This window comes from Neltuma alba, unplaced genomic scaffold (assembly GCF_004799145.2).
Source record: "Neltuma alba isolate B1F8T4 unplaced genomic scaffold, ASM479914v2 tig00000235_pilon, whole genome shotgun sequence".
Taxonomy (NCBI): Eukaryota; Viridiplantae; Streptophyta; class Magnoliopsida; order Fabales; family Fabaceae; genus Neltuma; species Neltuma alba.
This window is the reverse complement of record NW_021631972.1, coordinates 2,962-75,050: the sequence shown is the minus strand read 5'-3', so window position 1 is coordinate 75,050 and position 72,089 is coordinate 2,962. Positions and strand designations below refer to the sequence as shown.

The 72,089-nt window shown below is 32.7% G+C and overlaps 1 protein-coding gene and 1 long non-coding RNA gene across 2 annotated transcripts; both read right to left on the bottom strand.

Moving 5' to 3' along the window:
• Positions 1-45,278: 45,278 nt before the first annotated feature.
• LOC114760744 (probable disease resistance protein At5g63020) lies at positions 45,279-63,372 on the bottom strand. The gene is made up of 5 exons (XM_028950064.1): positions 63,124-63,372; positions 60,667-61,596; positions 46,724-48,243; positions 46,577-46,638; positions 45,279-45,539 (listed from the first exon to the last, which is right to left on the bottom strand). The coding sequence occupies exons 1-3, from the start codon at positions 63,370-63,372 to the stop codon at positions 46,744-46,746; spliced, it is 2,679 nt and encodes an 892-aa protein (XP_028805897.1). The 3' UTR covers positions 45,279-45,539; positions 46,577-46,638; positions 46,724-46,743.
• Positions 57,834-59,860, bottom strand: LOC114760688 (uncharacterized). Its single transcript, XR_003742078.1, has 3 exons — positions 59,132-59,860; positions 58,985-59,046; positions 57,834-58,084 (listed from the first exon to the last, which is right to left on the bottom strand). It is a non-coding gene; the product is annotated as an uncharacterized LOC114760688 (long non-coding RNA).
• Positions 63,373-72,089: the final 8,717 nt, after the last annotated feature.

The following is a 72,089-nucleotide window of genomic DNA, read 5'->3' as shown; positions in this document are numbered from 1 at the left end:
TAAGTTGATTGTTACTATCCCTCTCCTCCCTCTCTTGAACCAAACAAGAGATCATTGAATATCCCTCCTTCCCTTTATTTTTAATCAAACCAAATAAAGTAAGGTTATAACCTCTCATGTCCTCCCTTACCCCACCTTCCCCTACCCTCCCCTTAAACCAAACAGGCCCTTAAGAGGCCTGGCTTGGAAATTTTGTTAAAATAGCATAATTATTAGGATGTCAACGTGATTATCTGAAACTGTTTTTTCATGCGGTCGATTCTCCAGAACTTTTATGGAATATATATGACAAAGTTTGATGACGCAGGGGCAATAATATTTGGTTTGCCTCCAGTATATTATTGTTTGAGGAAAAAATGTTGGCAAAAAAAATTGTTTGGGAAAAAATATTAGTGAGTTTTTTTTAATTAAGCAAAAGCAAACTGTCGTCATTTAATCTGTTACATTTATTAGTTGGTCTACTAGTTCATATTAAGTTTCTCTTAATAGTTCATACTGTTATGAAATCATCAATTATCAACTAGAAATCTTGTAATACCCCGATGATATTCAGTCAGGTCGGGTTGAGTTGGATCTCACAATTAATGTAATTTACCTAGTGTACTATTGATAAAATCATATTACTCTTCAAAATATAATATTCTGAAAAAACGTGTTATTCTCCATAGGCAAGCAGTAAATTGATCATTTTTCAAATACATTAATGAGATATTATTAATTAGATAATTAACCAATCAAACTTCAAAACAATGAAATGATTATGTTTCAAATGGATTTCTGAATTTATTGATTAGGGTATTAATACCATAATATCTTTTATGGTGTATATTAATTATATTAGATTGGAAATGGATTTTGGAAATTACATTAATTATATTAATACCATTCAAAATATAATATTCTAAAAAAGCGAGTTATTCTCCATCGACAAATAGTAAATTGATTATTTTTCAAATGCATTAATGAGATATTATTAATTGAAGAATTAACCAATCAAACTTCAAGGAAATGATCATTTTTAAATGGCTTTCCGAATTTATTTATTGGGATATTAACACTATAATATCTTTTATGCTATATATGAATTATTTATTGGGATATTAACACTATAATATCTTTTATGCTATATATGAATTATATTAGATTGCAAATAGATTTTGAAAATTATATTGATTATACTAATGTCATTCAAAATATAATTTTTTGAAAAAACGTGTTATTCTCCCTAGGCAAACAATAAATTAATCATTTTTATATGTATTAATGAGATATTATTAATTGGAGAATTAACCAATCAAACTTCAAAACAATGACATGATTATTTTTCAAATGGATTTCTGAATTTATTAATTGGGATATTAATACCATAACATCTTTTATGGTGTATATTAATTATATTAGATTAGAAATGGATTTTGGAAATTATATTAATTGTATTAATACATTAATACCATTCAAAATATAACATTTTGAAAAATCGTGTTCATCTCCATAAGCAACCAATCAAATTACAAAGCAGTAAATTGATTTTTTTTTGGATAAAAATAATGAGATATTATTATTTGGATCATTAAAACTATCATATTTTTTTATGGTGTACATTAATGAGAAAATCAAATTCCCATTTGTTCCCCCAAATTAAGGTTCTTTGATTAAGATCCCATTTGAAGTAACAAATAAATCATATTCCTATAAATAATCATTTTTTTTCATGTTGTTTACCAACATTTCGCTCAATTAACCTGTCCTCACCCAGCTTGATAATCTGATGTCAAAATAGGTGGTGAACTTTCCTCACGATTAGATCAAGGACAAAGATGGTAGCAAAGAAACGTGGTGTATCATTGTTAAAGTGCTAAAGAAGTAAACAATAGCCAAGAAGTCCCTACCCTTTGATGTATAAAAAATTAATATAATTTTATCTAATGGAATGGTTAGTAAATAATGGTATTGTTTTGTTCATTGAAAAAAATATTTGCAATGAAGTCATTTCATTTTATTCTATGCAACTAGGGTGATAGGATTGAAGTTTCAATTGCTCATAAAGGACAAATACAAAAATATGTCAAAGATTTAGTAGAGGGTGGAGTTTACCAATTTGATAATTTCAAAGTCGTGGACAATGGCGATGACAATTACAAAACTTGTGACCACCCTTTCAAAATTATGTTCCATGCAATGACATTTTTCAACAACCATGATTTGCCAATCTCCCTGTATACATTTAACTTTGTTGCAATCAAGGACATTGTCAACAACAATGCCAAAAACAATGAATTGGTTGGTTTGTATTCCTTTGCTATATTATTTTCGTTGAATTAAAATATCAATAAATGAGTGATATTATGTAAAATTGTGTGGATTAATTGAATGATAGAAAAAATTAAGGAATTAGGGCAACTAAAATCATAAATTTTATTGCACATAGAATTAAAAGATGATTTCAATGTCCATTATGGGATCCAAAAATATTCAGTTATATGAGATTTGTACAAATTAAATTAAATACCGTGCATCATTATTAAATGAAAATTCAATTGGATAATTAAATAGAGAAATTAAAATCTCCATCCCCATTTCAAACTGTATGGATTAATTGAATGGTAGACAAAATTAAGGAAACTTATAAATTAAAATCAAAGTAATGAAGTAAATTGATTTTCAAATGATCATCAATTAACTATATTCTTAAAAACTTATAATACTCTATTTGTTTAAAAATGGGTCGTATATGATATTATAAGATTCAAATATATTCATTTAATAATCTTTGAATACTATCTTGATTGGGATTTGAACATATTGAATTCAATGAGAGTTCAATTGGAGGCTCAAATGAAAAAAATTAGTAATTAATTTTGAAGTTGAATAATATCTCAATTGGGATTTGAATATATTGAATTAAACAGGGAGCACAATAATTAAATGATATGTTAATCGGAGGCTTAAATGGAGAAATAAATAATTAATTTCAAATTTTTATCTTTTTATTTTAAAGTTTGCATCTCTAATTTAAATCTCATTTGAATAAAAAAAAAATCATACTAATATAAGAGGTGAATATTGACCCGCCTTAAATAATATAATTTATTAAAATTTTAAATATAATCAAATATGTTAATCCATGCCTCGCACAGAGGAGAAATGTCTAGTTAACCAACAAAGAAAGTAGATTAAAGAAGAGATGTAGAAAATAAAATGAGAGAATAATATTGTATTCCTTCACTTGCTTCACTTAGATTATAATACAAGGGCATGCCCTATTTATATGCATAGTTTTGCACATAGGTTACACTTATACTTAATGATAGATAATGGATAATAAACCACATGAACGTGAGTGGAGGGTGAGTCACAAGATTAAAGGCATAGTAGAAGAGTAATGGAGTACTGAAAGATTAATACCTAGCAGAAGTAGCAAGAGTTGATGATGAGATGGACATCCACATTTGATAATATTCATAACACTTGCACTTAGATGTGCATTATATAAAGATGTGCTTTATTAGAAAACTTCAACTTGGGAAAACCCTACGGGACAACAACCTAGCAGAAGAAAAAGAGTACATATCCATTGGTACACAATTTGATGCTGCCTCATTAAAAACCTTGCTAGGAAAAAAGAGTAAAGCATGTATACTCCTCTCTTGATAACATCAATTGATATCCTTGAGTCTATGACATCCAATATCATGAACAAGCTTTTCAAATATTATAATAGGAAGTGATTAGGTGAACAAATTTGCTAGATTTTTATTTGAATGGATTTGCTAGGTATATATTTCACCATCTTTTGAATATTATGAAATACTTTATCTGGAATTACCAACATGTGGATCAGAAAAGAATTTGTAACCTTTATTTTAGTGTCTTCGTGTTGGTGAAAAACTATATCTTACTAGTAAGTTAACAACAAATAATATATCAAGTCGTATGTGACTAGCAAGATATATAAGTGCACCAATTGTACTAACATATGGTATTTCTGAACCAAACAGTTCTTCATCACCTTCTCGAGGTCTAAAAGGATCTTTATTCACCTCCATAAATATCACAACCACTGAAATACATAATAGATGTGATTTATCTCTATAAAAACACTTTAAGACCTTTCTTGTATCAATTATTTGATACACAAAAATTTTCATTTTTCAAATATTCAATTTGCAATTCGAGGCAAAACTTTGTTCTTCCCAAGTCTTTTATTTCAAATTCTTTTTTGTGAGTAATTTATAGCTTTTATGAGCTCTTCAAGAGTTTTAATAATATTTATATCATCAATATCAACAAAAATTATAACAAACTCATTTCAACAACTTTTCATAAAAATATATGGGCCAAATTGGATTATTTTTATATTATTCCTTTAACTGATATTTACTTAGTCGGTTATACCACATACGCCCTAATTGTTTCAATTCTTATAGAAACTTATTTAACTTAATTAAGTATTGTTTTCAAGAACTTGAATTGTATGTTTCTAGCAAGTGAAATCCTATTGGGAATTTCATATATTTTGATTTAGAACTATAAAATGAATGATAATACTGAAATTATTTTAATCTCCATAATATTTTATATACTTAAAGATTTTCTGATATATGCCCATGGCATATTTTGGATTTTTCAAGGATTATCATGTAAATTTTACTATTTAATAATCATCATGCATGGATCATAATAATATCTAACAAACACATTTTATAATTGTCAGACTATTCAAATATGCAAAATTATATCCACAAAATAATATCTCTCATCATAATCATTTGTGAAAATTTTTATTTTTATATAAATGTCTATATATTCTATAGAAACTTTATATTTCATGTATTCGGACTGTAGGCCCATTTTCACATATCGAAATAATATTTTCATCATGACTTTTCCCTTTTATTTTTCTTCTTGGCCAAATTTATATCTACTTTGTATGATAGATCTATGTGTAAAATCCTCTTTTTATCACGTGATATTCTTATCAAAATCGTTAACGAACTTTATCTTTTTGGTTCCATTTTCCCTTTTGTAACATAATTTATTGAGATCTCTTTCTTATTTTTTAGGTACCTGAACCTCTTCTGGGGTTTTACAATTAGTTATGTCTTAATACTCTTCTAGAGTACATGCCTTCTCAATATAACTTCTAAGTTATATGCTCCTCTTTATTTAATATATTTATATTGGAACTGATTAACCTCTCATGCTTCCAACATGTCTCATTTTTTTTTATACTAATTGAAACATTTTTAGCTGGAATAAGAGATTTAAACATTTTCATTTAGATCAGTAAAATATTTTATAGCATGTCATGAATGCAATGTTCAATGAACTTCTAGTCGATACTAATATATTCGAAGATCTATATTTGATAGTAATAATGCTTTTCATACATTCTCTTTTCCAGCTACTCAATTTCTCTCCCTCATGTTGGGAAAACTTTGTCCAATAACAGTCAACTAATTATGCGGTATAAGTCTCCTAAATCTATTTGTTTCTTTTAGGAACATTATTTTGTTCCATTAAGAGACAAACAAGAAGAAAGAGGCTCTTACCCAGCATATGTTGCAACTTTCTTTAAATATCTATCTATATGCATTGTGGTGATTTAGTAGGAATAAATATTGCACATTTTAATTTTTAGATGAAAAATATCCAACTCTAGACCACAAATCAATTTTATTGGGAGAATTTTATTGTCTTGATGTGTATAAGTGCTGCAATATTGATCCATATTGATCTAGCTATTCACGGAGACATTAGCAAATGATTTTGCTAGATCAATTTGTTAAGCAGGCTTTTCAAAATTGAAAGCCTGATATATGAATTCACTTCTAAAATCAAGTTGTTAGGATCATATAGTCTAGAAATATTTATCTGAACAATATTGCAAACTTCAAGTTGGAAACTAATATCAATCATAGATGTTATCATTTTATATAAATGCATCTATCAAATATTGAATACTTGTATGGCTTATGCGCTTCTAAATGGGCCCATATATATGAGTCTAATATATCTCCAAAAATGTAGTGATCCATTCTAAAACAAAACATAAACTAGTGATATTTTATAATCAGTTTTCTTTGAGAACAAGCAGCACATATGAATTTTTAAAAATATTGGCTGTTAGAAAGAATCTTCTGGTTTTTCAATGAATATCAATACATAATCTTCAATAATTTGTTGCATCATATAGTTCAGGATGATCAAACAAGTCATGTCAACAATAAGTCTAATTAGATCAGTAAACTTCTAGTTGACTGTATCATGTTTCTTTACCAACAATAAACTTTTAATATAATATATGATTGATTTTATATGATATCCATTTGTGAGATTAATTGAGCTACATGAGAAATATATCCAATATCAACTCACACTTATATTCTAACAATCTACCCCTCAAGTGTGAGTTATTCAAACATAATTTTTTTATTCATATATTTTATAAACAGTTATTAGCATACAATAGACTAAGGCCAATAGCCTACTTTTTGCTTGGAGGCCCAAGTACTTCCTAATTCATATATAATTATGGATTTTAATCTAATTGTGCTACAAACATTTACACTATTTGGAGAACCAAAGTTTTGATGTAGATCTATAGGTCATATTTTTTACTATCAATACTTTGTCTATTTCAAAAGGAAAATCAGTATTAGTTCTTCTGGAATCATATTAATATTATTATATATAGTTCTTTAGAAACTATATAATTTAAGAGGACTGTGAATGACAATTTTATTTCAATATATCATTAACATAATAACAAATAATTATGAGTATTATAAGTTTAACTTGCAATACATATAGAGAAAACACATAAATGTATAAGAACATTTAAAAATAAACTCTTGAAAATAAAGTACAAATCAAAATTAACGTTCAAAACTTCTCAATATTGATTAAGGTACTATAGACATTTAAAATATTTAACACCAATATTGAATCAGATCATATTAATAAGATATAAATAAAATATAACTAATAACTTTTGAGTATATTTAATCTATTTAATTTTATATCAGACACTTATCAATATCACAATATCCAATTCTTATGACAATTTATTTCTCACAAATCACAATAAATTGAAAGACTGATAAAAATTAAACATTTTATATATAGCCTTCTAGGCATATAGTTATATCTCTTCTATTTTTATAAATATTTTGGGTATCTTTCTTCATAACTTATTGGCTTCAAGCATTAGAATTACTTTCGATCTTCTTATAGTATCCATGGTCTTTTTGGCTTCACAACCATTTTTTTCTAACATTTACTTTCAATAAATTGATACATATTCGTCTATATGACTTTTGGTCATATTATAATATTTGTTCATAATTTTATCATATTGATCATAGGCCTATTACTAATTCTTTTGTTATGATTTAATAGTCAAGTTCAAATATTATTGTCTTTTTAGTTATGAGCTCCACTGATACAATGTGATCACACTCTTTATTACTCTTATGGATATGTTCTTTGCTTTCAATAGCACACCATCAGTTTTCTCAAATATTAGTCTTCTAGATCATAACAAAATTTTTCAGAACTATGAAACTTTTTTTTGTATCGTTAGATTTTTAAACCATCAATCTTCAAGACTTTAATATAGATTATCAAATTATGACAATCTTGCCATGCCATCTATTACCAGCACAATATGGTCTTTTATCAAAGAATCATCAAAACGTGATGTGGCTTCTGGCCATCTAATATCAAAATCAAAAGTACAATGACTATTAGCCATTTATTTATGTGTTTACTATTTTATTTTATAAGACAACAATTAACTAATATTGGAGATGATAATCATGTATAGTAATGTTATAGATGAAAATAAACCTCATAGTAAATCAATAAGTATAAGGATAGTAGAATTGAAAATATAAGAAAAGTAAGAAATAAAAATAAAAATTTTCATATTTCAATATGATGAAATAAATTAGAGAAATCTTACCAAACTACTCAGATCAAACTATCTTCATTCAACGAACAAAACATTAACATGTATGATCTAGAAGTCATGAACTCAGATGGTAAAGCCTCGTGCTGATAACATATTATGAAATTAATTAACAAAGAAAGTAAATTAGAGAAAATATGTAGACAAGAAAATGACAGAATGATATTATATTCCTTCACTTGCTTCATTTACATCACAATACAATGGCATGCCTTATTTATATACATAATCTTACACATAAGTTACACTTAGACTTAAATGATAGATAATGGATAATAAACCACATGAATGTGAGTGGAGGGTGAGTTACAAGATTAAAGGCATAGTAGAGAAGAAATAGAGTAATGGAAGATTAATGCCTAGTGGAAGTAATGAGAGTTGATGAAGTTGAGGAGAAGATGAGATAGACATCCACATTTGATAATATACATAACACATTACGTTTCTTTTAATTGAAGATAATTTTGTTTTGGCCTGATGATATGATTTACCTCACAAGTCTTCGTTATATTGTGTCGTGCTAGTAGACATTATAACCAAATTAAAAAGTCAATATGCACGTGAGAGATGAAGCTAGCTTCAACTTCAGAAGCATGCATATATATAATTAATTGGAAATAATTGAACACTAAAAAAATCTTGATACAGGTAGAATGATTATAATAGTTATAATTGTGCAAGACGAATTCCAATGTTCATTGAGCATTTCATTTCATTTCATTTTGATCATTTTGGAGTATTGTATTCAAGATCTGAGTACAGATTTCAACTTCTTAACAAATAAATAACTCATTAAATTATTTCAGGATATTTCATTTTTAGCTCTTATAAGCCAAAGGAGGCCTCTAAAAGATGTTGGACACAACTATTTGACAATTTGCAGGCAGAGAACATATTGAGATTCAAAGAGGGAGAGAGATCGCAGAACAATTGGTGGAAATGCAACCACTTCTCCAGGTCACACCTCATTCTTCTACTGATTTTCCCTCTCATAACTTGGAGCAACAGCAAGCATGCATCCTTTACAAAGCTAGCCCAATTGTGAAGGCTTTTCTCACATTCTTTGCTTTCTTTATGCTTACAAATTTTAAGATTATATTATATGCTTACGTTTAATTCCTCAATGATCAAGATCATAGTTTTGTTGTTGTCGTCGTTTAATTTCAAAACGTGAAGGGTGTTATACCAACAACTAATGCAGTGATAATTAATTTCACAAAAATTTAGCCTCTTGAATTACACGTGTTAGTGAGTTCCTAAAGATCAATGGCTATTTTTGTTTAACAAATAACAGCTTTCAATTCATTATGAAAAGACTGCAACAAGTTATTTCACAAAAATTTAGCTTCTCAATTTGCAAGTAATAGTGGGTTCCTAAAGCTTAGCGACAATTTTGGTTTAATGAATAACAACTTTCACTTTATGAAATAACAAGTGAACTAGTCGCTTATTTATTTCTTGAAGCTTGATAGTTATATAGTATTTTACGTTGTATTATTAAGTATTAGTGACTGAATACTCATATCATATTTTGGGAACTAATAGATGGATGGATAAAATCTCACCTTGACCTCACCTTGTAAAACAATTTTCTAGTTGCCAGCCCATGGCCGCTAGTGGCGGCGGCAACTAGAGCTTCGTCATAGGGAGAGTTTCTTCACATGAGGGTAATTAAGTATTTAACAAAAAATTTAATTCCAACATAGTTCCTACGAGCTTCGTTAAAATTAAGCCATTTTAAGAGATCAAGGCCTGTTTGTTTTTGTTTTTTTTTTCTTTGTTCTCAAAATAATTTTATAAAATTGTTAATTAGAACAAGTTTTGAAAATAAAATACAAGAAAAATTTCTTGGAAAATAATTTTACAAAAATCACACTTGAAAAAAAAAGAAAAAGAAATCACACTTAGGAGGTGATAGTTGTTACTGATACTAATAGGTGGCGGGTAATATGTGAGAAGAGAAGCAGGAAAAAGCTATAGTGCTCTTCAAGGAAAATACGGCAATGGCGGCAAGTGGAAGGAATGTGATGCGACTTACGGGAAGTGTGGGAAAAAATGCCTCAGCTAAAGCAAAGTTCACTTATAAGCCGAAAGGGAAGGAGAATTACAAACCAGCAGATGGGCCGAGGACAAGTAATGGGCCAGAAACAAAGAATGGGAAAGAAATGTTGCGTATTGGGGCTAAGGCCACTCAATTGGGCCAGAAGAGTAAGAAGGTGACGAAGGCAGAAAGAGCCCACGTGGTGGTCCAAGGCTGTCTGGAGAACAAAGAGGTGAAGCAAGATATAGCCCAAACAGACAAATTCCAAAGTTGCAATCCCACGGAAACACCAAATGAACATCATTCTCTACAAGGCAGGGGCACTATTTATGAACAAACATTAACCAGCAATTTGCAGATCCCTTATAACATGGGTAACCCGAAGCCACCTGATCCCGTGATTTCTAACCTTGAGGAGTTGAATGATGCGGAAGATGAAGAACTGTCCATGGTGGCAGAGACACAAGATGTGGGGGATGAAGTGGAGGATTGCAACACTCCGCAACAGTAAGTGTTTATGTAACTGTCCCTCAGTGTTATTAATGATTGTTGCATCCTGGAATTGTAGGGGAGCCGGTAGCCGAGCTTTTCCCTTTTTAATCAGAGACATTGTTAAAAAATACAAAATTGACATTTTGTGTTTACTGGAGCCTCGTATTAGTGGTCAACATGCGGAAAAAGTGGTCCGATCACTTGGGTTTAGTCACTGGATAAGAGTGGAATCTACAGGTTATTCTGGAGGTATCTGGTTACTATGGAATAGTGTTGACTTTGATGTACACTATTTACAATCAAATGTGCAACTTCTTCACTGCTTTGTTTTAAATCGGAGTACAAGTTCTGCTTGCTTCTTGTCGGTGGTTTATGGGGAAACCTGCATGAGAAACAGAAAACTTCTCTAGGATTCTATCTACTCAATTTCTCATACATGTTCTGCACCTTGGCTGCTTTTGGGAGACTTTAATACTTATCTCTCCCCGTCAGATAAAGAAGGAGGCAGTGAACCAAGTTGGGAGTCTATGAAAGCTTTTAGAGAGTATATTGAACATTCGGGTCTTATTGAGGCAAGAGTTCAAGGAGACACATTCACTTGGGAGAGGATAGGCTTACGAGAGAGGTTAGATTGGGCTTTTAATAATGCTAGTTGGGATTGCAAGTTTCCACATTCTCTGGTCAGCCACGAACTCTTATTCAAGTCAGACCATCGAGTGGTGGTGGTTAATTCATCTCCTCCAGCTCATAGAACTTCTTTTGAGAGGAAATTTTCCTACCAAGCAGCTTGGAGTGTAGAAGAAAGCTTCCAAAATCTAGTCGTAAGTGCTTGGCAAGACAAAGATTGGAGAAATGGGTTAAAAGAGTTTCAGGTTGCAACAGCAGAATGGAATAAAAACCGGGGGGATAATTTCTCTTGGAAAAAACAAAAGCTGATTAGAAGACTAGAGGGAATTGAAAAACAGAGAAGTATTAAGGACCATTCAGGGCTAAGGAAATTGGAGCAGAGGCTATGGGCTGAATTTCATGAATTGGGGGCCCAAGAAGAACTTATGTGGTTCCGAAAGTCAAGGTGTAGATGGCTCAAATGGGGAGATCGAAACACAAAATTCTTCCATGCTTCTACAATTATTAAAAGGAAAAACCAAAGAATCACGGCTTTATAGGATGAAAATGGGCATTGGGTTGATAATCCACAGATTTTAAGTCAAATGGCTGGTAATTTTTTCAAAGCACTCTACTCATGTGATGACCAAGTGGGAAACTCTGAGGGGTGGTGCTCAAACTTCCTAGTGCTTAGCGCCTTAGAGTTACAAAGATTAGCAAGAAGGGTGAATAAAATAGAGATAAAAAATGCTGCTTTTGCCATGAATGCCTTTAAGGCTCCGGGGCCAAATGGGTTGCTACCACACTTCTTCCAAAGCCAATGGAATCGTATAGGTGACAAAGTGTGCAGCATGGTGGAGGAGTTCTTTCAGTTCCTAGAAATGATTAAAGATATTAATCAAGCCAAGATTGTGCTTATTCCAAAAGTTGAACACCCAACTTCCCTTAAGGAGCTACGACCAATCTTACTCTGCAATGTGAGTTTTAAGATTGTAACGAAACTCTTAGCCAACAGATTGAGGGAGGTAATGGACAAGCTTGTTAGCCAAGAACAATGCAGTTTTATAGCTAATCGTTTGAGCTATGATAACATCATCATAGCTCAAGAAGCGATTCACACCATGAGGAAGCGTAATCAGAAGAAGAGTTATGTAGCAATCAAAGTGGATATGGAGAAGGCTTATGATCGGCTAGATTGGAATTTCATCAGGGACACTCTTAATTGTTTGAAATTGGATGCAAATCTCATCAAACTTATCATGGAAAGTATCACTTCAACAACCATGTCAGTCCTGTGGAATGGTGAGGAAGGGCCGCAATTTAATCCTACCAGAGGTATCCGCCAAGGTGACCTACTAAGCCCATACATATTTGTCGTATGTATGGAGCGACTCAGTCACCTGATTAAGAAAGAATGTGAAGCAGGAAGATGGGCTCCCTTGAAGCTTACTAGAAAAGGGCCAAATATCTCGCATCTGTTCTTTGTAGATGACCTCCTTCTATTCACTGAAGCAACAAGGGAACAAATGTATGAAGTTAGTCAAATTATGACGAGCTTTTGTAGAGTTTCCGGACACCTGGTTAATCTTGAGAAGTCAAAGATGTTCTGTTCCAGAAACGTCCATTTTAACAGAGCTGTAAAGCTAAGCCAAGATCTGGGTATTGGGATCACAGCAGACTTAGGAAAATACTTGGGAGGACCCATTATTCATGACAGAGTTAAAAAGGCTACTTTTTCTCATCTAATTCAGAAAACTCAGAGAAAATTATCCTCCTGGAAAGGTAAAATTTTAAATATGGCGGGAAGAACAGTGCTGGTGAAATCTGTTTTATCCACTTTACCTAGCTACCAAATGCAATCTCGTATGCTACCGGTAGGCACAGTCTTTGAAATTGAGAAAATCAGCCAAAGGTTTCTATGGTCCCAGGACGAAGAAGTAAAGAAGCTACACTTGATCTCTTGGGACACGATAACTCTGTCTAAAAATGAAGGAGGATTAGGCATTAAGAAGCTTGCTGCCCAAAACAAGGCCTTCATCATAAAGCTGTGTTGGGGTCTATTAACCAAACCTCATGCTCTCTGGGTTAAATGTCTAAGAGGAAAATATCAGTGTGGTGATGGAGAACTACCTAATGTCTACAAGAAATCTAATGTATCCAGAATATGGAGAGCTATTGTAGAGGTCTGGGAAGCTTTCTTTTCCAAGATTGGAAGGAAGATACAGAATGGAGAAAATACCAGTTTTTGGCGGGATTTGTGGACCAATTTAGATCGACCACTTGTCTCTCGGGTACACAATTAGAGCAAAATTAATAGTATGGATACGGTGAAAAGCCATATGACAACAGGGGGAAACTGGAACACTAAAGCATGGCAGGGGATCTTACCTCCTTGGATTATTAATAAAATAATCAGAATTTCACCACCAAGAGGAGAAAGGAAAGAGCTATTGGTGGAGGCCAGCCAAAGATGGCCAATTTTCGGTCAAATCTGCCTATGAAGCTATCATGAGCAAAGAAAAGGCAAATGACTCAAACCTTTGGGGAAAAATATGGAAATGGCCACTGCCTGAGAAAGTCAAGTATTTTATGTGGCAAGTGTCTTATGAGCAACTTACCACTAACTCACTCAGATCAAAAAGAGGTTTATCAACATCGAATAAGTGTCCTTTTCAGTGCAAAAGAGAGGAGAGTATAATTCATATATTGAGAGATTGTCAAAGAGCACAAGAGTTGTGGTTCGTTATTTTAAATCCTAACCTTTACTCTCATTTTTTCTCTGGAACTTTACAGGACTGGCTTAAGTGGAATAGCAAAAATTGCCCTGGACGAGGAGTCTACCGTAAGCATAACTGGATTAAAGTGTTTAGTCTTGCTTGTTGGACTCTTTGGACCTCCAGATGTAAATTTGTTTTTGAAGGCAAAACAGATACCCCAAAAGAACTTGGGTACAGGGTCCAACATCTACTCATGGAGCAAATAGTGGGAGACCAACTCAAACATCAGATCTTTCAGTTTGCAGGTAACCAAGAAATATCCTGGACACCTCCACCACAGGGAGCTATCCGCATCGATGTTGATGGCTCAGTCTGGAATGATCAACACAGAGCCTGTAGAGGTCTCATCAGAAATAGCGATGGTGATTGGGTGGTCGGATTCCAAAAGAATATTGGCATTTGCTTAGTTACAGAAGCAGAATTGGTGGCTATTCGAATAGGTCTTGAAGTCGGGAAATTATATAATCATCCCATGGTGTTGCTCTATTCTGACTCAATGGATGCCCTTAATTTGATTGCCAGAGAGTGTGTGGTAGACCATCCCTTGAGGATGATTATCACAGATATTAGGGAGTTGATATTTGCTCAGGAGGGTATAGAACTGCATCATGCTAGCCGTAATACTATAAGGTGCGCTAACTACCTGGCGAAGGAAGGACATAGACAGGCGTTCGGCGTCAAGTTGATCACAGATGTGCCAGGAAGATATGCTGATTTGATTCTTCAGGATAAGCCAAATGGCTTTAGCTGATGGTCTTCTTTGTTTTTTCCTTAGTTGCTAGTTTGGCGCCTAGTGTTTATTTTCTTTTTCCTTTGTTTCAAGCTTAGCTTGTCTTTGTTGTTCTAAAAAAAAATATGTGAGAAGAGAAGAAGATTTCTCTCATTTTTCAAAACAAAAAATAAAAAACACCAATAAAAAAAAAAGAAAATATGTAAAAGTTGTTTTGGCTTTAAAGTTCTTAAAAGGGAAAATGGCAAATAATTAAAGACCCCTAATATGTAAAATTGTGATTTGGGACCCTTAATTTTAAAAAAGACAAATAAAGATTCGGTCTCAAATTGCAAATATGAAATCTTAGTAAAATGTTTGAAATGTCTCTTAGCCAAATGATAAGTTGACTATAGGAAATGAAAAATTCACTTCAGCGAATAATAACTTCAGTAGACCAAATCATAACTTGGCTGAGGGTATGCCAAATGACAAGTTAACTATGAAAAATGACAAGTTCACTTTATCGAATGACAACTTCAGTAGATCAAATCACAATTTGGCTGAGGGGCATTTCAGACATTTCACAAAGATTTCATATTTGCAATCTGGAACCAGGTCTTTATTTGCCATTTTCCAAATCGAGGGTCTCACATCGCAATTTCATATATTGGGGGATATTTATTTGCCATTTTTCCTTCTCAAAAACATTTTACTGTTATTTTTTAAAAATCAACTAAGTACAAATTACCAAACAAGTGCTTTTTTTTCTTTTAATAAAATGTTATTTTCAAAACAAGTAACCAAATAAACAAGCCCTAAATTTTCATATTTTGGAGGTCTACTCCTTATATATCTTTCCCTTTTTGTTTACCTTATCGAAATGCTATAATGGCTTTTCTAAGTATAATGGCTTTTCTAAATCAAATCTGATATATAGTTGGACGATGATGTCATCATCGATATAGAAGCAATGACCAAGATAAGAGAAGATAGTTTCTTGTCACAAGCGCCCCATGTCTACAAAGTGCCCCAACCACTCCGTGATTTGAAAAAAGATTTTTACACTCTAAAAATTGTATATATTGGTCTTTTTCACTATGCTAATGAGAGACTGCAAGAAATGAAAATATATAAGCAAATATTCTTCAAAAAATTCATGCAAAGAACTATGACAGGTGTAGTCAATAGTCAGTTTTGTGAAGTATTCAGAGCCTGTTGGCGGCAGTACCTACAGAAAACTATTAGTCTAAGTTACGTCTTACGAACACTGTCCTTAAGACCTATTCCGTGACCACCGGCAAATGAGAAAGTGGCACTCCCTAGGATTAAACAGACTCCTCCTGCAAGAACAAGGTGAACAAAATGGCAAAAGAGAAGATATAAACCCAGCAAGGCAGAGAAAATTCCAGGGGAGGGAAAGAGATGCACGAAAGCTCAAGTGCGAGATGCTTGAACCTAATTAAATAAAGACAAGAGGTATTTTGTGTAATGCTTTTCCTGATCATCACTATTCAATGGCGGGTCACCATTATATAGGAGAACCCCGTCCAACCTTCACCAATGAGAATATGCCAACGTAATAACACAAGGTACAACCGTACAATAACGGATAGGCACAAAAGAATTACAATAAATAATAAATAAAAGAATAGAGAATATTCCAGAAGGTAAGACACGCTCCTATGGTTTCGGTGAGGCAGGATCGTGTGATTGCTTGTCATCCTTCTTGGGCTTGGATTGATTGAAGAGGCATTTGGACTTGGGCTGATTAGGACTATGGATTCTATCATCCCTCCTCAAACGAGAGGGTGGCATTGCCAGTCTGAGTTTGTCTCTAAGTTGGAGAAACCATGTATGACCCAAAGCCTTTGTTAAACAGTCTGCTACTTGATCAACAGTAGGAACATATTGAATAGACACATGTTTAGCTGCAATATGTTCTCGGATGAAATGAGTGTCAATGTCTATATGCTTTGTTCTAGCATGAAAAACAGGGTTGGAAGCTATGGAGGCTGCACTAATGTTATCACACCAAATAACCGTGGGTTTTAGCTGAGTAAGATTTAATTCATACAGTAAATAGCGAATCCATAGGATTTCTGATGAAGCATGAGCCAAAGCTCTATACTCTGATTCAGCACTTGATCTTGCAACAATAGTTTGTTTCTTTGAAGACCAGGAAATAAGTGAATTACCATAGTAAACCAGATAACTCCCTACTAATTTTTGATCATCTGGACATACAGCCCAATCAGCATCGGAAAAGGCAACTAGATCTAGTGGTGTAGTTGCTTTAAGGTGAAGAGCAAGATGGGCTGAACCACTGAGATATCTTAGGAGTCGTTTAACAGCTTGCCAATGTAACTTTGTTGGAGAGGACATAAATTGACTCAATTTGCCAACAGTAAAACTGATATCAGGCCTGGTATTGGACAAATATTGCAATGAACCCACTACCATTCTATACAGCCGTGGGTCTTCAAATGCATCACTATCAAACTTTGAAAGTGTTCAGCCAGTTGACATGGGAGTAGGACAAGAGCTTAAACCCTAAAAGCCACATTTCTTGATAAGATCTGAAATATATTTGGATTGGTTGATATAAAAGCCAGACAGATCACGTTGAACTTCAAAACCCAGGAAATAATGAATAGGTCCAAGATCCTTGAGAGAGAAAATAGAATCAAGTTAGGTAATGAATCTGGACATGCTATGTTTATTGCTTCCAGTAACCAAAATGTCATCAACATAAATAAGGATGAGTAGAATTTGATCAGAAGTCTGGAAAATGAACAAAGAGTTATCACACCTGCTGTTTTTAAATCCCCATGAGAGCAAGAGATCACGTAGATGTTGAAACCAAGCTCTTGGTGCTTGTTTCAATATATAAAGTGCCTTTGGTAATTTGCAGACATGATGAGGATATCGTTTGTTGATGAATCCTTCTGGTTGAAACATATAAACTTCTTCTTGAGGAATCCCATTGAGAAAAGCATTGTTTATGTCTAATTGTCGCACATCCCAATTGAAAGAGGCAGCCAAAGTTAGAATAACTCGAATTGTACAAGGCTTTATGACTGGACTGAATGTGTCATTGAAATCAATTCCCGGTTCTTGTGTGAAGCCTTTGGCAACTAGTCTAGCTTTGAACTTGTCAAGTTGGCCATTTGCCTTGAATTTCCTTTTAAAGATCCATTTGTTTGCCACAACATTCATGTCTGGACAGTAGGGAACCAGTTTCCATGTATTGTTTTTCATCAAAGCATCGTATTCAGATTTCATAGCAGCAAACCAGGCTGGGGATTGAAGAGCTTCAGCTACGGTTTGAGGTTCATCTACTAAAGTTCTTTCAGCTAGACCTATGAATGGAGTCTTCAGTTTCTGTATTCCTGCCTTTGACCGAGTGACCATTGGGTGAACATTCTGTATTTGTGCTTCTAGTACTTTAGGAGATAGTTGAGATTGAGCTGGATTTTGAACAACTAGTTGCTCATCTTCTTCATTATGGTAATCATTATTTGGTTGCTCCCTGGTAGGACTGCTTAAATCATTGGTCTCATCCAACACTTCAGTGTTGGAAGGTTGTTCACGCTGATCATCATTTGATGAAGGTGAAGTGCTTTGAAGAAGTTGCGTGTCAAGTGTTGTATTTTGAATGATGCATAGATTTGAGCTCCCTGACACTCTGTTTAAAAATCCTCCTGCAAAAGGAAATTCCTGATCATTAAAAACCATATGTCTAGAAATATAGATTCTACCTTGAGAATTCATGCATTTGTAGTCTTTGTGTGAGCTACTGGGCCCAAGATATACACACTTCTCACTGTGAAACTGCAACTTATGTTTTTTATAAGGCCTTAGACATAGGAAACAGGAGCATCCGAATGTGTGGAATTCTTTATAATCTGGAACTTTGCCATGAAGAACAGTGAAGGGAGCTTTGTGGTGCAGAACTAAAGTTGGGAGTCTATTGATTAGAAAAACGGCCATGGAAAATGCTTCCCACCAATAATAAATTGGCATATGTGCTTGACCGAGGAGGGTCAAACCCATTTCAACCAAGTGCCTATGTTTTCTTTCAACTCTCCCATTTTGTTGAGAGGTGTGAGGACATGTGTGTCTGAAAATAATACCAGAGTCCTTTAAAACATCAACAAAATTTCTATATTCTCCTCCCCAATCACTCTGCAAAATCTTCATTCTTGTATTAAACTGATTCTTAACAAGCTTCTTAAACTGAATAAAGGCATTTAGTGCTTCTGCTTTGGTTTTTAAAGGATAAATCCACGTAAATTTGGAATAATCATCAACAAAGGCTATGTAAAACCGAAAACCTGAAACTGAATTGATGGGTACTGGTCCCCACAGGTCAGTATAAACTAGTTCCAAGGGAGCATTTGCTCTAGAATTCGAATTCTTAAATGGTAAAGCAAGAGATTTTCCATATTTGCAATAATCACAAAAACTAAGATTTTCATTAACATCAAACCGCTCATTACAAGCTTTCATAATACTCTTAACTACACCAACTGGAGGATGTCCTAACTTCCTGTGCCATGTATCTAGAGAAGATATGGTAGATAATAGAGCAACAGGTTTATTGAATTGAGAAATTCCTAAACTAGATTTAAGTTGAGGAGCCTTGCTCATCTGATAGAGTCCATTAGCCAGCTTCTTTCCTTTAAGCAGAACCTGATGTGTTTCCTTGTCCTTCACAAAACAGTCAGAGGAGTCAAGCATCACAGTCACAGCATTATCACTTGTAAGTTCAGAAGCACTATATAAATTCTTTTTAATCTCAGGAACAACCAAAACTTTGTTGAGAGCTAGATTTTTCCGACCATCACACTTGATTGAACCAGACAAAATATTATGAATTTTCAACTTATGTCCATTACCAACATAAAGATTACCTGCACCATTGTTTGCAGGGGCACCAGAGTTGTTCACTTCTTGATTGGTGATGTGGTTGGTGGCTCCACTGTCCATGTACCAAGCCGGGTCAATGACAGTGTCAGGAGCAACGAAAAATGCAGCGGGAATGTTGTTGTTTCTTCCATCATTGGCATAGGTTCTGTCGAACCTATAGAAGCAGTTAGCAGCAGCATGTCCAACTCGTCCACACACTTGACAGGTGAGACAATTAGCATATCGACCGAAACGACCTCGACCATGACCTCCTCTGTGGTTTCGCGATTGTTGTTCCTCCATGGAGGTCGCGAACCACCAGCAGCTCCAGTTGCAGCACAATTGTTAGTCACAGACAGATTGGCAAAAGCCTGAGTAGCATTGGTGACACTACGAACATGTTCAAGTCAACGTTCAAAGGTCAGGAGCTGAGACTGCAGTTCAATCCAAGAGACATTCTCCTTGTCTGAGAGATGCACAATGATGGGAATGTATTCAGCGTCTAACCCCGCAAGAGTCTGCATAACTAAATCATTGGTGGGCAGTGGTGAGCCAGCTAAGGCCAAGTCATCAGCTATGTTTTTCATCCGATTAAGATATTCCTCCATTGTCATCGTGTTTTTCTTGGTTCTTTGAAGTTCATTACAAAGCAATGTGATTCTAGAGCGAGAGTGAGTACCAGCAAGATCAGTGGCAGCACGCCATAACTAGGAAGCATTTTTGCAGTGTAGGACTTGTGACACCACGTCGGTGGTCATTGTAGACAGCAGACAGCCGAAAATAATTTGGTCATTTGCCAACCATTCCTCATACTCTGGATTAACACGAACATTGTCACCATCAGGAATGAATTCTGGTGGGCTCGGCTTGGTCCCCAAGACGTATCCATCGAACCTGTGTCCTCTCAGAATGGGCAAGACGAGAGAATGCCAATGAAGATAATTAGTTCTGTCCAGCTTGATAGAACTAGCCTGATTAAGGCTACTCAGCAATGGGACACTCTTGGTAGTAATTTGGGGAGTCGTGCTATTGGGGATGCTAGTTGCGATGGAGCCGCTTGATGATGAAAGGCTTGCAAATATTGTCGCCATAAGGCTACGGCGCTTTGATACCAAATTAGATAAAGACAAGAGGTATTTTGTGTAATGCTTTTCCTGATCATCACTATTCAATGGCGGGTCACCATTATATAGGAGAACCCTGTACAACCTTCACCAATGAGAATATGCCAATCAGCCAATGTAATAATGCAAGGTACAACCGTACAGTAATAGATAAACACAAAAGAATTACAATAAATAATAAATAAAAGAATAGAGAATATTCCAGAAGGTGAGACACGCTCCTATGGTTTCGGTGAGGCAGGATCATATGATTGCTTGTCATCCTTCTTGGGCTTGGATTGATTGAAGTGGCATTTGGACTTGGGCTGATTAGAACTATGGATTCTATCAAACCTCATGCAAACTGTGCCTTATATAGGCCTCAGACCCAAGAGACATTTGGCCCTTAACTGATCACATTAATGGTGATTAAAATGTCGGTCACAAACATTACAGCAATAAAACTGAGTAACATATATGTTTTGAGTGTTACTGGTAATTAACTCAAACATTTCACAATTAAAAATCCGTTCAGGCATATTGATGGAGCTTAAAAAACCAAATGGCAGGCTTTCAAAATTCAAATGTAATAAAATCATGATTCTCAAATAAGCTTAAATCATTTCCGGATTTTCCAAAAAGCCTCTGATTAAAAGGTGCTCAATTTGCCTTTAACTCACGCGCAGGGGGGAATCGCCAGATTTCCACTGCATTTGCCTCTAGTGGCCCATACTTGTGCGTGTAAGATCCTCCTTCTCCTCTAAGCCCATTTACTAGCCTAAGAACACAAGTTTGTATTTATGGACTTGTGCTTTCATTCTCTTGAACAATATGGGACTTGTCTTTTTGACACACCTACACAATTTCTAACAGAGCCAACAATTTGAGCTTCTTACTTGAGTATCAATCTTGGTAAGAAAGAAACTTGTGAAACTCATATTGGTTGATGCTACTTTCACCGTTGAACTCTTTTGGAGGTTCTATAAAAAAGTTGAGATAAGAAATGATCCTAAATTTTGAAAACAACCAAGATCGAGGAATTCAATAAGGCTGGATTTACGTTTACTTGAGAATCAACTTTCATTCTTCTTCCTCGAAGATCTATCCACCATAGCATTTCCTCTAGACCATCGTCGTGACCTTCCTTCCTTTCTTAAGCTCACATTTGGCTACTTCAAAATTTATAAGGTACAAAACTTAGAACCTAATTCCAATATCAGAATAAGGCATTTCATAGACCTTTTTAGATTCTTCAACTTAGTAGGAACAAAACCTTGAAGGTTTACATTCTTAGAAGTTGGAAACTATGTTAGAAGAAGCCGGATAAAGTATAAGACAAGCACAAGTGCATGCTTAACTTAGAATTTTCAGAGCCAGTTTTTAGGATTCCACATATTTTAGTGGGAGGCAGGAGAGAAAGTTTATTTTGTAACATGATAGCTTTGGAGATGATTGAATGTCCTTATTCATAGTAAAGTAATCACAAACTGTGATATCCTAAATTTCAAAGCTAAGAATTATTAAGATGTTTAGGAGGCTTAAAGATTTATTTAAGGCCTAAAAAAATATTTACTCTATAAAAACCTATTTTTGAGCAAGAAATGCAGAAAAATCAAGAAAGAGATAGCTATTAAAAATATATATGAAGACTTAGAATAATTGAGAAAACAATTATAGATATAATTATTTTAGAAAGTAAGGGAGTTTATAGAAGAGTTTATTTTCTAAAAAGGAGTAGAAATAATATAAAAACTGATTTTCCTAAATTACACGTGCCCTGTCCTCTTCTCAGGTCATCAGCCGCCGCTCTTGTACTCCTCTTATTGCTGAACACGCCCTCCCTCTCACCCGACGAAGCCGGGGAAGCTTTATAATCAGAATGGAAAGGGTAATCAGGGACAGTGTGAGACTGAGATAACGAGAGAAGAGGAACCAGTGGGCGACGGACGAAGGAGAAGAAGAGAATGGAACCCACGTGCACCATTAGAATCTGACTGGAGGTAAGCCCCTAGAGCCTCTACCCGTCTTTGATTTGTTCGATTAGAGTGGTCTGAGTTGGGAGGGGCTATCGGACTCTGGTTCTCATTTGGGGAAATACCGACTAAGGGAGGAACGGGTATCTAGGGGGTAGACTAGAGTATATAACAGCGTGTGCTTGGGTTGCTCTGTTCTGGGATAATCGATTAATGTGAAGCTCGCTGTTTTGATTTATGTGGCATCGGGTTTCGTACCCAAGAAGTGAGATGGAAGGATGTCTAATCATGTATGATTTAGCTTTGCCCTGTGAAAAGTTTCGAATTCCATGCTCTGGTTCTGCGATGGGAAACTTAGGACGCACGCACGCACGCACGCACGCACGCACGCACGCACGCCCACCCACCCATAGATATATATTGAGAGAAGGGGTACATTCTGTTGCTTGATAAACCCAGTGATAGAAGGGTATTTTCAAACTTCAACATCTGTTCTGGAATGTGTGATCTTGGCTGACTGCGATAGTGAGTATGTGTATATGCTTGTTTTGTTCTGGTTAAGATGATTGATATTAGTTTCAGCTCGAAGAATGATAGATGAGATTGTAAGGAAGCTGAAGAACACGATATATGCATGTGTGTGTATTTAGTTTCTTATGCGTGTTCGATCAAATTGATTTAAAAGTATTAGAGCTGCTGTGATGGCTCCAATGAATTTAGTGAGGAATTAGTATTGTCAAGAAGGTGGGACATTTCAAGTGTCGCTAAGCTGATCATATATACATAAATATATGTAGTTGCTATTGTAGCATGTTGGAAATTGATTATTGAGGCTGAAAAGTATAACAAGCATGTTGTTCAATGCTTTCTCATGCTACATAGTCATATTTAGGTAATAAAACCATGTTCAGAAATTTGAAAGTGAAATTCAAATCGCTGTTGTTGAAAACTGAAATTTCAGAATTTTTTCAACCTATTAGAGTATTTTGAATGTGAAATTGGGAATAAAAGAGGAGAAAATTTCTATAACTGAAATTATATGTCCTGTCGGATCCTTGATGAGCATGAAGGAGAACTGGAACGTTAAGATAAAGAACTCTGTATGTAAATGTCTATAATTGCTATAAAAAGGTTGGGTTCCTAATATGGTTGATTGAGAATGCTATTGGGGTTTGAAAAGAAATTATATAAAGCTTGTTATTAATGCTCCTAAGTGCTACATAATTAGTTTGAATGGTTGAAGGAGGTCGTGTGAAGGCCATGTGAGTGTGAGGCTTGATAAAAAGGAACAAGTATTTAAATGTATATATGAATGGTGCCGTGGAAATTTTAAGATGTGGAGCTACAAAATTGAGTATATTTTTCTATTTGAAACCTCTTCATGCTAAATGATTATCGCAGGTGCTGTGCTGTGTCTAAAGAATGTTTAAAGGTTAGAAACATGAGATATAGGTATGTATTGATGTGTGTACTTGTGACACTATGGGCATTGATGGAAAATTAATGGTTAAAGTCAGAAAGATACATAAACCTACTGTGTAATGTCCTTTGGTATTAAATAACTATTGAGGATTTTATAAAGTTGGGAATCAGATTGAAGTTTGCTGTTTGGTATCTACAAGTGTTAAAAGTTGTTGATACAGAGTTTTAAACATGTGGGAAATTGGGGCTGCTGCCGAAAGTCCACAAATCAATTTTTAACCTAATCTCTGAGGATCTCCTGGAATTAAATTGGTGTATCTCTTGTAACAGTCAGATCATGACAAAATCTGACTATCATCATTAGTTCCTTATCTTTAGGAGGAATTTAGGGGATGTGAGCAGATTTACATTGATTAGGTTTATTCTCTTTATCCTGTATATCATGTAAACCCTAATTCAGTGAAATACATAGCGTACTATTCAGAATATTACACGGCATCAAAGCCTTAACCTAAGCCACACTTTATGTTCTTCCAGGCTGTGCTTATGCAGCCATGTATCTTTGCCGCGGATGGCAGCAGCGCAACACCACCAGGGTTGGCGTTGCAAGTGGTTGGAGTGACTGATGCTATCTCCCAAATTCCCATCACCCTACGTTTAGATGGGAATGATTATCTCTAATGGTCCTGCTACGTTCTCATGTTCGTTCAGGGTAGCGGTAAGAAACGTTGTTTCACTGGAAATCCACCTTCGCCAGTATTTACAAACCCTCAGTTTGCTACTTGGTGTGCAAAGAACAACTTGGTCATGGCTTGGCTTGCTGGTTTCATGGCAGCCGACATTAGTGAGAACTACCTCCTTGCTACTACAGTGAAAGAAATTTGGGATTCTGCCAAAGCCACCTGTTTGGTTACAGAAAATATTGCTGTCCTGTTCCAAGTCAAACGCCAACTCCATGATTTGGTAAAAGGTGAACAAACTATCACTCATTATTATACTGCTTTAATGAAACTTTGGCAGTAATAGACCTCTATGAGGTTCATGAATGGCCAAGTACTGCTGCGGCCATGTATTACAAAACATTGGGGAACCAAGAACTCTGTGACAAGTCCCTAATTTGGCTAAATGACTCATATGAGGATTTTCGCTCCAGAAGTATGAGTCTCAAACCCCTCCCATCTTTGCTCAAAGCATTCAATACTATCAAATTTGAAGAAAGCAGGAAGGCACTCACTAACCCCTCTACTGTTCCTATTAACTGCCTTTGCTGTCCATCGTTTTCAAAGTGACACAGGTCAAAAAACCTTCCAAGTAGTGTGATCATTGCCATAAAAATGGTCATAATAGAAGTATTGGAAGTTGCATGGCAAGCCTCGAAACAACAAACAGAAAGGCAAACCTGGAAGTAAGGGCCTGCTAGTTGGAGCATCTTCTCCTGTCCCAGAACCTATGAGCCATGAAGAGTTGTTGTTACTGTGAAAACTTTTGGTTAAACATCTTATTTGTCCCCCTGCTAGTAAGGATTCTACCCCCTCTGTCACTTTAGCCCATGCAGGTACTGCCTTAACCCTTGTATTTAGTAGTATAACCTACCTCTAAAAGTCTCTGGGTCATTGACTCGAGAGGTGCTACTCACCATATTACTGGTTTTAACAAACTGTTCACTGAATTCTGTAATTATTCTGATCATAAAACTGTGGAAGTTGCTAATGGCTAGTTTGCTAAAGTTCAAGGCTTCAGAACTGTTATAATTTCAACAGATATCATATTACTCGATGTTTTAGGACTGGGCATTAGGGAAGAGGATTGGCGCTACTAAAGTGTGGAATAGGCTTTGTTATATCCAAGGCACTTCTCCAAATAAATCAATTTGCAACGCTGCTTTATCTATTATGACTCTTGATGAAATAATGTTGTGGCGCTCTAGGTTAGGCCACCTTAGTTTACAACATATGCAAATTTTAGCAAGAAGCCTATTGCTGAATTTCATTGCGAAACCTGCTATTTGGCAAAACAAGCTCACAAGCCCCATCCTGATCACCCCAATACTCCTTCTCATCCCTTTTATCTTATACATAGTGATGTTTAGGATCCATCTATATTTGAAACTACTTCCAAAGCTTGCTGGTTTGTCACTTTTATTGATGATCATACAAGACTAAATTTGGTTTTTCTCATTTAAAATAAATATGAAGTTTTTTCTGTTTTTCAGCAAATCTTTGCCTTTATTAAAATGCAATTTCACACAACTATTCAAATCTTTAGAACAGATAATAGGAAAGAATATTTAAATTCTTTCTTTATAATTTTGTTTGGCCTTTAATGGTATTCATTATCAAACTTCGTGTACTACACAGCAGAATGGAGTCTCAGAAAGAAAAAAAAGTAGACATCTCCTTGAAGTAGCTAGAGGACTTATGTTTGAAAGAAATGTTCTTAATTGCTTTTGGGGCGATGCTATACTTATTGTTGCCCATTTAATAAATATAATGCCCTCCAAAGTTTTAAATTTTCAAACTCCACTACAAAAACTTCTTGACCTTTATCCGAATTCATCCCTTGTTATATCTCTTCCAAAAAAGGAATTTTGGTTGCACTGTTTTTGTCTACAATGAACACGGTGGGAAACTGGATCCTAGAGCCATTAAATGTATTTTTTTTGGGCTACTCTTTGAACCAAAAGGGTTATAAATTCTATTATCCTCTTATAAATAAATTTTGTATTACTATGAATGCTAAGTTTGTTGACAACCTACCCTATCGCCCCAAATCATCTACTCAGGGGGAGAACCAGAGAAGTGACTGGATAATTTGTGATCATTTTAGCCAGCACACTACTTTCTTAAACAACCTAGACCTTATAGACCCTCAAATCCTTTCAGACATACCTATAGAACCGACAGAACCGATTAGCGCTGAACAGACTTCAAACAATGCTGAAACTACCCCAACCAATTCTGTCCTTCATGGTACAAATCCCTTTGAACCTCTACATTGTGTTCATGATCAAACAATGTCACAAATTATGGTAGAACAACCTATTAATATTACAGAACAACAAAACAGTGGATATTGATGCATTACTACGCCCACATAGCACCATGATTCTACTACTGAACCAAGTCTTGAAGACGTCCATTGGCTAATTGCTCTAAGAAAAGGAAAGAGAAGCTGCACCTAACAGCCCATCAGTGAGTGTGTGTCTTATGGTAAGCTTTCTCCTCACCTGTGGCCAGTGTAGAAAGTGTGAAAGTTCCTAAAAGCTTCAATGAGGCTATTTCAAATTGAGGAAGAACTAAGAGCCTTACATAAGAATGGAATCTGGAAAATTACAACGGTGCCAAAAGTTAAATCAATAGTAAGTAGCAAATGGGTATTAATTATGAAATTTAATCTTATGGAAGTATAAACAAGTACAAGGCACACTTAGTCGTTAGGGGATTTACTCAATTATCAAGAGACCTTTGCACCTGTAGCAAAGATTAATACTATAAAGGTTCTCTTATCCCTTGCTGCAAATTTAGATAGGCCTTGACACCAACTTATATTAAAAATGCTTTTCTTAGTGGTGACCTAGTGGAAGAGGTTTATATGGAAATTCCCTTAGGGATGAGAAACTCAATGGGAAAGTTTGTAGACTACATAAATCTTTGTATGGATTAAAACAGTCTCTAAGAGTTTGTTTTGAAAAATTCTCTTAAGCCATTAAAGGGCAAGGATATGAGCAATGCTAGGCAGATGAGACATTATTTATTGAACACTGGTGCCAGACTAGTTGCACTTATTGTATATGTTGATATGATATAGTATTGATAGGTAAAGTTGTAACCGCTGCTAATAAATATGCTCTCATTTGGGTTCTTAGAGTGGTAGGATATTACATAAACTTTCTTGGTGTAACATCTCGTATTTTTTTAGACTTAAGGAGAACTAAGAAAAGAAAATTATCAAAAATTATTTAATGCCTATGAGAATTGGGAAATCATGGAGTGATAATTTTGGAAACTTCGAAATTTTATGAAAAAGTTTATTTCTCAAAAAGTGGTTTAAATAAATTTTAAAATTAATTTTGAGAATTATGAAGGTTTATTTTCTTGAAAATTTAAGAAAAAATAGTTAAAGGATTATTTTTGAGTTGGGATCAGTTATTAAGGGTCGATGGGACCAAGAGGAGTAAAAACAATGTTTGAATCAGAAACTTAAAGGATGACGTTGAGTGATGATTTTAGAGCATGGATTTTGGCTTGCACGTATGGTTGCTTGTTCTAGTTCATATGTACTTAAACAGGGGAATTAATAATTAAAGAAAATGGCATCTGGTTTTGGGTATTGGATGATGAAAGATCATTAGATATATATCCACACACACACACACATTGCTGGATGTGCTCATCTTTGAAGTATCGAAATAATTCTTCTTTGATTATACATATGTACCTAAACAGAAACGAAGCCTCTTAAGCCAAATTAACACATCATTGTTTTCATCAAAGCTGAGTAATCACATATAAATTAAAACAATTTTTTTTGTTCCTTTTCAGATTACATGAAATAATACCCTTAATTTGTCGTCTTTGTGTTACTCTAAAAATATACCAAAATTATGCAATATAGTGTACATTCGGGTTGTTTCTCTTTGAGGAGCAGAAAACGAAATTAAATTCTAGTAAATAAATTGAAGTAACCTAAACTATAAAAAAGATTTCTATTTGATGAATTGCCAACTAAATGTCATGAATTAGATTGAATTTAAAAGACTTGTTGTTGATGTTTTTATATGAAGCTGATTTAAAGGGAATGATGGTAAATAAACTGAAATGAAACACACAAGTAGACAATGATAGTAATCAATCTTCTAACTCAACAGCATAGGCAATTTTCAATTCAACAGATACGGGAGTCAAAACAATGAATTAAGACTTATAATTAAGCTTTTAATCTAACAACTGAGTCACTTTAAATTGTCACAAGATATTTTTCAAAATTCCAATTTACTGACTGCAATCAGAATAGTAAAATAGAATTAAGGATGCTAAAAACTAATGTTTAATTATAACTCTGTAATTCAAAACAATAGAATCAATGCTAGCAAGAGACAATATGACTAAGATTTGAAACCACCTTAGAAAATCACAATTATATTAACTCTAAAATCAACACATATGTCGTAACCACAACATTGTAATTGAAATTAAAGCTATAAATAATTAACTAGGGCTATTGATACCCTAATAATTCAGTGTGTATAAATATATAATCTATTTGTATAGATATGATAATAGATTATCTTTACTGACACAATCCTTGCATCCAAGGTATTTTCTTCACCTGCTGATTTTGACTTTTGTTTTGCAGGATTTCTCCCTCTTCTTTAGGCGTGATATGAATCTGTATTCGACTATATATTTTGTGATAGCTTTTGATTTCTCCCTTAAAGCACATTTTAAATTTTAATTTTGATTTCTGTTATTGTGATTTTTACGATGGTGTTTTCGATGACTAACAGTGGAGCTGCTTCAATTGAAAAAAAGAGAAGTAGAAGCAAAACTTGCAGGTACAGTTGGATATGATGTGAAGAGTTTTGGATACGAGGATATCAATGGGAGGAAGATACAGAAGGCATTGAAATAAGTATGGATGAGACGGGTTCAAGGCAAATCCATGACTAAAATTCCCATTATGGGAGTAATTTTCTTCTACTATCATGTTTCTTTTCTGCAATAAAATAATGCACGCTAAGAAATTATTTTGTTACTTTTTTATAGGCTATTGATGTCAAAATGAAGGCCATCTAAATGAGAAGATGTGTATTTTTGATATACTGATTAAGGATAGACATATAGTAACTTGGATTTTTATGTATTATCACTACTACAAAAAAAAAAACATTTAATGGTGATTAAAAAGAGTTTTCCACGGTAATTTTCTAGCCGAAGTGAATTCGTCGACATGGAAAGTCAAGTCACAAAAACTTTGGAAAGTTTGTTTTAACAGCAGTCACGATATGTAATCGCCATTAAAAATTCATTTCACGTGGGTTTATTTGGATAACCACTATGAAATGCTTTGTTAATTTTTTTATTTTTTACGGATTATGATTAATTTTCTATACAGCCACTTTGCAATGTCAATTACAGACCAATTCTAGCCAATATAGTAGAAGAATGCAAAACTATTTCAAGACATAAACTCAATTCTAACACTAATGTAACTAGTGTCTCCAATTCTTATTCAGTCAATTATATCTAATAATCAACAATTTAACTAGTTAACATTTCAGCCAAACATATATATTAAAACAATGGACTAAAATGTGGATGACTTAAATATTTCACATTTGCAAAACTCTCAAGTAATGTTGTTGACAACGTATCCCATACTATGTTGATTTTTTTGGAATCATATGGCACACTATCTTAGAATGCCTATAAATTAAAAATAACAAAGTTATTAATCAACTTGGATCTTTATGTATTATATATACACTATCCAAATAGCTATTAATACCATCATTGATTTACTTGCTGGCAAAAAAAACAAAACATTGACTTACTAATTTATGTATTAATCAACTGATTTCTAAATGAGAATACATGGATTGTTGTAGCTTAAAAATGGATTGTGTCATATTATCTGTTGTATTGAGCTGATTCATCAATAGCATGAATTTTACTTATTTGCCAACTCTAATCTCTAAACTTGATGCAAGTGTACTGCACACCAACCAAATAGCTATTGGAGTCATTGTTACGGCAAGAAATTTTCTTGATAAATTACAAAACAATGAAATTTTGAATTTCTTTTTGATTAGTAATTATCGGTTTAGAGTTTTCACTTGGAAGATATTTAAGTTGTCCATAAATAGGGCATGAATCACCTAAAAGCACTCCTATCAAACTCTTGGAGGCCATCCAAACTCAGTAACTCGCTCATCTTCCGTCCCTCCCCACCAATCCTATCAACTATTCTACGGATGAATTTGGGATAAAAATCTCTATTTGCCACAAATTCTATTTGTAGGAGTCCTCTCATTGTAATTACCAGATTTAATTATTTACATCAAAGTTGGTGATTGATTTCATGTTCATTTAAAATTTAATTCTTGCATGCCGGTATTTATAATTATAAATTTACATGCTAAATTTAGACATGGGGTAGAATTTCTAGCTTTTTCCATGAAAAAAGACTTGTATGGTCAAAATTATGTGTATATTGTAAAATTGATTGTATGATAAAATCAATATGGCATTCCACTAATTGTTCATGTTGCACCTGAAGTTGTTGGTTTTGCATGTATTTTTCATTTCAAGTGACTAACAATTTGACTTCTTCCTTCATGTTATTGTACTTTACTCATAGTACCAAAACTATATTTGGATGTCTTCCTTCGTATTAAACCAAATGGATTAATAACTCTTTTATGTGTGTTGCCGAATTTCCCCAGAATTATACAAATGAATGCATTATTACCATATTGAAATAATTAAAACATATAACATTTTCATGTCTCACACTCCTGTACAAGCACGGGAGAAGTTTCTAATTTTTTCTTAAATTTTCAAAAAAATAGGCCCTTATCTTCCGATATTAGCTATAAAATCATTTAAGCTATTTTTGGGAAAAATAAATGCTGTCATCAATTTCCCAAATGCTCAAAATAATATTCCCTAACGATTTTCCAAATTTTCTTAGATATTAAATAATTTTAATACTTTTTTTTATCTCCTTAAAATTTTACCAGAAGACCAATAAAATTTTTTTGAAGAGCTCTAATCTTTAAAATAATTCCTTCGGAGCTCATAATACCCTAATAGCCTATTTTCTAAAGCCTTAAAATTTGGAATGCTATAATTGACATCTCCAATTTGAAAAGCATGTGTCAGTATGCCCATATGTACAACAAATATTTACTTTTCCACCTTTATTTAATTTGTAACAATGTAAATAGATCATTTTCCTCAAGAGGATATTGCAGAGTTAATAATTTATATATTTAATTAAAACATTAAGTCAGAATATTGAAGGTTGTTGAAAAAATTTCAACTTCCGTGTCATTCCAGTTTTTATTGAGGGAAATTTCCTTGATATATAAAATCAATAAGAATTATTTAAGAAAATTATAAATTTAAGAGACCAATTGAATTAAAATTTTATATTTAAAATAAAAAACAAACTTCTCAACAACTCCTACACTTAAACCAAGAGGAATAACAACAATATTCACACAAGGCGGTTGATCCAAATCCCAAAAAACAACATTGATCCATAGGACACAATTCATATAAATTAAAATGTCCATAATTAGGTCTCTAGCAAACTAAATTAGGAAAACAAGGACTGCTAGGACTCCTAACAATATCGGATTGAACTCCTATAGCATCCAACAAGATCAAAGCTGGGGCTCTAAAATATACATAATCCATCATCACCTGTTATACATATTTGATAAAAGTTACTACAAATGATTGTGTATAAAAATAATAATATAATATTACGATCATAAATGACAATATGAACCTGTCGTATATTTGACCAAAGATAACATAAATAATTAAGAAATATAGTGCTTTATCTTCATAAATCCAAGTTAAATCGATTAGTGAACAAGTCAAATATGGTTCTTATTGTACTAACTCCCTATTGGATAGAACATTTACTATCTAAACTAATCACTGAAAATTTGCGATGAATTCCTGAAATTATTGAATCTGATTCCATGTTCCTAAGTTGATGATCATAATTCAAAGTCTTATAAAAAAAAAATATAGAGCCATACTCAATTCAATTTTAATTTGATCACAACAGATGGCTGTAAAATAGTCAAAGTTGAGCCAGTCTACATAAAAACTCAATCTTCAAATGTCCAAAAATATTGTTGATAGTGGATGGGGAAATCACATAAAAAGAAGTTGAAATTTGTAGTATTCTGATTCAGACACCTAAGATTTCAAAATCTTAAGGAAGGAAGTGGTGCCTGATAAGATATTTTGCAAATGTAGTTAAATAACAAAAATGCCATTATATCACAGCAAAAATTCCTAGAGCCATTTGTGATGAAATGGAGAAAATACACAGAGAGCTTTCATATGGGGACATAGAAGTGAGGAAAGAAAGTTTCATTTAATTGGGCGGGATCAACTGCAACAACCTAAGGAGTGTGGGGGATTGGGTTTATTGAACTTAAGAGCAATGAATGATGCGTGTTTATTAAAGTTGGCTTGGCAGCTTAGATCTAATCATTTTGGTTTGTGGGGTGAAATCTTGAAATGGAGATATAATAAAGGGGATAGTTTTGGCAATAAGGTGGTTGTTAAAGTAAATGATTCGCCTATTTGAAAAGATAATGCATCTGTGTGGCAGCATATGGAAAATAATACCTAGTGGGAAGTGAGGGACGGTAAGAAAGTGCGGTTTTGGGAAGATAACTGGTTAGAGATGGATTTTGTGTTGAAGGAAAATCTGACTAAACAAATACCTGAGCAGTGGAGGAATTGGAGGGTTGAAGAGGTTGTGGATGAGGGAGGAAACTAGAACTTTGGCCTTTTTGAGGAATTTCTCTCTGCTAAGGCTCTCCTTCTCTTGAGGGCTAATTTGCCACCAGTGGAAGGAGAGGGATCAGACAGAGTTTGTTGGAAGGGTGATAGAGGAGGGGAATTTACTGTTGAGAGTGGCTACAGATTCTTGCGTAAGGAAAGGAGTTTTGTTAGTGATAGGAAGTGGAATCTTATATGGAGCTGGCCTGGTCCTGAGAGAATCCGTGTCTTCTTGTGGATGTTGATGCATGGCAAAATCCATATGAACTTGTTGAAGAATCAAAGGTGGGGAGCTTCAGGTTTATGCTCTATATGTGGACAGATGGAATCAGTGGTGCATGTGACGAGAGACTGTGTTGTGGCTAAGGAGTTTTGGAAAAAATTAGTCCTGTCAGAAATAAAAAGCTATTTTTTCTTGCCAGGACTTGAGGAATGGCTGAGGATGAATCTTAGTAATGCAATTGGGAAAGGGTGGTCTATTGAGTGGAGGTTAGTCTTTGGTATTGGCTGTTGGATCCTTTGGAAAGAAAGAAATAGGGGAGTTTTCATTACTGATAGTTGTATGCGGCCAAATTTTGACATTTGCAGATCTATTATGCGTTTTGCTTCTACTGTAGCAGCAGCAAGTGAGGATACTTTGCTTAATCAGGGATCTCGCAAGTTGACTGTTTGCTTCCGATGGTCACCACCTCCAGATGGTTGGGTCAAGTTGAATACTGACGGAGCTAGCAGGGGAAACCCAGGACTAAGTAGTTGTGGTGGTGTTGTGAGGGACTGTAGAGGAAGGTGGATTGTAGGATTTGCAAAGAAAGTGGGGTTCTCTTCAGCCTTGACAGCAGAACTGTGGGGGGTCTTGGAGGGTTTGAAGATTTGTTGGGAGTTAAATTTGAGGCAGATCTTGATTGAAACTGATTCTTCTACAGTCTTGTCGCAGGTGGAGAAATGGAGGGAAGGCAAGAGAGGAATGGAGAGTCGGTTGCTGCTGAGAATATGGAACTGGTGCAAGAAGGATTGGCAAGTGAGGGTGGTTCACGTCCCACGTGAGTGCAATAAATGTGCTGATGCCTTGGCAAACTTGGGCATGTCTCTTGATGATGAGATTCGGATATGGCCTCAAGTTTAAGAAAAGGTTCGCTGGTTGCATTTTGCGGATCGTACAGGAATGGTTTATGAGAGGGATAGATAGTTTTCTTTGTCTTTTGCTGTAATTTTTGTTTGTTTTGGGCTTTAAGCCCCTTTCCTTACCAAAAAAAAAATGCCATTATATCAACAAGTTTATTAACAAGTTGTGAATTAGTAATAACAAGAGTTGAACAACAAATTATAAGAAATGTATTGATAATGACAGGTTATGTATTAATAAGTTGTAAACTGGGTGTGGCAAGTGTTAAATAGCTAATGATATGAAATGTACTGGCAATGACAAATTTGATAGCTCTTTTTTTCAATCTGATACAAGGGTATCTTAGTCATTTGACTACATTTGTAAAATATCATATCAAGCACCACTTCCTCCTTTGGCATTTTGAAATCTTAGGTACTTAAATTAGAATATTACAATTCTCAACTTCTTTTTATGTCATTTTTTTCTACTGGGGTATACATGCAATTTTATTTCTTGGGGTAAATGTTCAGTAGCTCATGTTGGACGAAAGCTTCAAGCCTGATTAAATTAAAGTTTTCAATTTTTTCATACGACGCATTAAAAATTGAGCCCATTAAAATAATACATTCATATTCACCCAAAAAAAATACATGCATAAAAATAAAATAATATGAGTGGATTGATTATAAATAGAGGTTTAGGTTCAAACTCACTCAAACAAATAATAAGAAAAGAATAAAGAATTTTTTTTTTTTTGCATGTTTTCAACATTATCCTCTCATCTAATTTAAACTAAAGTATATATTTAATATTTTAAATAGAGTTTCAATTTGATCCATTAACTTTAAAAAAATATACTTAATCTCTTAACCTTAAAATTATTAACAAAAAATGATGATATTAAGATCCTAATATTGATAAAACATTTTCAAATGCTAACATATTAAATTTAATTTTTAAAATAACCGTGTTTATTGCAATAAATCATCGTTTAAACCTAATAATTTTAAAGTTAAAGACCAAGTATATGTTTTTTAAAGTTAAGAGACCAAATGTTTCTTCTCTCTTTATGATAATTTGAGGCATAAAAATATAGTTCCTAATTTAATTGAATTATGTTACCAAGGTTTGGGTTTAAAATACTATCTTTGATTCTAATTATAAGACCTTATTTGTAAATTATAAATAATGTCTTATAATTAGAACCGGAGGTAGTAACTAATTATAGTATGCCCATGTTGCATAGTCATTTGTTAATAAATATCAAGAGTTAAGAAAATGACTCAATCGTTATTCTAAGTGAAAACAACGAAAGCAAAGAAGAAGTGTTTACATGATTTATGAAACTAAATATGACGAAGCAAGAGGCAGAGCACATGCCCTTACGGGATGATATGTGTGTGTGTGAGCGCGCCCACAAAATATCACCAGTAAAAATATATCAACTATGTTCTTAAAAACTTATAATACTTAATTCATTTAAAATGGGCCAGGTATGATATTATATTATCTAAATATATTCAATTAATGGGATTTGAATAGCATGTTGATTGGGATTTGAATATGTTGAATTAAATGAGATTTTAATTAGAGGCTCAATTGAAGAAATTAATAATTCATTTGAATTTGAATAATACATTAATTAGTACTTGAGTATACTAAATTAAATAGAGAGCATCATAATTAAATGATATGCTAATCGGAGGTTTAAATGGAGAAGTAAATAATAAATCTCAATTTTTCATCTATTTTTCCTAAATTCTGCATCTATAATTTAAATCCCATTTGAATAAATAAAAAAATCATACCCCTGTAAGAAGTGAGTTTTGAAACACATTAAATAATGTAATTTATTAGAATTTTAAATCTAATCAAATATTTTAATATATGCCCAGGAGAGAAATTTATAGTCTTCATCCAAAACAAAATTTATAAATAATCAAATGTTACTATTTTGCATAACAAAAACAATTGAAAGGTAAAATAGTATATCCAAGTTAAGAATTTATTGATGTCAATCACTCAATTGTGATATATAAATAGGACTAAAAAACACTTTCTTACCTTACCTTATAAATAAAACTAGAGAAGTGGTGTATTTTAGTTAAAAATTTAATGATATGATACATAAATAGAACCAGAAAAATTTTTTAACTTTGCTTTGTATGAAAGGTAAAATAGTATATTCACCTTGAAAATTTACTTTACCTTATAAATAAGATCAGAAAAATAATTTATAGAAGATAAAATAGCATATTCATATTAAAAATTTAATGATGTAAAAGAAATTTTCTCACTTCGTTTTGTAAATAAGATCATAGGAGCAGTTTATATGGTGTTTTAAAAAAGATAATTTTACAGCTAAAAAAAGAATTTTTTTTTTTGGAATAAAAATATATTTGCACTGGTGATATTTTGTGGGCCCCACATATGTACGCAAATCATCCCGTTAGATCCTCTTGCTTCTCTTTAATTTTGGAATTCAAATTTATAGCCACCCATGAAAATTCATTTCAATGTCGTTTTATCATCTATTCCAAACGATTGTCGTACAGCCGAGGTGTGGGCGCAGTAGGCAGGAATCTCAGCGGAGAGAAACTGCACCCATCGAGGATATAAACATCTAATTGTTAAAGAGCAATTTAATTCACATTTAAATTTTTTTACATGAATTATTTTAATTATAAAAATTTAGTATAATTAATAGTCTCTAACACATTCTAATACAATAGCCCTTTAAGATTGAGGGTATCTTAGCATTTTTATTAAAAATTACATAGAGTTTGTTGAACTTTTAATATGAGTTCATGGGTATTTTTAAGGAAAAATGATCAAAAAATACCTTCTAAAAATAAAAAAGACGGAAAGAGGAATCTAAATAAGTAAAATGCCCAAATGGTGATGAGGTATGAATCTGGAATTTCTAAGTTTTGCTAAAATGACTAAAATGCCCATGAGGTGAGAGAAAAGCAGCTGAAAAGTGAAAATACTGAAAACAAAGCAAGACAATGAAGCAACATGTAAATGATGAAAACTGGAAAGAGAAGGCTTGAAGCAACACATCTAAAGCTGAAAAAGAGAGATGTATGAGTCATTTATCTTTCTAAATGCTATTATTTTACTCTAACCATCATCGTTCTGCAGACATTGTCCGTTTGGGTGGATTTTGCTTATGGGTAAGTGGGTTTATAGTAGAGGGAAAATGAATGTGTGACATTACATAAGTAAGTAGAAGTTGATGGTAGGGTTTGGATTCTTCATTTTTGTGGCTTTTTCATGGTCAGATAGGGCAAGTTTGTTGACAAGGAGGGTTAAGATTGAGTATTTGATAAGGATGAGATATTGATGTATTGAAAGTGAAAAAAGTGGTGGCAAGGGATTATGTGACCGTGAGGATTGTGTGCAAATAAGAAGCATAAGATGGTTATTGAAGTTATCAATAGACAAAGAGTGTGTGTATTTGATATCATGAATGTTGATGGAAAATGATTGTCAGAGAAATAAAATTTTGATTTATGGTTGTTTGCTGCAGGTTGTGAATCCCATTACGGATTTTGCAAATTGTGTGCAAATAGATTAAAAATATGTTGCAAAAGTTGTTAAGAAAATTACCATTTTCATTTTGCAACTTGTTACTAACGTTACATGTTCGATAAAATTGTGTGCGAAAGGATTAAAAATAGTTCCAAATAAACAAATTGCAAATCTCCTGAAAACATGTTACAAATCCCACTAAGAAAGTGATAAATTTTACTATGTAAGTTGTGAATCCCATTACATGTTTAGTAAAATTGTATATAAATAGATTAAAAATAAGTTATGAAACTCATTATGAGAATTGTCATTTTCATTTCACAAGTTGTTATTAGCATTACATGCTAATGGTTTCAAATAAACAAGTTGTGAATACCCTGAAAACAGGTTTGCAAATCCTACTAAGAAAGTAGTAAATTTTACAATGCAAGTTGTGAATTCTATTACATGTTTAATAAAATTGTCTGCAAATAGATTAAGGATAAGTTGCAAAACTCGTTACAAGAATTGTCTCTTTTATTTCGCAGGTTGTTATTTACATTACATATTTAGTAAAATTGTGTACGAATAGATCAAAAATAGTTCCAAATAAATAAGTTGCAAATTCATTGAAAACAAGTTATAAATCCTATTAAGAAGATGGTAAATCAATTATATTCTTGAAAACTTGCAATACCCGATTCGTTGAAAAATGGGTCAGATATGAGATTATAAGATCCGAATATCTTTAATTAATGAGATTTAAATAACATCTTAATTGAGATTTAAATATATTGAGTTAAATAGGAAACATTATAAATAAATGCAATTTCAAATAGAGATTCAAATAAAGAAATTAATAATTAACTTTCAATTTGAATAATATCTTAATTGAAATTTGAGTATATTAAATTAAATGGGGGGTGTCATAATTAAATAGCATGTCAATCAGAGGCTTAAATAGAGGAATAAATAATTAATTTCAAATTTTTATCTATTCGCCATAAATTCTGTATCTCTAATTCAAATTCCATTAAAATGAATAAAAAAATATATTCCTGTTAGAAGTAAATTTTAAACTATCTTAGATAATGCAATTTATTAAACTTTGAAATATAATTATATAGGTTAATCTGTGCATCGCACAAGGAGAAATTTCTAGTTTCACTATACAAGTTGTAAATCTCATTACATATTTAGTAAAATTGTATGCAAATAGATTAAGAACAAGTTGCAAAACTTGTTATAAGAATTGTTACTTTCATTTCACAAGTTGTTATTCACGTTACATATTTAGTAAATTGTGTGCGAATACATTAAAAATGGTTCCAAATAAACAAGTTTCAAATCCCCTAAAGACAGGTTGCAAATCCATTAAGAAAGTGGTAAATTTCACAATGCAAGTTGTGAATCTCATTACATGTTGATTAATATAGATGAGCTAATGGAAACCCAGTGTGATGCTTGACTATAATAAGGAACATGTTGCAGAATTCAGGAGAAAACTCACGTGATGGCTAGTTAATCATGATTTCAATTCAAAGCGAGAAGAAGCATTAAGCATGCCTGAAGTACATCATAATAAACATGTTAATTAACAATAACTTTCACGATTTACTATACTTACAATGGAATTGGCCATTAAACTGATGGTATTTACTAAAAACCAGCAAACCTATCACAACAATTATATTACATATATTTAATGGGTGCTTAATGTCACACCTATTATCATCTACACCAAACCATCATCCTAAAATCCTCATGGCCACACAATCGCTTGCCACTACTTTTTCACTTTCGATACATCAATCTCTCATCCTTATCAAATACTCAATCTTAACCCTCCTCATCAACAAACTTGCCCTATCTGACCACGAAAAAGTCACAAAAGATGAAGAACCCAAACCCTATCATCAACTTCTACTCACTTACATAATGTTGCACATTTATTTCCCTCCTACTACAAACCCACTTACCCATCAGCAAAATCCACCCAAATGAACAATATCTATAGAACAATGATGGTCGGAGGAGTAAGATAATGGCATTTAGAAAGATAAATGACTCATACATCCCTCTTTTCAGCTTTAGATGTGTTGCATCAAACCTTCTCTTTCCAGCTTTCATCATTCACATGTTATTTCATCGTGTTGCTCTGTTTTGAGTATTTTCACATTTCAGCTGCTTTTCTCTCACCTCATAGGCATTTTAGTCACTCTAGCAAAACTTAGAAATTCCATATTCATACCTCATCACCATTTGGACATTTTACTTATTTAGATTCCGTTATGTCCTTTTGATTTTCAGAAGGTATTTTCTGGTTATTTTTCCTATTTCTAACCCTTAACTTTTTTTTGTTTTAATTAGGGTATTTTGATATTTTCATTTAAAAAAATTGTGGGCCTCACTGCTTAAAAAATAAATGCTTGTTCATTGATGATGCCTCTATTGTTAAAGCACTCAATTAAACTAGGTCCCAATTAATTTGTAATTTAGGGTTGACCTAAGTCATTACTTCTAAGGAGCAAGTTATGGGTTTCTTTAGGTAAAAATTTAGGTGATAAAAAAAATGCAATAAATTGGACCTACACTAAAATGCAAAATTCTAATTCTAAATAGAAAATGCAATTGTCCTAAAATCCATATGAAAATTAATTAAACTAAATGAATGCAATGCAATTTTGGGGGGGATTTTTTGGAAAAAAATTAAAATAATAAACAAGGAAAATTGACTAAAGAGCAAAGAAAATTAAGAAGTTTTCTTCGGTAAGGTAAAGATGACAACTTAGGATTCGCATGAATTTAACCTTCATAACCTTAATTAGTTAATTAGACCAAAGGGAGGTGATAAGAGAGTGGAATTAATAAACTTAATTACCTACTTGAAATAAAGGAAACTCTCGATTTTAAAACCCTTAAACCATTAGAGAACTCATAACAGTGTAAGGATAGCTAATTAAGCTTATTAAAACCAATGAAAATAATTTAAATTAATTCTGGAAATTATGTTTGAAATTATGCAATTAAACAATCAAACAATTAACCAACTTAATTAAACAATTAAGAGGCAAAAGAATCTAAATTTTGCAATTCAAACCACATTGATAATTAAGCTCATAATGAAAACTCAATTATAAATTCGATTAACAATACAAGGGTTCATAAACATAAATTCCATCAAATGTCTCAACACAAGTAAAATCCAAATGTCAATCCAATCCAAGAATAAAAGTGATAATCTAGAACTAAATTGTCTCACAAAATTACAACTTAAAATTATTTAAAACTAAATAATTTTAAGTCTTTGAATTAAAAAGATAAATGAAATATCACTCCCTTATGGTCTTCAAGTGCTAGCCCAAGGCTCAAGTCTCCTCCATACTCCTCTCAAGTTGCCTCCCTAACAAGCTTAAGTCTCCATGAAAATTATCTTCCCTCCAAAGTCATCCGATGTCACGGCCATGAGGAGTAAAGAAGAGAAAATGATTATTCCGTGGAGATGAAGTGGATCCTTGCACAGGGGAAAAGATGAGCGTGAGAGGGAAATAATTGTTTCAATCCCCCTGGTCGCCACGTGACATGAATAAAGGGAATATATGGGCCGAATGAAATATGGTGCAAACCGTGAATGGAGAGTGAAAAGAGTGATCCTAGGCGTAGGCTGGAGGGATTATTTTAATGGGAGAAAAGGAAATTTTCTTGATCCAAAACTCAAGCCCATTAGTAATTAATTGACCCACTTGATATCAGCCATTAGATTGTACTTAGATTCCAAGAAACAATCTTACACCATTGGATTTCTCATATGCTCTTTCTTGACCTATAAGAATTTAAGTGCATCCATTAATGTAGATTATATCCAAATATAATATAATCTATATCAAAATTAAATATTAGATATATACAAAAATTAAGCAAGAAATTGCAAAACTTTCTAGAAATAATCTTTCTAAAAATATGAGACTTGTTTCTGAAGAAATAGAAAAAATTAATTCCAAGTCAAAAATAGGAAATCCCAAAATATTTATATTTTTAATCCAAAATCCCAATTTTTTATGAAAAATCCAAAAAATCAACCAATTAATCTAATAATGCATAAAAATCCATTTAAACTCAAAATTATCATTTAAATCCTAAATTAATGTGGGATAAAATGTATAAAAATTGGGCTTTATCATTCATTTTAACCAAGTTTATATAATTGAGCTCTTTTTACATTTGGATTAAATGATTTGAATCCAAAAAAAAAAATTTATGATGATGGGTAAACTTTTAAACGGAATGTTTTCATGGTTAATTTTTAGTCTTGGGCATTTTCGAGTATAGTCATTTCAAATGAGTTGGAAGGATTTAAAACCCGGACGCACAGTCGGACCAATCTGGCAATCATCCAGTCACCTCATTGCCTTGATTTGCAGCTTTGGACTGTCTGAGCAGTTGAGCTGTTTATAACTGGTTTTTGAGCCGGGATTCGGATTTAACCTGGAAACTGGAACGGTTTGATGAAAACCAGATGACAGCCGAAAAAGAAAAAGAAAGACGAAGGGGAAAAGGAAGGAAAAGTTAAGCAGAAGGAAATATAAGAAGGAAGAATGAAACCTTGACGTTCCTGCATATCTATGGCTGTCCTCCCTAATCAAGAGCATCAAATATAAGCTATTATTATCAGTTCCTAATATAAAAACTTATTTAATTTTTATTTTGATTCTAAATATAAGACTACAATCTAGTTTATCTCTCATATTTATTTATTGTTTTCTAAGATAGGCTTTGGTAGTGTTGATCAATACATTTGATTAGCAAAAATATTTTAGAAAAGATAATACATATTTATTATAAATAACTAACTTAATTAGTTTTTTTTAATCTATTCAAATTAGTTAACTAGTTTTTATATTAAGAATTATTGATCGTATTTTATAAGAAAGAAAGAAACAAAAGAGCAGCAGCAATGGGGATGAACAGATAGGAAGAAGAAGAAAGAAAACGTCGAGGAGAGGGAAAAAGAGAACATAAATATAGAGAGGCTTTTCTTTTCCAGATTGCGTGTTTAGACTCTGGCCTATACTTTCTTAGACTCTTGGCAAATGGCAAGTGTGTTTTGATTTAATATTCATTGGACAAAATTACATTATAACTATAATTTAATGTTAATATAATCTTTGGTTTCTTATTTTGGTTTTAGTCCTTCAATAGATAAAATGATCTAACTTTTTAGTGGATCATAAGGACTAATATTATAAATAAAAAGAAATTTAAAAGACCAAAACCTGTAATTTGAAACTTAAGATACCAAAATCAAAATGAAGACGAAATTAAGGGACTGAAATTTGTATTAACCCAATAATTTATTAAAAATATAGACACAAATCCTCCATGCGGAACCACAAAAAGATAAGTCATTCTTTTTGTTTCTTTTTCCACTCTTTATAATTTTAGTTTTATAAATTTTTTAAAGTATTGTTTAACTCATTTTTATTTTATCCAAATAACTAATATAAAATAAAGATATATTTTTATTATATTACTACCAATAATTTGTTGTGATATATATTATTATATAAGCTTGTTAATTTGTTATGAAATTAAACTGTTTAAGTTTATTTTTTAAAATTATTTAATAACTTCATATCATATACACTAGTATATAAATATATAAATATTTTTTATTTAATTATTACATGATCCGTGGCCCATTCTCTTCTTCGGCTCAACGTCCAGTCCAGATTTGAAAACATTGCCCTTGACTCATTCATTCATCATGGTGGCATGAGTGTTTAGAATGGGTCCAAATATGAATGTGCTTCAATTTTTGTGCAGAAGATTTTTGCCCCATTTCTTTTCTTTCTTTTGGTTTTCCATTTTTATTCACTACAGAAGATATTTTTCATCCCCAAATTATTTATATTTATATTTATTATATGTATTATATATGTACAACAAATATTTACTTTTCCGCCTTTATTTGCAACAGTGGATAAGAATATTGCGGAATTAATAATTTATATATGTAATTAAAAATTATACCAAAATAAAGGTTTTGAACTTAATAGTCACACTATGATTCAAAATTATAAATGGTACTCCTTTCATGCTTAAATAAAAGAGCCAAATAAAGATGTCTACTTTGATAATAAATATAAAATCTCAATTTATTTTATTTTTTAATTTATAATTTTTTTTCTAAACTCTGTCTATTAATTTACACATATTAAAAAGATTTTTCATTAAGAGAGTAATTTTCAATACATATAATTAAAAGGAGTACTTAAAAAAATAACAAAATTTTTTCATAAATAACTAAAAATTTATTTTTAAAATTTTAAAAATTAATTATCTAATTTTTATATTTAAAAAATCAATGAAGATAGCTTAGCTGCAGCGGAGGAAGTGCTCTGCGCTGAAGTGCTACAAAGAAAGCTCACCATACGGAGAATTACTCTCTCGCAAGCTTTCGCTTTCCATACATCCAAAAAAAAGCAAAAGAATATATTAACTCTGTCGTAGCCGTAAGAACTCATTTAACTTATAAATAAAATCTTATAATTAAGATTCAAGATAGTATAAAGACAGAAATATTATCTTGTATAATACCGTATAATACCACATCTGATCTTTAATATAAAAGCTTATTTGACTCTTATACTGGTTCTAAATGTAAGACTTTAATTTATTTTATCTCTCGTGTTTATTTATTTTTTTTCTTAAAGTAGTACTTGTAATAATAATAGTTTTAACCAATACATTTAATTAGTAAAAATATTTTAAAAAATACAATATACATTTATTACAAACAACTAATTTAATTAGTTTCTTTAATCTATTCAAATTAGTCAACTAACTTTTATATTAAGGATTGAAAGTAATATTAATCAAATTCAAACCAAAGCAAAAAAAAATTCACTAATATTACATGTATACGCTAGATAACTAATTAATTTATAAAAATTAAGAAAGTTAATTTAAGTTCATTAGTTTGAGAAAAAATGTGTTAATTTTTTTAAAATACTTCTTTAATCATATATATCGAAAGCTACCTTATTGATGGAGACTCCCTTAACACATGGAATCAATAGGATTATTAAAAAAAAAAATACAAATTTAGGGGACAAAATAACTTAAAATTAAAAAAAAAATCTCTTAACAAGCTCCCACATTTAAGATCAGAGAAAATAATAACAGTATTCATACATTGCAGTTAATCCATGCAAATCCAAGAAAACAACAACATTGATCCATAGGATACAGTTCATACAAATTGAAATGTTCCCATATTGAGTCTTTTGCAAACTAAACTAGGAAAACCAGAACTAGTCAACTCCAATAGTATCCAATAAAATCAAAGATGGGGCTCTATAATATTCACAATCCATCATCACCTGTTATATATATTGGACAATAGTTAATACAAATGATTATGTACAAAAATATTCTTCCAGTCTTAAATATAAGAACCATTTTATAATATAATTTACACTATAAAATAAGTCTTATATTTGGAACCGGAGGGAGTAATAATATGACTGAACCTAATTCCATGTTCCTAATTTGATGTTCATAATTCAAATTCTTGTGAGGAAAAAAAAAAACAGATAGAGCAATACTCAATTTAATTTTAACAAAGATGGTTGTAAAACAGTGACAGTTGAGCCAGTCTAAGGGGGTGTTTGATAAAACCAAAACCACGGTTTCAGAATCACTTTTCCGCAAAACGAAGTAACCTCCTCCACATATTTACTTCGTAATCCGTAAAAGCACTTCTGAAACCATGGTTTGATTTCTATCCAAACACTCCCTAAGGATAAAAGTCAGTATTCCAATGTCCAAAAATATTGTTCCAAGAAAACGACAAAGGATATAAATGCCCGGGAGTTTATGTTGGACAAAAGCTTCAAGCCTGATTAGAAGTTTTCAATTCTTCATACGAGACATTAAAAATTAAGCCCATTAAAATAATAAGAGCATTTCTTATCAAAAAAAATAATAATAAAAGCATAAAAATAAAATAATATGGGTGATTAATTATGAATAAAGGTTCAGGTTCAAACTCAAACAAATAATAGAAATAGAAAAAATATTAAAAAATTTTACTTTTTATTTTTTTTTGGTCACTCTTCAACATTATCCTCTCATTTAATTTATCATATTTTTTGTGATTTTCCTTCTCTCGCTATGATGTTTTGAGGCATAAAAATATATTTTGTAATCTAATTATATTATTTTATTGATAAAAATTTCTATTCAAATATCCGTGTTTCAATTTCAAATAACTAATTATAGTATGCACATAGAAGTTAAGAAAATGACTGACTCATTATTCTAAAAACAATGAAAGCAAACAAGGAAATATTAATATGATTAATCAAACTAAATGAGACGAAAAGGGGAAACTAAATAAAAGGGAAGAATATCATACCAGGCTAATTCAAATTACGATGTCCCAAATGCAAAAGAAGTAAAGACCATGACCAAATAAATCTGCGACAATATACAGGTAATTAATTATAAGTTATAATTAAATACGAGTAAAAAGACTAAGGCGCTAACTAGAATGAATGAATACCTTTACCGAAAAAGTAGTCTTCAATACGGTGAAGGACGAAATTTAGACTGGAAAGTGGATTTAATAGCGGGGTCATCCCACTCTAAGTTGTCCCACCAGACTTGAGATCCCCCGATACCTCTCAACTTAGCATTGGCAGAATTGGAATCAAAAGGCAACTTCTTCAGCTCCTTACAGTTGTACACCATAATGGATCTTAGGAAAGGGAAAGACAGAACTCTCTCATGAATTCTCCTAAGATTTGGCAATTTGAATAATGTCAGCTCTACAAGAGAAGGGAATATGGTATCTTTCTCATCTTCTAATATTTCTCCCTTTATCACTTCTTCTATTGACGAGCACTGTCCAACAGAAAGTTCTTGAAGGAGCGGAGCATACTTCAACCATGTCAAATGATGTATTGTATTGACCTCTAAAATTTCCACAGTTCGAAGCATGGATAGACAACACGTGTCATAAATAGAAGGATCCATCTTAGTAGGCAAAAATTCCAAGACAAGACGCTGCAGGTGCTTCATTTTTGACATGGTTGCCACTAATGATGGCATGTTAATTTGAAAACGGAGAATCTCAAGGCCATATATGGAGCTCTGTAACTTGGCTGATTTAAATAGTACGTTGAGGCTACTCTCAGATTTAATTTGCACCCATATTTCCCCTAAGTTTGATGATTGCTCCAGCTCTTGAAATGTTTTCTCTTCTTCCTCATCTATGCCAGTTACACGGGTGTCAAGTCTATACACCTTCAGTTGATGAAGATTTGATATTAGTCCTAAAGGAGTATCATCATCAGCAATTAAAAATAAGTGAAGAACCTTTAGTTTTTTCAAATTCTTCAGCTCTCTCCAAAAGTCTGATGCATTCGTTAATTTGAATATTTCCAATGATAGATATTCCAAAAGATCTAAGCCACCTATTTCTGCAGCAGGTACATTTTTCACTCTGCGTAGTTCCAAGACTTTTAATTGCCTGGCATGTTGGATGTTTTGTAATCCATTTACTGCGACAAAACCACCGCCATCAAACTTCAGTATTAATGTTATGAGATTTGGCCAAGTTATGCCTTGTAATTGTATACACGATTCATTCGCACGTCTAGCACTATTCATGAGGGCAATCCTTTCAACCATTTCCCAATTTTCAACATTAGCTTGAGACAATGCCCGTGCATCTTCTTGTACTATAACTTTCTTTTTGTTTCTATCTTGATCTCGGGCTATCCATAATGCCATGTCACGAATGACATCATGCATCTTAATTGAGAGCTTCATAAAGATATCACCTTCAACATACTCTAATAAGCATGATAGCTTCAAGTTGTCAATTATGGATATGCCATCGTCACGCATTTCATGTACACTTCTCATCCCATTGTTATAAAGAAATCCCTCCCCTATCCATTTCTCAATGAGATCGTCCACTTGAATCTCATAATCCTCTGGGTATAACGCACAGTATAGGAAACACTCTCTGTGTGTTTCGTCTAGTTGATCATAGCTAAACTTGAGGATAGAAAACACCTTTGCCCCCAAATTTGAAGCTGTGCGTCGAGAACTTAAATTATTCTTTGACTGTTCCCATGTTTGCACGCTTTTCACACCAGCCATGGCGCTTCCTATCACAGTTAATGCAAGTGGCAGCCCTTTACATTCTTTAGCCATTTCCTTTGCTATCTTTGGAATGAGAGGGTCAGATATTAGAGTTTCCTGGCCAACTTTCATACAAAATAACTCTAACGCTTCTTCCTCTGTTAGAATTTTAACTTCAAATTTTTTAGCATCCATTCCCGCACACACATCCTCAAACCGTGTTGTAAATAATACTTTGGATTGAAAATTAGTTTCCTTCGGATGTGGTACTCCCACCTTTTCCAAGTCCAATCTCTCCCATATATCATCTAATAACAAGATGAATTTTTTCCTTTTTAGGAATTCGTAAATCTTTGCTGCCTTTTCATCTTGGTTACTACAACGCTTCCAACTGTCATCTTCAATCCCCAACAATTTTCTGATGTTGTCCATAATATTATCCAAGTTGAGACTTTTGGACACCACCACCCACATAATGTAAAAACAAGATCTCTTCGCAAGTTCATTATTAATTTTCTTTAGCAAGGTAGTCTTTCCTACCCCGCCCATCCCATATAAGCCAATCATTCCAACATCTTTTTCTTCAATACTTTTCCATACCTTATCAAACATTAAATCTAAGCCCACTGTCTCACAAGAAGGCATCTCAATTGACTTACGTGGACACCTGTGCGCAACTTGAAAATCTTTACAAAACCCTTCCCCTTCAGTTTTTAGTTCATCTATATTCCGCAGGATCTTGACAACATTCTTCCCTAACTTGTACCTTGACATGCAATTCTTTGGACAACATTTACTTAGACATTTGTTTTGAATTTGGTCAGTTCCACGCGATTGAATATCTTTTATTTCCTGTGAATATAATATTGTTAATTAGCTTCACAATGTCATCATTCTATACTTTCAAATCAAATTTGAATGTACAGGTGGTAATTAGATCTTGAACATGAGACCACGCATACAGAGATGTGTGCGTGTGTGTATTACATTCTTGTAGACAAGAATAGGCATGCTTCGTTTGTTAGTACAATAAGGTTGAGAAAATAATTAATTTTCTTATTCAGAATCTATTTATAATGTATTTTATGTGAAGTATAGTTCCCATTATATATCAATGAAATAAATAAATTATATACAAAAAATAACCGTAAAATCTAACTAACACGACCTATTTCGAATATATTGAAAAATTAGTTTAAGAATTAAATAATAAAAGTTTAAGAAAATTAGTTAACCAGTAGTGAAAGCAAGAGGGTGTGCACTATGTCAGAGGACATATAACTGAAAATACACAACACTGGAGGGAGTAATAATTATCAAATGGATGCAATTAATGGACTATGAAATTAAATTAAAATTCAATAATAAATATAACTTATAGTATGTACCTGTTGAGTTTTCTCGACTCTATTCAGCCAGCCGTTAACTCGATGAGACCTCTGCCTACCTCCCCGATTTTCTTCTTCTTCGATAATTGCTTCCACATCCTTCTTCATGTCTTCAAGCTTCTCTGATTTTTCTTTGAGCAACTGCAGATTGTCTTCCAAGTCAAAGACATAAGCAGCCTTTTTGTTGAGGTAACCACAGCAACACTTGGCGGCATCCCATATGGCGGAAGATGCTGCTTCCATAATTAAGGATCTTATCAGAGCCTCAGGAAGCTAATGAGAGATTGAAGAAACTCACTGCGTCTTTTTGCTTCGTCGTCTTAGTCTGAGATAAGCCCTCCAGATCTCTCTGCACTTCAATCTCTTTCCTCTGTTCAATGCTATCCTAAGTAAAGTAGACAGCAACAGATTATATAGAGGAAATGATCAGAGAGGGGATCAGAGCCGGAAGAAAGCAAAAATATCCAGGGGCAGGATGGTATTTTCAGCTGGAATGCAAACTTGACTTTGCACAATTATTTCTCCTCACAATGCCACGTCATCTTGACTTTTTTCCATGCTGATTAAACTGCATTTGGGTCACTTCCTATTGAACTAATTGTTCATAAAACCATTTTAATGAGCTAGAATGCTTTCTACTGAGGAAAAAAAACTGAGCCTAGTTCTCATCAAATGTCCATAAAAAGGAATAAAAGAGAAGAAGATAGATGCATTAAATTTCATAATATGTCCAATTTTTTAATTCCTCAAAAAAAAAAAAAAAGCACACGGTCATCCAATATGCTCCAAAAACACCAAAAAGAGGTCCAAACGAAAAGCCAACAACCTGGGTTTGGTAGAAATGGATTGTTAGGATGGATGGTGAAGGTGGAGGGGCAGAGTGAAGGGCAAGATCATTTTAGATAACAATAAAACATATAACACTGTATTTTATTTATCAACCATAGTTCCCCTTCTACCTCGATGAAGTAAATATATTATCTACAAAAATAACGATAAGGTCCAGGAAAAATTGAGGAAAAGTCTCCCATTGAAAATGAATAAATCAGAGTAGCAGTACTATGTAGGTACAAAATTTGTAGAGTACACATCCTTTCTATATATGAAAAATTAAGTCCTTCTCACCGCTAAAATTTTTAATGGTGGACTTTTTCCTAATTTTTTTTAATATATAACTGTTATGATTTCTTCCGAAAACATTTAAATTCATTGTCAAACCATGAAATTTGATTGGAATCATATACATTTTGGTTATTCCTATTACAGGCTAGGTACTTTTATTTGTCTAAATATTAGAAGTAAATTCTTTATATGAAAAATTCTATATTTTTTTTATTATGCTTAGAAATTTATACAATCTATTTAAATTTTTAAGTTATAATTAGTTTTCAAAATTAAGCATTTTAAGCATTCGTGCCAAACATACGGTCTAGGTCTCTAATAATGGTGGGGTTCTTCTTAATTTTCTAATTAAAATAGAAAACGGAAAGTGAAGGTGAATTAATGCATTAACTTTCGCATTCATTTATATATTTTTTTATTCTTCACAATAAAGTGCTGCACGTCAAAATTCACCCAAAACATGAAATGAAAGGCGACAAGCAAATCCACCAAATCACGAAAGAAATAATATAATTTATTGAAGTGGCCGACAAACACGTCAAAAATTCACGCAAAACACGGAATGGCTGACGAGTAGAAAGGCAATAACAGAAAAGAACACTGAAAAGAGCTCACAAAACCGTGTGCTACAACTCACAAACAATGAAACCACATGCAAAAGAAGATAAGAAGGAGCCCCGTACAAAAGGGTGTGATAACCATCTTCTGCTTCAACAGTGCTAAAATTGACCAGAAGAAGGAACATGTTAAAAAGATATTTAAATGTTTTCAGAAGTGTTTTTAAAATATTTTTTATAAATAGAGATAAATTTCTTCGTATATTTATTTCATATATTATAAAATTATTTTTAAAATTATGATTTGATTTCATTTAAATAACTCTAAAAGACTTCATGCGAAGTAGAAACAGAGAGATCACCGTTAGAATTTTCAAAACTCAATTGAAGTGAAGTCATTCTTAAAATCAAAAGCAGGTGGTGACAAAAAAAAAATCAAAATCAGTTCTAGGCCTACTTCAAGCCATAAATTATCTAAAAAATATTTAGATGGAATCAAAACCATAATTTTAGAAGTATTTTTACGTATACAAAATAAATGATTGGTTTCTATTGATAAATGATTCCTTGCTGAAGCATATGGACTTGGAAGTTGCCTTGGAGATTCATTGGGCTTGGTGCCAAACGAAATAGACGTGTTTTGCGCATTGGACGTAACAGCAGACTGAAAATTTGTTTCTTATGATTAAATAATCAGCAGCGCACCGCATTCATCTTGTTGCGAAATAACACATCAAAATTCAATGTTTTGTTTGATTCAGTTTTGAGCAAAACATGAATCAAACTAAACCGATTGGTTTGTACAGTAAATAAAACAAAATTGGGCTTTTCAACAAGGACGATTTCGTTCGAGTTTTCATCATTTTATTTCATTTGTTTACTTGTTTCTTTCTTTCACATCGTGTGGAGCCCATTTTTTGTTGCTTCCAACTGTTACATATTTGACAAAAGTTTACATAAATAATTAGGAAATACAGAGTGTTATTTGAATCCAAGTTAAATGAATTAGTGAACAAGTATATTTCTTCTTGCGGTAACCCTCCTTCTAGGCTTTCAAATTAAAAGTTTATATTTATTTTCTTTTACTACCGTTTCTAAGGTCCCATGGAAACACACTCTAGCCCCCTTTATATCAGACGAAGGATGCAACCATGCCATCTAACAGTCTCCATGTCTAACAGCCTCCACTACATTCCACGTTTTGGGTGAATTTTTGATATGTTCGTTGGCCATTTCAATAAATTATGTTATTTCATGATAAAATGGGCAAACAGCAGATCCAAGAGAACTACTGCAAGAACCTGATGATATTGCAAAGAAAATTAGAGCATTTTTTGAGCCATCCTCAACAAAATTTTTGACTATATAGGGTCAACTCTTTGGAAAATAATCACGGTCGCAATTTCATCGACCACATTTGAACTCGATTGATCAAGTGTGACCCAATACATGATTCGAACCGTGTCTATATCTTCCAGCCTTTCCCAAACCTTCTGATCCACATTTGGGTCGCCACCTACTAACATAGTGTCAGTTGGGTGTCACAATGGCATATTTGAGGACGTAGTCAGTGGCCCAATGAATTGCGACCCAGGCCTCTTGGATTCGAAAGCCCATCTTCAGCCCAAAAAGTTATAGACTCTGTGATACGACACACAGAAGAATAAGACAAAGCAAGTTGCTACAAATAATGGGACACGCATCCAGAAAAAGATGAGAAGATATCTTTTAAAGCTGTATGTTACTAAACAATGCTATTAGTAAAACATGCCAATTGTGATTAGCTCTAATGTTTCCCCTCAAACGAGAGGGTGTGTTAGCCATCCTGAGTTTGCTTCCGTGGTGCTAAAATTGAGCGCAGAACAGAGCCTTCATACCATATCACCGATGGCCTTTTCAAGAATAATTCAATTTCAAACAATAGAGAACTCCACCATTTAATCTCCATAGCCCTGTCCACCAAGGCTCTATATTATTCTGACTTGGTGCCAGAACAAGAAACTGTCTATTGCTTTCTTGATGACCATGAAACAAAGTGCTTCTAGAGATATATCTCTGACTGGCCATTGATTTGTTATCATCTACATTTGAAGTCCAATCTGCATCTGCATAAGTTGTATAAGCATGTACTCCTTCTAGTTCATATTATAAAAATTCACCAATTAATTCACATATACCAATAAAAACTGCTAAAATCATTAAATTTGTCATAAAATTTAAGTGATTTTCAATATTACCTTCATTAATAACACTAAATTCTAATATCATATTAACTTCTATTCTCTCACTACCCTCACATATATGAAAAAAACATTTAATCCTGGTTGAAACTATCAAAGGATCTTATAAAAAAGACCCAGAATTTCTTCTAAAAGGAGACTCCTACAACAAGTACTAGAGCAAGTAGTTGAACAGAACTAAATGGTTTTAAATGCAACCCATAATGATAAGTGTCTTTAAGATATCTAAGAATACGCTTTACTGCTTGAAAGCAAACAGTTTGTGGTTCAGTAAGAAATTGATTGAGCTTGTTCACTTAATCAATAGGCTATGTCTGGACAAGTTGAAAGAACTACACAATCAAGCATTTTGAATCTTTTTAACAAATTAAGAGTATACTTGTCCTGATTAAAATAAATTCATGAGCCATCCTGATAAACTTCAAGTCCTAGAAAGTAATACAATGGTCCTAAATGCTTGAGTGCGAACGAAGTATTCGATATTGATAGGTAGTCAATGCCAGTCACTAAGATATCATCCCCATAGATTAAGACAAATACAATAAGAGTATTTGTTCAAAGCATAAATAGAGAGATACCACTCCTACAATTTTCAAAACCCAGTCGAAGTGAAGTCATTCTTAAATTATCAAACCAGGCCCTAAGGGCCTAGTTCAAGCCAGAAATTTTTTTAATCAGCTTACTGATATGACTAGGTTTCTATTGATAAATGAATCCTTCTAGCTGATGCATGTAGACTTCGTCCTCTTAGTAGAAAACCACTCAGAAACACATTATATATTCACATCAAGTTAAAGGTCACTGCTATGGTCAAAATCATTCGGATTGTTATTGGCTTAATTTCTGGATTGACTATTTCTCCTTAATAAACTCCAGGAGTTTGTTGAAATCCTTAAGTGACTAAATGTGCCTTGTGCTTCAGGATTGAGTGGTCAGGCTTGAATTTTATCCTAAAAACCCATCGACAGTCAACTAATTTCTGACCATTATATAGCATTATCACCCACGTCTTGTCGCGTCTTAGATCGTTAAATTCGTTGGCCATAGCTTCCTCCAATGAGGAACGGCTAGGGCTTCTTTAAGTGAAAGGGGCTATGCTATTTTGGACACAGTAAAGTTGGATCCTCATGTTGAAGAAGTCCAACAAAAGGACATTTGGGCTTGTATATACCATCGTCGGCCTGCGTAACCATCCTTTTTGGAGAAGATTGTATTCTAATTGGTGAACTAGAATGGGCTTTATTAGGTACATTCCCAAGGTCAAGGGGTTCTAGTTTCGGAAGTTGCCTTGGAGATTCATTGGGCTTTGTACATCTACACTGCCAGACGAAATGGACGTGCTCTAAAGTGTTGGACGTAACAGCACACTGAATTTGTTTCATTTTTTTGATTTGAACTTGAAAAGATTTGGTTGATAAGAATTTGGTTCTATCTTCCTAGAATGGTTTTGGTAACAACTTTAGGAAGTCAAAAACCAATTAGTTGCATATGATTTTAAATATAATCATCTCAGCAACAATAATTCCAGATTCAATAAAAAAATAATACCATATGCCTACAAATAATCTGAAAACATAATATTGATATTTTTTAAAATGTCAATTTTTATTTTTTCCATTTTTTTAAATTTATTTCCAGCATTTTTCTCTTCAAATCCAAAACTGTTTGTATTTCTAAGAATTGGAACAATTCCTAATCTAAATTTAGGTCTCAACTCAGTAACCACTCAATTCCAATTCAGCCTTAACTCAATACCAAGGGAGAAGGTGATATTGGTGAATCCCATGAGCGAGGCATTAAGTAATCCCAAGTATTGACAAGTACTATGTACCCAACATTAGGAAAGATAATACACTTGATAGGTCTTGATAGTTCTGGCCAATACACTTGATTAGTAAAAATATTTTAGGAAAGATAATACATATTTATTATAAATAACTAATTTAACTTGTTTTCTTAATCTATTCAAATTAGTTAACTAGTTTTTATATTAAGAATTGTTGGTAATATTTTATAAGAAAGAAAGAAACAAAAAAGCAGCGGCAGTGGGGATAAACGGCTAGGAAGAAGAAGAAAGAAAACGTTGAGGAGAGGAAAAAAGAGAACATAAATATTGAGAGGCTTTTTTTTTCTTCCAGGTTGCGTGTTTAGACTCTGGCCTATACTTTCTGAGACTCTTGGCAAGTGTGTTTTGATTTAATATTCATCGAACAAAATTACATTATAACTATAATTTATGGTTAATGTAATTTCTGGTTAATATAATTTTTAGTATCTTATTTTGGTTTCGATCCTTTAATGGGCAAAATGATCTAAGTTTTTAGTGGATCATAAGAATCAATGTTATAAATAAAAAAAAACTTGAAGGAATAAAACCTATGGTTTGAAATTTGAAGTACCAAAACTAAACAAAATTGAGGGACCAAAGTTTATATTAACCTTATAATTTATTAAAAATATAGACGGAAATCCTCCATGTGGAGCTACAAGAAGATAAGTCATTCTTTTTGTTTCTTTTTCCACTCTTTATAATTTTAGTTTTATAAACTTTTTAAATTATTGTTTAACTCATTTTTATTTTATCCAAAATAACTAATATAAAATTAAAGATATATTTTTTATTATATTACTACCAATAATTTGTTGTGATATATATTATTATATAAGCTTGTTAATTTGTTATGAAATTAAACTATTTAAGTTCATTTTTTTAAATTATTTGATAACTTTATATCATAAACACTAGTACATAAATATATAAATATTTTTTATTTAATTATTACATGATCCATGACCCATTCTCTTCTTCGGCTCAACGTCCGGTCCAGATTTGAAAGCCTTGCCCTCAACTCATTCACTTATCACCGCGTCATGAGTGTTTAAAATGGGTCCAAATATGAATTTGCTTCAATTTTTGTGCAGAAGATTTTTGCTCCATTTCTTTTCTTTCTTTTGGTTTTCCATCTTTATTCATTACAGAAGATATTTTTCATCCCCAAATTATTTATATTTATATTTATTATATGTATTATATATATACAACAAATATTTACTTTTCCGCCTTTATTTGCAACAGTGTAGATTGGCCATTTTCCTTATAAGAATATTGCGGAATTAATAATTTATACATTTAATTAAAAATTATGCCAAAATAAAGGTTTTGAACTTAATAGTCACACTATGATTCAAAATTATAAATGGTACTCCTTTCATGCTTAAATAAAAGAGCCAAATAAAGATGTCTACTTTGATAATAAATATAAAATCTCAATTTTTTTTTAATTTATAATTTTTTTCTAAACTCTGTCTATTAATTTACACATATTAAAAGGATTTTTCATTCAGAGGGTAATTTTCAATACATATAATTACAAGGAGTACTTAAGAAGACAACAAAGTTTTTTCATAAATAACTAAAATAATTTATTTTTAAAATTTTAAAAATTAATTATCCAATTTTTATATTTAAAAATCAATGAAGACGGCTTAGCTGCTGCGGAGGAAGTGCTGTGTGCTGAAATGTTGCTAAGAAAGCTCACCATGCGGAGAATAGCTCTCTCTCAAGCTGTCGCTTTCCATATACCCCAAAAAAACACAAAAGAATATACTAACTCCATCGTAGTTATAAGACTTCATTTAATCTATAAATGAGATTTTATAATTAAGACTATAGTTATGATTAAGACTAGAGGTAGTATAAAGGAAGAAATATTATCTTGTATAATACCATATAATACTACACCTAGTCCTTAATATAAGAGCTTATTTAACTCTTATGTTGGTTCTAAATATAAGACTTTAATTCATTTTATCTCTCATGTTTATCTATTTTGTTCTCAAGGTAGTCCTTGTAATAGTAATATTGATTAGTAAAAATATTTTAAAAAATACAATATATATTTATTAATTTCTTTAATCTACTCAAATTAGTCAACTAATTTTTATATTAAGAACTAAAAGTAATATTAATCAAATTCAAACCAAAGTGAAAAAAAAATTCACTAATATTACATGTAGACGCTAGATAACTAATTAATTTATAAAAATTAAGAAAATTAATTTAAGTCCATTATTTTGAGAAAAAATGTGTTAATTTTTTTAAAATACGTCTCTAATCATATATTGATGGAGACTCTCTTAACACATGGAATCAATGGGATTATTTTTAAAAAAAAAAAACTACAAATTTGGGAGACAAAATAACTTTAAATTTTAAAAAAATTCTCTTAACAAGCTTCCACATTTAAGATCAGAGAAAATAATAACAGTATTCATACATCACAGTTAATCCATGCAAATCCAAGAAAACAACAATATTGATCCATAGGATACAGTTCATACAAATTGAAATGTTCTCATATTGAGCCTTAAGCAAACTAAACTAGGAAAACCAGAACCAGTCAACTCCAATAGTATCCAATAAAATCAAGGATGGGGCTCTATAATATTCACAATCCATCATCACCTGTTATATATATTTGACAATAGTTAATACAAATGATTATGTACAAAAATACTCCTCCGATCCTAAATATAATTAACAATCATTTTGTAATATAATTTACATTATAAAATGGGTCTTATAGTTAGGAGCGGAGGGAGTAGTAATATAACAGAACCTAATTCCATGTTCCTAAGTTGATGTTCATAATTCAAAGTCTTGTGAGGGAAAAAAAAAACAGATAGAGCAATACTCAATTTAATTTTAATTTCAATCATAAAGATGGTTGTCAAACAGTCACAGGTGAGCCAGTTTAAATAAAAGTCAATGTTCCAATGTCCAAAAATATTGTTCCAAGAAAACGACAAAGGATATAAATGCTCGGTAGTTTATGTTGGACGAAAGCTTCAAGCCTGATTAGAAGTTTTCAATTCGTCATACGAGATATTAAAAATTAAGCCCATTAAAATAATAAAAGCATATCTTATCCAAAAAAAAAAGCATAAAAATAAAATAATATGGGCGATTAATTATGAATAAAGGTTCAGGTTCAAACTCAAACAAATAATAAAATAGAATAAAAAATTTAAAAAATTTACTTTTTATTTTTTTCGGTCACTCTTCAACATTATCCTCTCATTTAATTTATCATATTTTCTGTGATTTTCCTTCTCTCTCTATAATGTTTTGAGGCATAACAATATATTTTGCAATCTAATTATATTATTTTATTGATAAAAAAATTCTATTCAAATATCCGTGTTTCAATTTCAAATAACTAATTATAGTATGCACATAGAAGTTAACAAAATGACTGACTCATTATTCTAAAAACAATGAAAGCAAAGAAGGAAATATTAATATGATTAATCAAACTAAATGAGACGAAAAGGGAAAACTAAGTAAAAGTGAAGAATATCATACCAGGCTAATTCAAATTACGAAGTCCCAAATGCAAAAGAAGTAAAGACCATGACCAAATAAATCTGCGACAATATACAGGTAATTACTTATAAGTTATAATTAAATACGAGCAAAAAGACTAATGTACTAACCCGAATGAATGAATACCTTTACCGAAAAAGTAGTCTTCAATCAAAAACAGGTTGAAATTTAGACTGGAAAGTGGATTTAATAGCGGGGTCATCCCACTCCAAGTTGTCCCACCAGATTTGATGTCCCTCGATACGTCTCAACTTAGCATTGGCAGAATTGGAATCAAAAGGTAACTTCTTCAGCTGCCCACAGGCGTACACCACAATGGATCTTAGGGAAGGCAAAGACAGGACTCTCTCATGAATTCTCCTAAGATTTGGCAAGTGGTACAATGTCAGTTCTACAAGAGAACGGAATATAGTATCCTTCTCATCTTCTAATATTTCTCCTTTTATCACTTCTTCTATTGACCAGCACTGTTCAACAAGAAGTTGTTGAAGGAGTGGAGCATACTTCAACCATGTCAAATGGTGTATTGTACTGACCCCTCTAATTGCCACAGTTCGAAGCTTCGATAGACGGCACGTGTCACAAACAGGAGGATCTATCTCAGTAGATGAAGCAATCAAGGCAAGACTCTGCAGGTGTTCCATTTTTGACATGGTTGCCACTAATAATGGCACGTTAACTTGAACCTCAAAAAGCTCAAGGCCGTATATGCAGCTTTGCAACTTGGCTGATTTAAATAATCTGTTGAGGCTACTCTCAGATTTAATTTGCACCCATATTTCCTCTAAGTTTGATGATTGCTCCAGCTCTTGAAATTTTTTCTCTTCCCTCTCATCTTTGCCAGGGCTGGGAGGTCCGTAGGTGTGAAGTCTATACACTTTTAGTTTATGAAGATTTGATATCACTCCTAAAGAAGTATCTTCATCGTCAGATAAAGACAAATGAAGAACCTTCAGGTTTTTCAAATTCTTCAACCCTCTCCAAATGTCTGATGCATTCGTTAACATGCATCTTCGCAATGATAGATATTCCAAAAGATCTAAGCCACCTATTTCTGCAGCAGGTACATTTTGCACACCGTGTAGTTCCAAAACTTTTAATTGCTTCGCATGTTGGATGTTTTGTAATCCATTTATTGCAACAAAATCAACAACAGGATCAAAATTCAATATTAATGTTATGAGATTTGTCCAAATTCTGCAATGCAATTCTATACATGATCCATCAGCACGCCCATCACCGTTCATGATTGAAATCCTTTCAACCACTTCCCAATTTTCAACATTATCTTCAGACAATGCCCGCGCATCTTCTTGTACTACAACCTTCTTCTTTTTTGTATCATGATCTCGTGCTATCCATAACGCCATATCACGAAGGACATCATGCATCTTAATTGATTGCTCCAAAAAGATATCACCTTCAACATACTCTAACAAGCATGATAGCTTCAAGTCGTCAATTATGGATGCACCATGACGACGCGACTCATGCACACTTCTCATCCCATTGTTATAAAGAAATCCCTCTCCTATCCATTGATCAATGAGATGGTGCATTGGAATCTCATAATCCTCTGGGTATAAAGCACAATATAAGAAACATTTTTGGTGTGTTCCATCTGGTAGTTGATCATAGCTAAACTTGAGGATAGGAAACACCTCTGTCTCCACATCTGAAGCTGTCCGTGAGGAACTTCTTAAGTTATTCTTTGAGTCTTCCCATGTTTCCACACTTTTCACACCAGCCATGGCCCTTCCTACCACAGTTAATGCAAGCGGTAGCCCTTTACATTCTCTAGCCATCTCCCCTGCTAGCTTTGGAATGATAGGGTCAGATTTTAAAGTTTCCTCACCAACTTTCATACAAAATAACTCTAGCGCTTCTTTCTCTGTTAGAATTTTAACTTCAAATTTTTTTTGAGCTTCCATTTTTGCGCACACATCCTCAAATCGTGTTGTAAATAACACTTTAGACTGAAAATTAGTTTTCTTTGGATGTGGCACTCCCACTTTTTCCAAGTCCAAGCTCACCCATATATCATCCAATAACAAAACAAATTTTTTTTTCTTCAAGATTTTGTAAATCTTTGCAACTTTTTCATCTTGGTTGCTACAATGAGTCCAAAGGTCATCTCCAATCCCTACCGATTTTCTGATGCTGTCCATAATACTATCTAAGCTGGGACTTCTGGACGCCACCACCCACATAATGTAAAAGGCTGATGATCTCTTCCCAAGTTCATTATTAATTTTCTTCAGCAAGGTAGTCTTTCCTACCCCGCCCATCCCGTATAAGCCAATGATTCCAACATTTTTTTCTTCAATACTTTTCCATACCTTATCAAACATTAAATCTAAGCCCACCGTCTCACCAGAAGGCATCTCATTCCACTTATGCAGGGGCTTGAGCGCAATTTCAAAAGCCTTACAAAACCTTTCCCCTTCAGTTTCTAGTTCGTCTACATTCTTTAGAGTCTTGGCAACATCCTTTCCTAACTTGTAGCTTGACATGCAATTCTTTGGACAACATCCACTTAGACATTTGTTTTGAATCGGTTTAGTTCTACGAACTCGAATATCTTCTATTTCCTGTGAATTTAACATTGTTAATTAGCTTCATCATTCTATGCTTTCAAATCAAATTTAATTCTACAGGTGGTAAGATCTCGAACGCTAGCACGCATGGACATATATGTGCCTGTGTTTGTAATTACATAGTTGTAGATAATCCTGCTTTATTTGTTAATACGTTCTCTAATTCTAAATATAAGAGCAAGTTTATAGTACAAATTGTACTATAAATTAACTCCTATATTTGGGACCAGAGAGAATTTCAAATAAAGACAATGGTTAAAACAATATAATTAAACTATATGTTGAATTAAGGGTCATCAATACAATTTTTAGTTACTAAAATGTGACCTCATTTAATTTTGGTCCCAAAAATTTGAAACCAATGTATTTTATTCTTGAAATTTGAAATCTTATTTAGCTTACAGGGGCTAGTGTTTATAGACAGAGTAAATTTGAAGGACTGAAAATATTAGTTTCAAATTTTATGAACCAAACTCAAAATGAGATCAAATTTCAGAGATTAGATATCAAACCTTGGATTAAATAATTATATACAAGTACTAAATAAGGAAATTAATTACCCATGGATCCTAACCATTTGTAATACAAAAATTTGATATGTAAATATTGAAGTTCGACATGTAAATTTAAAGATTGAGGAAATAATTAATTTCCTTGTTTAGGATCTATTTAATGTTTTCGCTTAAATTTTTGAAGAAGCATAATTGATTGGCAGGTTGTCATTGTCTTTTCTTAGTTGTTGTCACTTTGATTTTTCACAACTTCAACGATATTCATGAGTACTGGTGTAAGGTGCTTATGGATGGAATAACGGTACTTTTTTATTTGAACACCAACTATACATGTAACATAAGAATTCATGACAGAGAAAGTCATACAAATAAAATAGATAAAAATTAGCAGCAATCAAAATTTGGCAAATATTAAAAGTTTCCTGTAATCTTGAAAGACAAAGATAAACAAATGCAAAATATCCACCAAAAAATAGCATATAATCCATAAAAAATATAATCAAATTGACATTTGATAAGTAAGATAAATTTATAAAATAAAACATTAGGACATGGCCGCGTGGCCATCTCAAAAATTTTTGGAACGGAAAGATCCGTAATATTTATCGAACAACTTCTCATATTTAATATTTTAGATTCATTTATAGATTATAGATTTGAAATTTTTTAATTTCATTTTAAATAACTATGAAATGTAAAATATAATATATTGGAATAATGTTTTTTATTTTAACTATATTAGCTGGTAAAAAAATTATAGTTCCCATTATATAAATGAATTATATAACAAAAAAATAACCATAAAATCTAACTAATATGACTGATTTCGATTATAATTGAATTTCATTATGAAGGTTTCTTCTTGCAACTAATGGACTCTAAAATTAATTTAAAAATTAAATTAGCTTAAGAAAGTTAGTTAAACAAAAAGCAGAAGCAAATAGATGTGTAGTGTCTTACTGTCATAGCTTTGAAATCAATTTTGAAAATTAAATATAATGCGAAGTACCTCTTGAGTTCTCTCGATTCTATTCAGCCACCCACTCACTTGGTGAGACCTTTGCTTTTCTCCTGCTTTTTCTTCTTCTTCGAGAATTGCTTCCACATCTTTCTTCATCCCTTTAACCTTCTTCCATTTTTCTTCCAGCGATTGCAGATTCTCTTCCAAGTCGTAGATATAAGCAGCTTCTTGGTTGAGGTAACAACAGCAACACTTGATCATTTCCCATAGAGGTCCAGTGATGGAAGATGGATCCATATATTGTTAATGGATCTCTGATCGATTGAAACTCACTAGACTACTTCGTCTTCTATCTTCCTTCTCTGGGATTATGTTTCCACAGAAAATTTCAGACCCAGAAAGTTAAGCTTAGGATAATGTCTAATAGCAACCCTCCAGATCTATGCTACGATAATGCTTTTCTGCTTAACTCAGGAATGGATAAACGAAAACGAAAGAAAAAGAAAGAATCAGATATAATGCTTTCTTCTCACGTTAAGCATTCGTGCCAAAGACGGTCTTGCTCTCCAATAATGCTGGTCTTATATATATTCTTTTTGCATCCAACACTCTCAGTCACGTCTAGCATCTTCATCTTATTTGTAGTACGCCCAGCATGCCTTGATGTTATTTTTATATTGTGTATTTGGTATCATAATCTTATTTATGATTCAAGATATTGGATATATTATAAATCAGATTAAGATGTTAAAAGTATTAGAAAAATAATATTATTAGAATGTTGGGTGCCACTAGAAAATAACATCAAAGTCTTGGATCCTACTTTACCCTTCTTGTTAAAAGAAAAAACGCACAGAGAGAGAGAGACAAGTAGTAAAGAACAACTAGGCATAAAGCTTTCTGATTTACAACCAAGGAAAGTATAAATAGAAAAAGAAAAAGGAAAGGAAAGGAAAGAAAAGAAAGAAAATAGACTAATAGAGGGATGAAGATGGATCGATGCATTAAATTTCCCATTAATTTATACATTCTTTTATTTCTCACAACATAAATGGGGCACATCAAGATTGACCCAAACCATGAAATAAAATTGTTCGTTGATGTAACAAGGATGCTCAAAATTTGGTTTGATTCTGTTTTGAGCAAAACCTGAACCAAATCCAATCAACTCGGTTTACATAAGAGAAATAAAATTTAATTTATTTTTTAAAAATATATAAGAACGATTTGGTTCCAGTTTTTATCAGTTTACTGTATATAAGTGTGGAAATAATAATAAATCTATAGAGAATACATGAGTATGTATATAGTATATAATATAACTACCAATAAAACACTCCTTGTCCTTTTTTCCATCTTTCTTCTCCAAGCTTCTTAGTACTTCTTCATTCAACAGACACGCATATATTCTTCGCTTTAGCTTTTGTCTCTTACTTCATGATGAATTAACCATTGTGAATTAGATACCGTTGCTAGATCTCATAACGATGTGATGCCCTTATGTTTGCCAAGCACATGTACTCTTAGGTTACGATTGGTAGCAAACATTGAAAATAAAGGATTGAGATTAGAATTACAACTTAGAAAATCTATTAAAAGAGTAGTATAAGAAATTGTTTGATATATATCCAAACTCATGTATGTGGGATTGGAGAATACCATAGGAGAAAGTGGTATTCCCTAATCCCACCTCTATGGGTTTGTCTATTTCTATTTTAATGATTCTTTTTTCAATTACAATTCCAATTCTAACGTCTCATTTTTAATGTTTCGTACCAAACGACATGTTAGTTCATCGCGTATGACCTCAATACTTATTCCACCAGGGCCACTGTATAATTATGGGCCTTTTTGAATGAGTCCACTTCATCAGTGACCTCACCCAATTCTTCTTCTGCTCCATCTGCCGCCATTAACTCCCCATCTTTCATTCCCACATATTTTGACTCCTTAATGCTATCCTCCAAAGAAATCATGTACAGATCGCCACTTTTCATCTTGTTGCCTAGTATATCTCGTGTTCTTTTCTCAACTCTCTTCCTCAACTCTTGCTCTTTCAAATTCACATTCACGGCTTGATCCACTACACTAAGGGCACGCTCTCTGTTTTCTGTTTTTTTAATTTCTCGCTGTCGCTGCTTTGTCATTATCCCCTTTTTCTTCCCCTCACAAAATATACAACGTTAGTGCATTGGGATTGAGGTAGTCGTGCCTCATTCTCATGCACATCAGTACTCCGTGCCTCCCCTAACGTACCCGCCTCAAGTACAAGCTCCTCCACATCTGCAAGGATGCTAGAACACGACCCCAGATGATCTTGTTGTGTTTAGTCCCCCTTGTTATCTTTACTTTTTTGATGCTAGCAATTCCTTTACACTACTCGCCATTGATCCCGGTAGGGTTCATTAACTTGCACATCTTGGTCTTTCAGCATTTCCTAGTTCAATCTCCCTTCACTACTTTCTCCTTTATTGTTCTCCCCTGTTTTCTTTCTACGGGGACATGTTTCACTCCTATGACCATAGACACCATAGTTAGTGCACAGCATATGGAGTCGTACTCCAAAAAATATTCCTCATCTTCTAATTTAAATCCCTACATTAATTGTTTTCCAAGATCAACAAGGACACATATACGAGCATAGTGCCCTCTTAACTGGCAGGAAGTATTAAAATCAACTTAAATCATTTCCCCAATCCTATTTCCAATAATAGTAAGAGCTTCCTGGTCATAATACTCTAAGAAAGCACTTGGCATTCTCACTTACACTGCTTCCTTATCTATTCTTGCTCTTGAAGGAATAAAACGTGGTTCTCATGGCCTCACTGTCAAATAATGGTCATAAATCATCCATGGACCCCCTAATAAAACATTAAAATAATCCTCTCTGTTGGAAAGGTTAACCTCAAAATAACCATATCCAATGTTGATGAGGTTGAGAACTCCTCTTTTGCCTTAAAGAGTCTTTAGCCAAGTGAGCAAAGCTTCGCAGCCAATGCTTCTATCAAGCAACTTCACAATAATAGCCTTGCGCCAAGCTCTGTAAAGTCTCTTCTTCATTCTCCCTAAAAAGGAAAAAGTTGGAAAGTTTCTAGTTAGATCCTCAGTCGTTCTAAAGAGAAGCTCTTAATTGTCTTTGTCCAGAGATTTTTCTGATATGTCATCATCAGAAAGATCATCATTCAACTTCTCATTATCGTCTTCAGAGCATTCTTCATCTCTGTCATTGCCTTTCGACTTATCAGCAAAGAAAGGTCCACCATGGCTACAAGTGGCACTCTTAGAAGGCCTAACATGATGAGTCTCCTTTGTTTGTAATTTAGGCCAAGTCCCATGGAGAATGTTGTCTTCATTTCCTTGATACGCATTCTTGATTTCTTTGGAACTTCGCATAAGCAGAGCATGTTCTCCCTGAGAAGGAGGAATTAGTGTTCTTTTTCCTATAGAGCATGAGAGCCATCTTTTTAATTGGCGGACCAAAAAAATTTATTAGTGGGGCAAAAATTATACCAAATATAAGCATTAGGATAAAGTATAATTGTAATACCTTAACTTTATACAAAATTTCATTTTGGTTCTTTAATTTTAAGAAGTATAATCTTTTAGTCTTTTAACCTTAAAACCATTGACAAAAAACAATGATATTGGGATATTGAATATTGATAAAATATTTTTAAATGCTAACATATTAGGTTTAATTTTTATAAAAACCATAATTGTTACAAAAACTTATTATTGAATACTAGCGATTTCAGGGTTAAAAAACAAAAAAATATATTTTTTTAAATTAAGAGACCAAATTAAAATTTTGTTTTAAGATAAAGCGCTAAATATATACTTTAGCCTGAGTATTAATATTTTTCAAAATGAAATACTAAATTTTTATTAAATTATTATAGAAGTAAAAATTGTTATAATTTAAGACAAAGGAAAGAATACAACAATTGTCAAATTATAATAATTTAAAATTACAATTAAATAAGTATTAGCTATTGAAATAATAAATCGTTATTATCGTTTAGAAAATAAAAGTAAAAATTTTATTTGAAGAATATTTTATAACATTTATGCCTACTACAAAATCAACAATATAAATAGCATTACTTTTCCTGGTTGAATGACGGAGAAAAGGATCAAGTGGTGAAGATTTTAAATTTAAAAGAAAAACTAAAGTAGGGAGGAATATTTTAGCAATAAAAATTTTCTTGCGAATGACTTATATTTGCTGAGTGATATGATCAACGAGGTTCGGTCCCAATAAGCTCTTTTTTTTTTTCCTTGGTGGCTAAACTCTGACTTAACACCAAGGAGATCAATACTTCCTTCCATAAAGAGCCTTACGGTGTAATTTGAAGACTCGCATGATTTTTTTTTTTTTGAGTGAAACTCGGATGATAGTTATTGTTGAATGCAAATCATCCATTTGCAGATATATGCCCCGATAATTACTTTTAAACTAAAAAACCAAGTGAGAAACCATGTCTCACAACAGTCTAGATTATCCTCTCGGTTTTTTTTTTTGGGTCAAAGATTATCCTCTCAGTTTGTCCATTTGACCTACGGTGGCTGGTTGTGCCAAATTGCAATCGAACACGATATTTTTGGTACTCCATGGAGTCCTAAAATTTCCTTAACATACAACCATGTCAGTATACATCTCTAGGGGATGGTTAGCATAATAGGCAAGAAGTTTGTCGCTTTAGTTAATTGGTTTGCAATCACTCAGGTCGCATCAAAATTTAATGTAGTTCCCATCCCATAATAAAATTCATAGAAATATTATATTGTCTCATTTCTACTACAAAGTTTCAAAAAGTTGGAGTAATCCAATGCTTTATTTTCAGCCTTTGATAATGTAACATATTCTACTTATGTTTGGTATGAGAGAAATGAAAGTGAAAGAATGGGAGAAAAAATTTCAATAAATTCGATTTAAAAAAATAAAGAAGTAGAATTAAAACATTTTAATTAATTTTTCCTACGTTTTCATCTTACATGCTCTCTATCAAAATTTTATAACATCACTTCTCTAGTTATTTAAATTGAGATCATTAAAATTTTCACTGCTTTTTCTTCCCTTCCAATTCCTTCATACCAGACATAGAGTAAATCTTAATACATTTTGGTAGTTCTCAGTAGGGGTGTGCATGAAGCCCAAATACCAGTCGAGGTCGAAGAAAAATTGGCCAGTCCAACCCCAAAAAAAAGGGGCCAAAAAAAGAATGAACATCTTTTGGCTGGGCATTTCATGGGCAGGGCTGGGTATTGAGCAGGACATGCTGCCCTGCCCATTTGGCCTTGCCCGAATTTTATATATATAAATATATATTATAATTTATGAAATAATATTAATATATTACATTTCTTTACCAAAAAAAAAAGTTATCTCCCTCTTCTTTGCAATTTAATTTATTATTGTTACATGTCTGTTAGTTTTCATTTTAGGAGATCTAATTCTCCTAAAGAAGCAATAGTATCTTGCTTTTAATTTGTTCTTTGTGAGCTTTATTGGGTATATCCTATTGTATCTTGCTATTTTAATGTTGACTATTTATAAGTCAGTCTTCCCCTCTATGCCATTAACAACTTTCTTTGTTAGAGAATGGAGTTCATACATTACATATTTGTATAAATCAATAATTTTGAATATTTATATAGGATAGAAAAACAAGATTAGGGTAGGAGTAGGGAAAGAAAATTGGAATTTAATTATCCGAATTACGTGTTTTATTTTTTATTTAATTTATATTTAGTTATTTTGTATTAATTTTTTATGAACAAGTCATATAATGGAAAGAAGTCTTTTAGTTGTATGGACTGTTAACTGTATTGTATTGCATAATAAGTGTTTGCATATTAAAAGTGGTTATATTAAATTATTATAAGATTTTAAGATTTTTTCTTTTTCTTTTTACAATTATTTTCACCTATTTTTATATGGTTTATATTATTCCTGTTAGTCTATTGTTTCAATTTTAATATCTTTTTTGCAATTCTTTAGATAACATTTAATTTTTTCCACTTAAATGGAAAATCAAGCTTCTATTACATTGTCATCTCCGACCCTCAATGAAATATCTCAATGTGCTTTAACCCCTTTTCAATTTTTTCAAATGTTCTATTTTTTTCTCAACTTTCTGAAGATTGATACAAACCGTTTGAATTTTAAGGCTTTAATTACAATCTTGAGAGTTATTTTGTTCTAAATGGATTATGAATATTATTTATTTGGATATTTGCTAAGACTTGTTTTGAATTATTTCTGGATAATTTTAATGTGTGAAAATGTAAAATTATAAAATGTAGTTTTCAGATATGGACGAAAGTTTTTTCACATGTTATATCGGCAGGTTATCACCATTTGGGCAACGAAGCCTGCCTTGCCCAACCCAAAATGGTTAGGGTTTCTATAGGCCAGGCACCGGGCTGTAAAATACAACCCGCTCATATTTCGGGCTGGGCATCGGGCAAGGGTCCTGTCTTACCCGACCCTGCCCATGTGCACCCCTAGTTCTCAGGTAAATGGCATATATATACCAACTCTTATAAATCTCTTCCAATATGGCATTTCTCAACTACTCCTCATGAGCATGCACGCAATTTCACCCATATGGTGCCATATAATCCCACTAATGACCAACACAAAGTCATGCAAATTCTCTTATCCTAAGTAAATATTGTCATATGTCCTTGAAGGAAAAATAACGTAGATAGAGAAAGCAAACGTAACGGGTTAGTTCCAGGTCATGATGTTGGTAGCTCACGCAGTATCTTAACTATTAGAGTCTTGATAGAATGGCACAGTAGATGCACCAGAGAACAGATAAGAGAACACCAGAAAACTCAACAGTTTAGAGTGAAGAGAATGGGTGGAGGCACCTCCTATTTATGGGGCCAGGGTGGCCCTTATTTCAAGAAGGTGCAATCTCCCTCATTTATCATGGGATAATATTCTGATTCCACAATCGACAATTAATGTCTAATTGATTTCTCTCCAATCAATCAAGTACTTAATGTTTGAATGAATATTCCCTAATCAATCATTAATTGCTTCAGATTTGTGATTAATTTTCTTGATCTGAGAGATTCTCTTCTTTTAGATCAAGTAGTCTGACCCATCAAGTGTGGACTTGGGCCCAATGTCTAACAATCCTTTAAGAAGGCATTTTGTATAAATATTGTACTAATCACTAGCACCTCAGACGAACAAGAAATATACAAATTAGCATCCTAAGACGCTCAACTAGCTAGAATTTGTGCATAATCATAATGGCCATGTCAATGGGCCCAACTTCCTATTTAAGGCATCCATCATCACAATAGCCTTGTACAGGTGGATGTGTAATTATAGTTTTTTAATGCCTCCATCTATCTTCGTCATTGTCTCAGACATTTGTAATTCGTGGTCTAGTTAAAAAACATTTTGCTTCAAACATAGGAGTTGCTAAGAATCATGTTTAACTCCTTTTGATCAAACAAGTATGTCAAATTTTCGTTATCACTAGACACTTCGAATTGGATATTATACAAGTGGTGTCTCCGAACCATTAAAATAATAAACACCAAATAAGTTAGCTCCAAGTCATAAGTAGGATTCAGAAGGCGTAACACACAACACGTCTATGAGACAAATTCATTAGAAAACTCTAAGTTGCATAATTCTTTTTTCGATTACTTGAAGGCAAAGGCCACGACCTAAGCCTTTCTTTGAGGCATACATGATTATACTCCGTGTACGAGTCTCCTTTGGATTAGTTTGAGTATAAATGTCAATCTTACCTGTAGCTCTTGTAACATAACCTTTCACATTTTTCATCCCAATCAAATTCAAAAGGTTGATATTGGTTAATAGCTAGTTGAGAAAGCCTCTTTATAAAACATTTTATGATATCCTGACAACACAAGGAACTAATATTTCTATGATCAATCGAGGTTTGTTGCAATTCAACATTGCCTTTACCTTATTAAAGTGCACTACTTCTCTTTCTGTTGAGATCATATGCTTAAGAAATTTTCTTTCCCTCAACATGGTTCTTTAGCATGCTCCCCTTTTTCTCTAGAGTATATTAGAAGAGAATGTGAGGGAATATGAGATAGGAAATAATTATGATTTTACTATATTTCTAGGATATTTGAATTATTTGGGTTTATTATGATTTTATGATTTATTTAGATTTATTGGTATTTTAATATTTTTATTAGAATTAGTCATTATTATTTTCATTTTTATTATTATTTTATATGAGTAGATCTAGGATTTCCATTCTCCGTACGGACTAGACTTGAATTATTGAATTACATTGATGGTTACTTTTCTCTCTGAAATTTCTCTCTGTTATGTGGTTTCTCTGATCTTTTCCCTTCTCCTCCCTCCTTTCTCTTCTATCTTTTTCCTTTTCCCTACTCGTTGTACATTAGAATGTCACTAAGGAACATGGCTATCAATTTATCCAAATAGGGATGAAAGACATGATTCACATAGTCCATAAATTTTGTCGAGACATCAGTCAACCCAAATAGTATGATAATGAATCCATAGTATCTATGACAAGTCCTTAAAACTGTCTTGGGAATGTCCTCAGCGTAGACCTTTAATTGATTATAACCTCGATTACAAGTCAGTATTTGAAAACATTGAAAGTTTAGCCATTTGATAAATTAAATAATCTATTTCTTAATGCATAACTTAAAGTTAGTGTTCTTCTATTTGACAAACAAAAAAACATAACACACCATGGGGACACCCTAGATTTAAAAAATCCCTTTAGAAATACTATTTTTAATTTTTCCTTAATTTAGGAGCTCGTTTGACTTTTAATTTAGTCATAAATATAAAACTTTAATCCACTTAGTGTCTCATATTTTATTTATTTTTTCAAAATAATTTTTGTAGTAGTTGCATATGTTAAAAATTCCATCAACTAGTAATTCTAGTTAATATACATGATTAGTAAGGGTATTTTACAGAAAATAACATCTATTTATTACAAATCACTAACCTAACAAACTTCTTT

Excerpts from the sequence above, each read along its gene's own strand:
- LOC114760744 (XM_028950064.1), bottom strand. The coding sequence starts at position 63,372 with ATGGATCCATCTTCCATCACTGGACCTCTATGGGAAATGATCAAGTGT. Across the intron at positions 61,597-63,123 it reads GAATCGAGAGAACTCAAGAG|GAAATAGAAGATATTCGAGT; the intron begins GTACTTCGCATT and ends TTAAATTCACAG. Across the intron at positions 48,244-60,666 it reads CTTCAGATGTGGAGACAGAG|GTGTTTTCTATCCTCAAGTT; the intron begins GTGTTTCCTATC and ends TTGGGGGCAAAG.